Below are 71,454 nucleotides of genomic sequence, written 5' to 3' on the forward strand. Positions count from 1 at the left end.
TTAACTGGCATAGCAGCCTGGAACTCAAAAATGAACCAAGGAGAAATGGGAAAACTGAGGCCTCACAAGGAAAAGGACCTGCCAAGACCACAGCACGTGACTGGCTGACCCAGGACCGGGACCGAGGCCCCTGCCTTCCAGGAGTTTCCTGCTCTCAGCCCTGTGGCCTGTCCCTGTGGGTGGCTGGGCTGGGGCAGGGGCAGTGTGATCACATGGAGAGCTGGGGTCCTACAGAGGATACCAAGTGTCCTGGAGTCTCAGCGTAGGATCATATTTAAATCCAGGGTGCCAGAAGACCTTCCCCAAGAAGAGTAGCTAGAGCAGTGATTCCCAACCTTCTTGGCACCAGGGACTGGTTGTGTGGAAGACAATTTTTCCATGGACCAGTTTGGCAAGGGTGGGTGATGGTTTCAGGATGAAGCTGTTCCACTTCAGATCATCAGTCATTAGATTTTCATAAGAAGCACGTGACCTGGATCCCTTCCAATGTGCAGTTCACAGTAAGGTTCATGCTCTATGAGAATGTCATGCTGCCGCTGATCTGACAGGAGGCAGAGCTCAGGCGGTAACGCTTGCTCACCCACCATTCCCCTCCTGCTGTGCAGCCTGGTTCCTAACAGACCATGAACTGGTACCAGTCCATGGCCTAAGGACTGGAGACCTCTAGAGGACCCAGATGTAGGACAAGCCAACATTTAAAGACTTAGGGGGCCGGGCGCGGTGGCTCAAGCCTGTAATCCCAGCACTTTGGGAGGCCGAGGCGGGCGGATCACAAGGTCAGGAGATCGAGACCACAGTGAAACCCCGTCTCTACTAAAAATACAAAAAATTAGCCGGGCGCGGTGGCGGGCGCCTGTAGTCCCAGCTACTCAGGAGGCTGAGGCAGGAGAATGGCGGGAACCCAGGAGGCGGAGCTTGCAGTGAGCCGAGATCGCGCCACTGCACTCCAGCCTGGGCAACAGCGTGAGACTCCGTCTCAAAAAAAAAAAAAAAAAAAAAAGACTTAGGGAGGGATGCAGAAGAGAGGTCAAGCCAGGCACAATGATTCACGCCTATAACCCCAGCACTTCACAGGCCAAGGTGGGAAGATGGCTTGAGCTCAGGAGTTCAAGGTATTGCAGTGAGCTCTAGCTGCACCACTGCACTCCAGTCTGGGCAACACAGCGAATCCCTATCTCTACTAAAATTTTTTTAAAAGCTGGGCATAGCCAGGAGTGGTGGCTCACACCTGTAATCCCAGCACTTTGGGAGGCCAAGGCAGGTGGATAGCTTAAGCTCAGGAGTTCAAGACCAGGCTGGCCAACATAGTGAAACCCTGTCTCTACAACAATACAAAAATTAGCCTGGCATGATGGCAGGTGCCTGTAATCCCAGCTACTCAAGAAGCTGAGGCAGGAGAATCGTTTGAACCCAGGAGGCAGAGGTTGCAGTGAGCCAAGATTGCACCACTGCACTCCAGACTGGGTGACAGAGTGAGACTCCAGCTAAAAAAAAAAAAAAAAAAATACTCTGTATTTGTCTATTTTAGGGTCTAACAGCCAATGCTGTTTGCATCTCCCCTGCAATCTAGCTTTTGCTGGCACATAAAAACATATTACAAACTGTGATAGTATGATATAATAAGAAATATATGCTTGGTTTCTTTTCTTTTTTCTTTCCTTTTTTTTTTTTTTTTTTTTTTTTTTTTTTTGACAGGGTCTTGCTATGTTGCCAGGCTGATCTCAAACTCCTGGTCTCAACTGATCCTCCTACCTCAGCTTCCCATAGCACTGGGATTATAGGCATGAGTCACTGTGCCCAGACAGTATGTTTGATTGATTGGTTGATTGATTGATTGATTTTGAGACAGCATTTTGCTCTTGTTGCCCAGGCTGGAGTGCAGTGGCGTGATCTCTGCTCATCTCAACCTCTGCCTCCCGGGTTCAACCGACTCTCCTGCCTCAGCCTCCTAAGTAGCTGGAACTACAGGCGTGTGCCACCACATCCGGCTAATTTTGTATTTTTAGTAGAGATGGGGTTTCTCCATGTTGGCCAGGCTGGTGTTGAACTCCCGACCTCAGGTGATCCATCTGCCTCAGCCTCCCAAAAGTTTTGGGATTACAGGCACGAGCCACCATGCCCGGCCCTGTGTTTGATTTCTTACCACAGTTCCTAGCACAGAGCTCCTACAACCCTTGTAATTTCCTGAGCTAGCAGGGTGCTAGGAGCATTTTTGGTTCTAATATTTAGTCTTTGACCCTAGTTTCTGACACGTAGCCCCTAAAGCCTTTAAAAAGTCCTGGGTGATAGGAATGTATTTTGTTCTAATGAGGCAACTCTTGGAAGGGGAGAGGGGCTGGAGATTGGGCGGATAATTCATCATGCCTAGGGGATGAAGTCCCCATAAAAATCCCTGAACTACAAGGTTCAGAGAGCTTCCAATTCACTGTCACATCCCTGTAGCTTGAGGGTTACGCACCCCAACTCCATGCAGACAGAAGCTCCTGCACCTGGGGCCCTTCCAAACCTCACCCCGTGCATCTCTTCATCTCGTTGTATCCTTGGCAACATCCTTTATCATAAACAGGCCAATGGAAGGAAAGAGCTTCCCTGAGTTCTGTGAGCCACCCTAGCAAATTGATAGAATATGAGGAGGGGGTTGTGGGAACCCCGATTTACAGCTGGTCAGTCAGAAGCACAAGTAAAATAGCCTGGAGCTTGGGATTGGCACCTGAAGCACAGGGGCAGGGGGCAGTCTTGTGAGACTGAGCTTTTAGCCTATGGGATCTGACACTACCTGTGTTGAGTGTTGACCAGGTAAGAGAAGAAAGTGTTGATTTTTTCAACGCACAAACCCTCCAACTAATTCCAAGTCCATACTACCAGCCACCTCCTTTGATTGTCGTGCAGCAAGACAGTACTTTCCCTATCCTAAACCACCCAGAGCCAGGTACCAGACAACCACGGACCATTCCTATAACCCAGAACCCGCCAGCTTTATTCAAGCTAGCTGGTCCTAACTGTTTCTGCCGTCCTGCACTGCCTTCCCCACAGGAAACGCAACGAAGGTCACTTCCTGGGCTATCCCCACAATCCTTTACCTCCTGACCCACGTGGGCGTTTCTCCCATGCAGGCCTGCCTGGGTGTCATGCCTGTCACTTCCAGGGGAACTGGGAATAACATGAAGCTTTTTCTTGTCTATTTTTTAGAGACAGGGTCTCACTCTTTCACCCAGAGCTGAAGTGCAGGGGCATCATCACAGCTCACTGCAGCCTCGACCTCCTGGGTTCCAGCGATCCTCCCACCTCAGCCTCCCGATACCTGAGGCTACAGGTGTGCACCAACCCACCTGGCTAATTTTTTAATTTTTTGTAGAGATGAGGTCTCCCTATATGGTCCAGGCTGGCCTCGAACTCCTGGCCCCAAGCAATCCTCCTGTCTCAGCCTTCCAAAGTACTGGGATGACAGCTGTGTGCCACCATGCCTGACCAACATTAAACTTTTCCTTCAATATCATTGACTCCTCTGTGTCATCACCCTCAGTCACCTTTATAAATTAAGACCCAGGCACAAAATCATAAAGGCAGAAGAAAGCCTGGTCACAGAAGCCGAGAAAGAAAAGAAGTGAGGGTCAGGCGCGGTGGTTCACGCCTCTAATCCCAGCACTTTGGGAGGTTGAGGTGGGTGGATCATCTGAGGTCAGGAGTTCACGACCAGCCTGGCCAACACGGCAAAATCCTATCTCTACTAAAGATACAAAAATTAGCCAGGCATGGTGGCAGACGCCTATAATCCCAGCTACTTCAGAGACTGAGGCAAGAGAATCAGATGAACCTGGAGGGCGGAGGTTGCAGTAAGCCCAGATGGCACCATTGTGCTCCAGCCTGGGCAAAAGAGCAAAACTCCATGTCAAAAAAAAAAGAAAAGACTCCAAGTTCTTCAGCTTTGGGACTCTAACTGACTTCCTTGCTCCTCAGCTTGCAGATGCCCTACTGTGGGACCTCGTGATCATTTGAGTTAAGGAGAATTAACTTATATACCCTATTAGTTCTGTCCCTCTAGAGAACCCTGGCTAATACACACCCATTGGGTCTACTAACCCAGAGCTCCATGGTGACTTGGTTGTGGGTAATTTTGGCAGAGACAAATTGTGGGTAATTTCAGGGGAGCAAACACGCGAGGTAAAGAATGGGTTCAGCAAGTGTAGAGAGATGGTTGAGAAACTCTACTCCAAGGGAGGGTCCAAAAATGGGGCCCAGTTGGGAGGTCAAGACAGGATTATTTTAAACGGAGCCAGGCACAGTGGCTCATGCCTGGAATCCCAGCACTTTGGGAGGCCAAGGTGGGAGGATCGCTTTAGGCCAGGAGTTCAAGACCAACCTGGGCAAAATGGTGAAACTCCCCCAGCTCTACAAAAAATTTCAAAAATTAGTCAGACATGGTGGCACATGCCTGTAGTCCCAGCTACTCAGGAGGCTGAAGTGGGAGGATTACTTGAGCCCAGGAGTTTGAGGCTGCAGTGCGCTACAATCACACCACTGCACACAAGCCTGGGTGACAGAAGGCGACACTGTCTCTAAAGAAATAAAAATAATTAAGAAACAAAATGGGGCCAGGCACACACCTGTAATCCCAGAACTTTGGGAGGCCAAGTCAGGAGGATCCCTTGAGCTTAGGAGTTCGAGACCAGCCTGGGCAACACGGCAAAAACCCCATCTCTGCAAAAAATAAAGAAAATAGCCAGACCTGGTGGTGTGCACCTATAGTCTCAACGAGTCAGGAGGCTGAGGCTGGAGGATCGCTTTGAACCCAGGAGGTTGAGGCTGCAGTGAGCTCAGATTGCACCATGATACTCCAGCCTGAGTGACAGAGTGAGGCCCTGTCTCAAAATAAATACAATAAAATAATAATGAAATGGGAGACACTGTTTTGTAGGCAGGAATGGTCCAGGAGACAGGCACGGTTGCAGACGGCACTCTTGGCACCTTCTCGCACAGGCTGTGCTGCTCACTGCTTCCCAGGAGACCATGAACAAGCGATTAAAGGTCCGCATCGATCCACAAACCTAAGGCCCATTTATTTCTGACTCTTGTCTTTTCCAGGGGGTGCTCTAAATAGATGTTGAGGAGGCAACCCTTGGACCCTAACAAAAACAGCAGGCTCCCCATGCTTGTGAAACTCAGTAAACCCCTTTTCCAGCTGAGAGCTCTTCTCCCCCTTGCAATGGCCCTTATACCTGTGAATCACAGGGCCCGATCCCTGTCTGCAGGGATGAGGTTTAGAAGGACACACTTTGGATGCAGGGCAAGCGAGTCCCAAGTTGGGACTCAGTCTGCGAGGATTGGCTTCACGCAGGAAAGAATTCAAACGCAACTCTCTCCAGTCCAGGCCTCCAAGATGACAAAGAAAAGAAGGAACAACGATTATGCCCAAAAGGGTCATATCACGTGCAGTCTATTCACTGCACGAACTGTGCCCGACGCGTGCCCAGGGATAAGATCATCAGGAAATTCGTCATTCGGGCCAGGCATGGTGGCTCACGCCTGTAATCCCAACACTTTGGGAGGCCGAGGCGGGTGGATCACCTGAGGTCAGGAGGGCGAGACCAGCCTGATCAACATGGTGAAACTTCACCTCTACTAAAAAATACAAAAATTAGTGGGACATGGTGGCAGGCACGTGTCATCCCAGCTACTCCGGACGCTGAGGCAGGAGAATCGCTTGAACTCGGAAGGCAGACGTTGCAGTGCGCCAAGATCGTGCTACTGCACTCCAGCCTGGGTGACAGAGCAAGACTCAATCTCAAAAAATAAAAAAAGAAATATGTCATTCGAAACATAGTGAAGGCCACAGCAATCAGGGACATTTCTGAAGCGAGCGTCTTCAATGCCTACGTGCTTCCCAAGCTGTATCTGAAGCTGCGTTACTGTGTGGGTTGTGCCATTCACATCAATGTAGTCAGGAAGCGATCTCGTGAAGCCCGCAAGGACCAAACACCCCCATCCCGATTTACACCTGCGGGTGCTGCCCCGTGACCCCCATCAAAGCCCATGGAAGGAGCTGAGTCCTTAAAGACTAAAAGACTATTCTCTGGAGAAAAATAAACTGGAAATTGTACTTTAAAAAAAAAAAAAGGAGAATTCAAGGGCAAGCCAGTGGTAGGGTAGAAGAAAACAGCTTTACTGAGGCTGCAGGGTTACAGCTCCATGACTGCTCCTATGAGCAGCAGCTCAGGGCAGCTTTGCAGTCACATTCACACCTACTTTTAATTACATATAGATTAAGGAAGTGGCTTATGAAAAAAATAAAATTTGGTTTTTGTTTTTGTTTTTTTTTTTGAGACAAAGTCTCGCTCTGTCGCCCAGGCTGGAGTGCAGTGGCCGGATCTCAGCTCACTGCAAGCTCTGCCTCCCGGGTTCAGGCCATTCTCCTGCCTCAGCCTCCCGAGTAACTGGGACTACAGGCGCCCACCACCTTGCCCAGCTAGTTTTTTGTATTTTTTTAGTAGAGACGGGGTTTCACCGTGTTAGCCAGGATGGTCTCCATCTCCTGACCTCGTGATCCACCCGTCTCAGCCTCCCAAAGTGCTGGGATTACAGCCTTGAGCCACCGCGCCCGGCCTGTTTTTGTTTTTGAGACAGGGTCTCACTCTGTTGCCCAGGCTGGAGTGCGGTGGCACCATCTCAGCTCACTGCAACCTCCGCCTGCCGGATTCAAGCAATCCTCCCACCTCATCTGCCTGAGTAGCTGGAACTACAGTCTTGTGCCACCACATCTGGCTCATTTTTGTATTTTTTGGTAGAAATGGGGTTTCACCATGTTGGCCAGGCTGGTCTCAAAATCCTGACCTCAGGTGATCCACCTGCTTTGGCCTCCCAAAGTGCTGGGATTACAGGTGCGTACTGCGCTGGCCTATGCAAAAGTTTCTAGAGAAGGGGTAGTAACTTTTGGGTCCTCGAGTCATTGTCCCGGAAAGGGACGGAAACGCCCAGGTGTTACCATGGCAGTGGTAAACTGACATGACACACTGGGGGGGGTGTCTTATGGAAAGCTGCTTCTACTCTGTCCCTGTTTTTTGTTTTGGGGTTTTTTGTTTGTTTGTTTGTCTTGTTTTGTTTGTTTGTTTGAGACGGAGTCTCCTGTCACTCAGGCTGGAGTGCAGTGGTAAGATCGCTCACTGCAACTTCTGCCTCCCAGGTTCAAGCGATTCTTCCACGTCAGCCTCCCAAGTAGCTGGGATTACAGGCACGGGTCACCATGCCCAGCTAATTTTTGTATTTTTAGTAGAGACGGGGTTTCATCATGTTGGCCGGGCTGGTCTCGAACTCCTGACCTCTGGTGATCCACCCGTCTTGGCCTCCCAAAATGCTGGGATTACAGGTGTGAGCCACTGCGCCCAGCTCCCAGCCCTGTTTTAACCAGTCCTCAGTTTGGTCCAGTGTCCAAGCCCCACCTCTAGAGTCAAGTCCCACCTCCTACCTCCCTTTGAGAAGATGGGGCAACGGCCTGTCCCCAAAACAGCCCTTGTGATGGCTAGCAAGATCTTGCAGGGTGCAAGGAGAGGGACGGAGACGAGTGGGGTTGCATGGAGAGAGTTTCTGTTACAGCCATAAATCCTTTGTCTCTCAGAAACGTGGACACTCTTCCCAATAATAGGCATTTTTTCCAAAAAGCATTTCTTTGAAAAGGTTTCCTTTCACAAGTCCAAGGCCTGTCTGAGACGCTCTTTCCCCAGGCACTACAAGTTCCTAGTCTCCTCTCCCACTCTGCGAATTACAGCCTCTTCCTTCTCATTTATTATTCATGATTACGGTGACATATCCGGCCATCTAATTCGTTGTCTCCAAACGCTGACTTCATCTCCTTCCTTAAATGCTCATCCAGCTGGAATTTCTTATGGAAAAGTTCTGGGCCTCACACTGGTGTTATCTTCCCCCTGAACAGGCATGATCCGCTTAGAACTTTATTGGAGATCTCGTAAAAGAGCCCTTCGGAAACAATCAGGGCCTCCATGTGTCACCAATCACTTAGCACGCAGAGAGGACAAATGAGTGCTAAATGCAATTGCTGGCTCCCGCGGCACTGCAGAGAAAATTCAAGGTGTCATCCTGCAGCTTTCCCCGGGTCAAGAAGGCTCCAAACACACCCCCCGGATCCTAAGAGTCCATCCTGACCACAAAGGTCATTGACTGCCTGGGGACAGTGGAGGATGGGCCAACATCTTGAATTCCCACAGGGAGACAAGAGGCTGTCCACCAGCTGAGAAGTGAGATGGAGCAGGGACCTCTTTTTTAGGGGCCTGGGGACCCCACAGCATGGAAATTAAGGAAAATTCTGGTTCTTTCGAGGGAAATTCCAGGCATCTAGCTAGCCCCAGAAGTAAGTCAATTGTTAAAACAAAAGGTAGCAGTAAGGCCGGCACGGTGGCTCACACCTATAATCCCAGCACTTTGGGAAGCAAAGGTGGGTGGATCGCCTGAGATCAGGAGTTCGAGACCAGCCTGGTCAACATGGTGAAACCCCATCTCTATTACAAATACAAAAATTAGCTAGGCATGGTGGTGCACGCCTCTAATCCCAGCTACTCGGGAGGCTGAAGCAGGAGAATTGCCTGAACCCAGGAGACGGAGGTTGCAGTGAGCCAAAATCGTGCCGTTGCACTCCAGCCTGGGCAACAAGAGCAAAACTCTATCTCAAAAAAAAAAAAAAAAAAAAAAAAAAGTAATAGTAGCCTAAAACAATAAACCAAGCCAAGAAAGTAAGATTTCCAGAGATGTTTGCTTTCCGTATAGAAACTAAAGATAACAACTTACCGTATGTCCCTGAGCTGTGTTTCAGAAACCTGGACCTCCACTGAACGCCTGAGATAAGGGGGAACTACAGACTGAATTCTGAGCACCATTCTTTGGTCTAAATTTCTTTCTGAGGGGCTTGGAGGGCATCACACCCCTGAGACAGTTAACGTTTTTCTCTGCTGATCCCAGTTTTAAACAAAGCTTCTCTTCCTTAACCAGTTGCAAATCAGAAAATCTTTGAGTCCACCTATGACCAGTAAGCCCTCGCTACAAGATATCTCACCCTTTCAGGCCTAAACCAATGTGTAACCTCTGTGTATTCGTTCACAATTTTGCCTGTAGCTTCCGTTTTTCTGAAATTTACCTCTGCCTTTAAAACTTTTGCCTGCAAGCCATCGGTGAGCCAGGATTTGAGCATTTTGCTTCTCACTTGGCATACTACAAATAAATGCCTCCCTTCCTCCTTCACTCCCTCCCTTCCTTCTTCCCTTCCTTCCTTTCTTCTTTCCTTCCTTCCTTTCTCCCTCCCTCCCTTCGCTCCCTCCTTCCTGCCTTTCTTTTCTTTCTTTCCTTCTTTCTTTTTCCTTCCTTCCTTCTCTCTCTCTTTCTCTTTATTTCTTTCCTTCTTTCTTCCCCCCTCTCTCTTTCTTTTCTTTGTGAGAGTCTCACTCTGTTGCCCAGGTTGGAGTGCAGGGGTATGGTCTCGGCTCACTGCAGCCTCAACCTCTCCAGCTCGGGGAATCCTCTCACCTCAACCTCCCAGGTAGCTGGGACTATAAGCACACACCACCACGCTCAGCTAATTTTTTGTATTTTTTGTAGAAATAGGGGGTTTTGCCATGTTGCCCAGGCTGGTCTTGAACTCCTGACCTCAGGTGATCCACCCGCCTAGGCCTCCCGAAGTGCTGGGATTACAGGCATGAGCCACCATACTTGGCCTACATTTTTGTTTTGTTTTTAAGATGGAGTCTTGCTCTGTCGCCCAGACTGGAGTGCAGTGGTGTGATCTCAGCTCACTGCAGCTTCCGCCTCCCAGGTTCAAGGGATTCTCCTGCCTCAGCCTCCTGAGTAGCTGGGACTCCAGGCACAAACCACCACGCCCAGCTAATTTTATATTTTTTTAGTAGAGTCGGGGTTTTATCACGTTGGCCAGGCTGGTCTCGAACGCTTGACCTCAAGTGATCTGCCCGCCTAGGCCTTCCAAAGTGTTGGCATTGCAGGTATGAACCACCACGCCCAGCCAATATATTTAGATACATAAATACTTACCATTGTTTTGCAATTGCCGGCAATATTCAGTACAGTCACATGCTGTGCAGGTTTGTAGCTTAGGAGCAACAGGCTACATCATCCAGCCTAGGTGTGTAGCAGACCACACCATCTAGGTTTGTATCAATACACTCTATGATTTCATACAACCATGAAATCACCTAACAATGCATTTCTCAGAAAGTATCCTTGTCATTAAGCAACACATGACTCTCTAGATGAGTCAATAAATATGTTAAAACTGACCAAATTGTATGCTTTTTTTTTTTTTTTTTTTTTGAGATGGAGTTTTGTTCCTGTTGCCCAGGCTGGAGTGCAATGGTGAGATCTCAGCTCACTGCAACCTCCACCTTCCGGGTTCAAGAGACTCTCCTGCCTCAGCCTCCCAAGTAGCTGGGATTACAGGTGCCCCCTGCCACCATGCCTGGTTAATTTTTTTGTATTTTTAGTAGAGACGGGGTTTCACCATGTTGGCCAGGCTGGTCTGGAACTCCTGACCTCAGGAGATCCGCCTGCCTCGACCTCCCAAAGTGCTGGGATTACAGCCATGAGCCACTGCGCCCGGCCTCTTTCCAAGTCTTCTTAAAGGGAATTTACTATTCCATATGTTTAAAGCACAATTTAAAGAGAACGAATCCGTTTTAAACTAGATAATGAAGTCTACAGTGTACAGACAATTTCGTGTACAGACTTCTTGTCTGGTCCTTCGGTTGATTCCCAGTCTGTTTCTTTTCTTTTCCTTTTTTAAGAAACAGGGTCTCTCTCCACCACCCAGGCTGGAGTGCAGTGGCGCAATCACAGCTTACTGCAGCCTCCACCACCCGGGCTCAAGTGATCCTGCCACCTTAACCTCCCAAGTAGCTGGGACTACAGGCGTGTGCCACCATGTTCGGCTAATTGCTTATATTTTTCATAGAGATGGGGGTCTCACTGTGTTGCCCAGGCTGGTCTTGAACTCCTGAGCTCCAGTAATCCCCCTGCCTCGGCCTCCCAAAGTGCTGGGATTACAGGTGTGAGCCACCTCTCCTGGCCCTGTTTCTTTTCTGTTTCAAGGCCTTGCACAAGTCACGCTGCCACTCTGAGCCTCAGTTTCCCCATTTGTAACACTGAGACAATAATTCCTCAACCCCAAGTAGCCTGATGCATGGCACACACTATAGCGATGGAAGACGGATTTCCTTCCTGTATAGCAATAGCTGATAATTATTTGATGTTATACTCAGCCCTAAAACTGTTATCTCTGAAAAGGATTTCTGAAGGGAGAAAATGACTATGCTTGTTGCCTTCACTCAAGTCTAAGTACTGTTTATACAATAAACTGGATACTTCTGGATGCAACATAAAATGTTCCTAAAATAATCCCACCTTTCATTCCTCAACCTGCCAGACAGCTGAACCACAGCTTTATGAAATATGAAGAGAGCCCACTTTTACGGCCGGGCATTCATCTTCAGGCTCCTTGGCATACGAGTCCCTCCGAGTTACTTTATTATTTCCAAGAAACTGTAACTGAGCCTTTTTATATACCTGCTGTTGTCGTAAGAGTGATCACACATAAAGCATGTCAACCGAATCGGAGAAAGGCATCCTTCATCTGGTTTACTGTTTCCTTGAGACAGCTGCTCTCTGGGCTTGGTCGGCTGACAGCTTTGATAGGATTATTGAGCACAGCTTTTCATGCAAAAGAAACCTGAATACCCAGGCAGTCCTCCCTTGGTTGGTCCAGCCAGGGGGCTGGGGTTGACAGGATGCTCCTCTCAGCAGATAAGGGTCAGGTGAGCCTGACCCGCAGCTGCTCCTGGGTGCAGGCAGCTGGGCTTGGAGTAAATGCTTAACCACAGAGACAGCTGCGAGGGTCTCAGGCACCCTTCCCTCTGTGTCTCCATCCTTCCTGTGGCTCCAGCCCAGCCTCAACTCCCTGTTGGGGCCAGCCATCTTGTCCCTTCTCCGCCAAAGGACCAGGTAAGATGTGTCTGCACAAGCAACAAATCAGGATACAAGTCTGTGCCCTGTGGTAACTTAATTATATAATTATTCAAATCTGATCTGTTCTCTCTCGCTCGCTCTTTTTTTTTTTTTTTTTTTTTTTTCACAGACAGGTTCTCCCTCTGTCACCCAGGCTGTAGTGCAGTGGCGCCATCTCGGCTCACTGCAACCTCTGCCTCCCGGGTTAGGTGATTCTCCTGCCTCAGCCTCCTGAGTAGCTGGGATTACAGACATGCGCCACCACAGCCAGCTAATTTTTTACTTTTGTAGAGCCGGGGCCCCACTGTGTTGCCCAGTCTGGTCTCACACTCCTGGGCTCAAGCGATCCTCCTGACTCCCAAGGTGCTGGGATAACAGGCATGAGCCACAGCACCTGGCCTTGTTCTCTTTAAATTGTGCTTTCAAAATATGGAATAGTAAAGTCCCTTTAAGAAGATGTGGAAATAAGAGCTTCTGTTACAAAAATAAAATCAAATTTTAAGAAGCCCCTCATTGGAACATAATAGATATATTCACTAAAATTATTTACTCAACATTCATTTTCTCCGTACTTGCTAGTTTTAAATATGTTTGTCTGACAAGACAGACCTGAAATAAGGCAGATCTAGCTCCAACTCGCCTCCCCAGGCGTCAGTTTCCCCGTCTTTAAAATAGGGACAGAAAAAAAGGCTTAAAAAAAAAAAGGATCAAATGAGACAGTGGTGGTGAACATGCTTTGTAAATTAACCCAAGGCCTTGGTGGCTCACCCCTGTAATTTTAGCACTTTGGGGGGCCGAGGTGGGGGATCACTTCAGGTCAGGAGGTCCAGACCAACCTGACCAACATGGTGAAACCCCCTCTATACTAAAAATACAAAAATTAGCCGGGCGTGGTGGCACATGCCTGTAGTCCCAGCTACTTGGGAGGCTGAGGCAGGAGAATCGCTTGAACCCGGGAGGCAGAGGTTGTAGTGAACTGAGATCGCGCCGCTGCACTCCAAACTGGGGCACAAGAGCGAAACTCCGTCTCAAAAAATAAATAAATATAATAAATTAGCCCAAGGCGAGCTGTTATTGCCATTATTATTCCTCCTTTGCATTAGAAAGACGCTCACCCTCCTCCCTCAGGCCCTGAGGCTTGCAGATAAACAGTAAATGTTTGCCGACTGTAATCCCTGCAGAAGCGCTCCTCCCGTGAGCCGGCTCAGCCTGGCAACCCTGAAGAAATCACTTATCAAATCGAGGAGCGCCCGCCTTCCCGCAAGGTACCCCCTACTACCTAAAGGGAAGTCTCTAAATACCCTTAAAAATAAATCTCAAAAATAATTTTAGTCTCATTAATTCTGGAAACAAACAAATGCAGAGGAAATACGACGACCCGAATTAAAGGACAAGGCAAAAGGGGACGAGAGGTCCCTGGGGGGCGGGGGCGCGGTGACCCTATACTTGACCACAAGTACCTGGACCCGCAGAGGGCGGAATAACGGGGCGAGGCCTTGGCGAGGTGGGACCTGGGGTGGGCGGGGTCTGGATGGGGCGTGGCCCGCAGTTGGGGGCGTGGCGGATCGTGGTCCACCGGCGGGGGACTGGACGCCAAAGGCCGGAGAGGGGGCGGGGGCCAGGGAAATAACAGGACGGGGCGGGACGGAGAGGGGGCGTGACCTTGCCGCCTCCTGGGCATTGAGGGTGCAGGCAAGGGGGCATCCCGGCCGCGTGGCCCTGCAGGTGACGTGCGTGGTGGAGAGCACCCCAGGTTGGGGCGACGGACCAGTGAAGACAGCTTTCTCCTCTCTAGGGCTGAAGCTACGCGAGCACCACAGGCTTGAGGGAGCCTCCGCCTCGCAAACTAGGGGGACTCCAAGAGAAGGAGGAGAAGAGACACCCCCAGAGTATTAGGAAATTCCTGGCCCCTCATTAGCACCCTAGAGTCTTTCCGAAGAGAGACCTGCACACCCTCTTAGGAGGTGAAACCCCTCCCCTAAACTACCTTGGCCCCGGGCTCATATTTCAGTAGTCACAGTGTGGCCCTAGGAGCTATCGCCTTCCCTGTCTCCCCTCCTCTCCCTCAACTCTGCAGGCAGGCAGCTGTGAGCACTGGCGCTGGAGGAGATAGAGGAGATAGTCAGGACACCTGCCTCAATACCCTGGATCTAATGTAGAGGGGGTAAAAGAAATCGTTATAGGCCAGGCACAGTGGCTCATGCCTGTAATCCCAGCATTTTGGGAGGCCGAAGTGGGCAGATCACCTGAGGTCGAGAGTTCGAGACCAGCCTGGTTCGAGACCACATGGTGAAACCCTGTCTCTACTAAAAATATAAAAATTAGTTGGGCATGGTGGCACGTGCCTGTAGTCCCAGCTACTCTCGGGGCTGAAGCAGGAGAATCACTTGAACCTGGGAGGCGGAGGTTGCAGTGATCGAGATCATGCCACTGCACTCCAGCCTGGGTGACAGAGCGAGACTTGGTCTCAAAGAAAAGGAAAAGGAAAAAAAAAAAAAAAAGAAACCTTTATAGGGTGGAGTGGTGGGGTCACTTTCCAGCAAGGTCTCAGAACCTTTCTTTCCAAGTTGTTTATGCCCTTTTTTGTCTGTTTGAAAACTGAAGTTTGCAAAATCCTTCAAGGACCTACATTGCAAACCAAGGTTTATGTTTTAAGCCTGTGGCTCCCCGAAGTAAGGTGCAGGGAATGTGTTCTGTGGACATGTTCACATCCACAGGGCCCAGGGCTTCTCTGCTTTTTGGTTACTTTTTTTAAGAGAAGGACCAGGAGTGGGCAGGTGGGCATCCACTATGTTATTTTCTATTAGCAGACATGATGCATGCCAGGTCCAAATGGGAAGTTGCATCCGCCAGCTTCTGCCCTCTGCTTTGAGAATGGGAGAGTTCCACAAGGAAGCAGCTCCTTCCGCCTGGGTTCCAGAATCAGACACATGGAGCTGGCCCACAGCCACAGGCTTGCACCATGAGGGAAAATAAATGTTTGTTGTGGCAAGCCGCTGAAATGTGTGTGATGTTTGTTATTGCAGCAAATCTGACTCATACAATCTGCAAACTAAAAACAGAAACAGCAGGAAGGGGCATGGGTGTTGGAAAATGTCTGAGCAAAATGATGATGTATTCTATGTACTTTGGGTAAACAGAAGATTTCTTGCAGAAAGGGAGGAGGGAAGGAGAAAAGGGACAGGCACAGGTTTTGGAATGGGGGTGGGAGGAAGGCTTCTCCACTCACTACTTTGTGAATATAGAGATCACTTCATTGTTTGAAGACCCTGTTTTCCGGTCTCTTGAGAGGATCTGAGGAGGTCATATATAAGCTGGCACACACCAAACCTTCAGGACAGATTAACTCCCTTTCTTCCCTCTACCTCATTCCAGACTCCACTGAGGCCAGCTGGGCATGAGCTAAGCAGTGCTGACACAGAGCAGGTGAGGCCCCTGGCTGAACCCTCTGGAGCCCCAGCATCTTGAGAGATGGGTCCAAAAGCATCCATAGAGGCTGGGCCAAGTCTACCCCAGGAATGACCCCATTAGTGTGCCCTGAATTTGAAATAACCAGTTCCTCAGAATACCACCCCATAAGATCCCACCATGCTTAAAGTGTACCAAGAACCCAGCTCTGCCCTTGTATTAGTCCATTTTCACACTATTATAAAGAACTACCTGAGGCCAGGCACAGTGGCTCACACCTGAAATCCCAGCACTTTGGGAGGCCGAGGCAGGCAGATCACCTGAGGTCAAGGGTTCAAGACTAACCTGGCCAATATGGTGAAACCCCAGCTCTACTGAAAATACAAAAATTAGCCAGGTGTGGTGGCATGTGTCTGTAATCCCAGCTACTCAGGAGGCTAGGGCAGGAGAATCGCTTGAACCCAGGAGGCAGAAGTTGCAGTGAGCCGAGATGGCGCCACTGCACTCCAGCCCGGGTGACAGAGGGAGATTATGTCAAAAAAAAAAAAAAACTACCTGAGACTGGTTAATGTATAAAGGAAAGAAGTTTAATTGACTCAGTTCTGCATGGCTGGGTTACCTCAGGAAACTTACAATCGTGGTGGAAGGCGAAAGAGAAGCAAGTACCTTCTTCACAAGGCAGCAGAGAGAAAGAGCACGCAGGGGAAACTGCCACTTTTAAACCATCAGATCTTGGGGAAACTCCCTCAGTATAATGAGAACAGCATGAAGGAAACCTCCCCCATGATCCAATCACCTCCTACCAGGTCCCTCCCTCACCACGTGGGGATTACAATTCAATGAGATTTGGGTGGGGACACAGAACCAAACCATATGAGTCCTCCAGCAAATTCCCCAAAATAGGGTCATAGGGGACGTCCCACAGGTAGTCCAGAAAAGAGAACAGATTCACAGAAGGGGTTGGACTCAAAATCCCTCCAGCAGGTTCAGCTTTGGAATACAAAATAAGAAAGCACCAATGTTTCAGATGCCCCTTTCTCAATATCAGGCTCAGAGTGTGGGGTTTCAGCTACACACACATGTAACGTGGACTCTTGTGCCCTTACGATGTGTGCTTCCTTCTTGCAGTGTGGACTTGTGCTGCCCAACCAGGGACAACATCTCCCAACCTCCCCTGCAGGTGGGCGTGGCCACATAGGGTCGTATGACTGAGTTCCAACCAATGGAATGAGAGGACCTGGTCCATGCAAACCTCCCCATCCATCCTCCCATCTCTGACACATTATCAGGTGGGTAGTGATGCCCATGGTGCCCTTGGAGCCAGCTGGTGACATTGGCAGAGACTCAGGAGGAGCCCGAACCAACCACCCACACCCCACCTCTAATTTGAGAAAGAAAAACACTTCTGCATGTTTGGCCAGAGAGTCTGTGAGGTTTATCTGTTACAGCAGCTGTTACTGTAACTAACTCACCTATCAATGTCCTTAGCCCAGGGCTGGGCTTTCTGGTCCTGCCCTCATGGGGCTCTCAGTCTAGTGTCAACAGCAGTTGGCCATTCAGTGACAATGGTGAAGCACTTAAGAAGATGAATTCAGCCTCTTCCAGGACAACGAAGAGTTATCAGGGCATTTGGAGGGGACTGGAGGAAGGGACAAGAAGAAGAGCATGGATCGGGTGCGGTGGCTCAGCCTGTAATCCCAGCACTTTGGGAGGCCGAGACAGGTGGATCACCTGAGGTCAGGAGTTCAAGACCAGCCTGGCCAACATGGTGAAACCCCAACTCTATTAAAAATACAAAAATTAGCCAGGCACAGTGGTGGACGTCTGTAATCCCAGCTACTCAGGAGGCTGAGGCAGGAAAGTCGTTTGAACCCAGGGAGGCGAAGATTGCAGTGAGCTGAGATCATGCCACTGCACTCCATCCTGGGTGACAGAGCAAGACTCTGTCTACAAAAAAAAAAAAAAGGAAAGAGCATGCCAGATGGAGGGAACAACATATGCCAAGGGTTTCCCCCCAAAATGTGTCCCCGCAAAATGTCATATGTTGAAATCCTACCCCAGAATGTGACCTTACTTGGAAATAGGGTTGTTGCAGATGACATTAGTCAAGATGAAATTATAAGGATGAGCCCTAATCCAATATGATGGGTGTCCTTATAGAAAGGGAAAGTTTGGATACAGAGGTATGGATGCAAGAAGAACAGTTCATCATTTAGTGAAGAGATACAGGGAGAAGATGGCCATGTACAAGCCAAGGAGAGAAGCCTGGTATAGATGATCCCCACAGGCAGTGGCCCACACCTGTAATCCAGCACTGTGGGAGGCCGAGGCAGGTGGATCACCTGAGGCCAGGGGTTCGAAACCAGCCTGGCCAACATGGTGAAACCCCGTCTCTACCAAAAATACAAAAATGTATTTGTACATTTTGTACACCCTGGCTACGCGTGGTGGTATGTGCCTATAATCCCAGCTACTTGGGAGGCTGAGGCAGGAGAATCGCTTGAACCTGGGAGGCAGAGGTTGCAGTGAGCCAAGATCGTGCCATGCACTCCAGCCTGGGTAACAAAGTGAGACTCTGTCTCAAAAAATAAAATAAATGAAATAGCCGCTTCCAGCCCGCAGAAGGAACCAACCTTGCTGACACCTTGATCTGGGACTTTCGGTCTCCTGAACTGTGAGAGAATAAATTCCTGTTGTTGAAGCCACCCAGCTTCAACTTTGTTCCAGGCAGCCCTGGTAAATGAATTCACCAAGTAAGTTATGGAAGTTGAAGCTGCAGGCAGGTTGGGGGTGTGGGATGGTGGGGAAACTGCAGACAATCTGTAGCAAAGTAGGATGTGGGAGTGAGGGCAGATGAAGTAGGGAGGAGGGGAGTTCAGTGACATGTTCAGGAATTTGAGGTTTGTGTTTGGTTAATGGGGGAGAAGACAGGTCTTCGAGCCGGGAGGGAAGGTGGTTGGTTTGAGCTTTATAAAAACCCACCTGTGCCTGGCGCAGTGGCTCACACCTGTAATCCCAGCACTTTGGGAGGCTGAGGCAGGTGGATCACGAGGTCAGGAGATTGAGATCCTCCTGGCCAACATGGTGAAACCCATCTCTGCTAAAAATACAAAAATTAGCTGGGCGTGGTGGCACATGTCTGTAATTCCAGCTGCTCGGGAGGCTGAGGCAGGATAACAAATCCCTTGAACCCAGGAGGCAGAGGTTGTAGTGAGCCGAGTTCACGCCACTGCACTCCAGCCTGGCGACAGAGCAAGACTCCATTTCAAAAAAAAAAAAATTAGCCAGGCGTGGTGGTGCACCTGTAATCCCAACTATTCAGGAGGATGAGGATTGCTTGAGCCGAAGAGGTTGAGGGTGCAGTGAGCTGTGATCGCACCACTGCACTCTAGCTTGGGCAACAGAGCAAGACCCTGTATCAAAAATAAAAATGAGAGAGAGAGAGAAAAAAGAGAAGAAACCCAACCAGGCTTCAGAGTGAAGGAAGCGGCTATGGCCATCTAGGCAAGAGAGAGTTCTAGGGCAAAGAGATGGAGAGAAGAGGGCAGCTTTGGGGTATTTCAGCAGTAACATTAACAGGATTCCACAGCAGTCAGTGGAGGCCGAAGATGATACCCACCCATGCTTCTGTTGCTCACTGTGATCCCATCAGATCCAGCCTAGCCCGAGCAAGGCAACCATTTCCTTGGGAACTCGCTACTGTCTGAGCCCAGCCCTCCCCAGCAAACTCGGAAGTCTAATTTTCATTCATTCCGGTGATATTTATCGAGCGCTGGCTGTGCACCAGACATTGATTTTCTGGGCACAGTGAAATGGTTCCATCTCTCTTGGAGGTGACCTGGCATGAACCAGGTTCAAAGAAACGGATGAATAAAACCACAATGCCAATTTAGTGACTTGCCCTAAGAGACACAGTTATCGGGCATACAGGGTGACAGACTAGTATCCTCTGTTCCTCAGACAGGCTCCCAGGAGAGCCAAGATGAATATTTTCTGGCTGCTTCGGATGGACAGACCACCTTGCAAACTGGCTTTAATTTCTTGTCCAATAAGCAGGTCTCCTAGAGAAAGCCACCGATGCCCCCACATTTGCCTGTTTAACCCAGAATCAGAACAAGGAGAGGGAGGCGAACGTGGGCGGGGGCTCTGGGCTTGGGCAGCCTGAGACTTTCTCTCCCACACGAAGGACCAGCCCTGGCAAGAAAACCTCAATACCTTAGCCAAGATGCCTGTTGTCTGGCCCCAGCTGAACGGCTGTCTGCCCACAGCTGTCTCCAGGCCCTGTGCTCACCAGCCTGCCTCCCTGTGCTTGGGCTCTTTTGCAAACAGAGTATGATTCAATTGGCCAGATTTCCACAAACTGGAATTACAAACCCAGGCCAGGCTGCCTTCCGGCAACTGCCCCCAGATCCCAGAGCACAGATATTCTGGATTTTTCTAAATCCTCCAGCCTCCCACTCATAGACCCTGAATCCCACTGAAAGCAAATCCCAGTCAGGGCAGACACATGGCTTTTCTGGGCACCCTCATTTCCAGAGACACATTTTGGGTAAAGCTAATGATACCCCAGTGTCAGGACCTCTTGCTTGCTTGGCTCCTGCAAGAGTTGGGAGATGCTGGGAGCCATAGAGTGTTCTAGGTGGAGACAGAAGCCAGGTTGGAGTCTGCGAACATGTCTAGTAAGTTACCTAAAGGGGTGGCAGAAGAAAGGGACCTGAATATTCAGGGTGTCTATACTTTGTAGTGATTTCTTTCTTTTTTTTTTTTTTTTTGAGACGGAGTCTCGCTCTGTTGCCAGGTTGGAGTGCAGTGGCCGGATCTCAGCTCACTACAAGCTCCGCCTCCCGAGTTTACGCCATTCTCCTGCCTCAGCCTCCCGAGTAGCTGGGACTACAGGCGCCGCCACCTCGCCCGGCTAGTTTTTTGTATTTTTTAGTAGATACGGGGTTTCACCGTGTTAGCCAGGATGGTCTCGATCTCCTGACCTCGTGATCCACCCGTCTCGGCCTCCCAAAGTGCTGGGATTACAGGCTTGAGCCACCGCGCCCAGCCTGTAGTGATTTCTTTTCTCATTGTAAATAAACATTCACTTTCGTCCCTAAGCTTATATTGTATTTACATATTCTTTTCCTCAAAGGGAATCCCCCAAAGTGTCTAAGCTTCAGGCTTCACAAAGCCTGGATCCACTCTTGCGGGTTTCCCCGGAGTTCTCATCCCAGCTCTTCTTCCACAGGGAAAAACAGCCAGCGCCCCTCCGACCCTCCCCAAGGAGACCACTGCTGTCAGGAGCATCCACGTGGCTGGTGCGACGATGTTTTTCCTTCATTTCATTGAAGGGAGAGACTTTCATCTTTTCATAACACTTGTCTTCATGTTCCTTTCCAGGGACATTTTTTAAGCTTTAAATTGTTTTTTTAACTTTGAACATTGCTTTCAAAGTTGAATCACGAATTTTGGTGCCTCCCCCTCAAAATCAGAGTACTGTATTTTTGCAAACGACGGAAACATCAGCTGTCTTCCCTCAGTCATCTGTCTGTCTGACTGACACATTTTAGGGACAGACGGTCTCAGTGCTTAATTTATGCCTTTGGATATTGGAGCGAGCTTCGTGCAATCATTTCAATTTGGGAGTTGCTGTATAGCCATCTACACATCTCTTATCAGTCTGGTCTCTGGTTTGCTGTCTCTTCAGCCATGGAGATTTTGCGCCCCCCCCCACCCCCCCACCCAACCCAGTGCTTTGTTTGTGTCTGTTGGTTCCCTCCCCACCCCACCCCCTTGTCAACTGGGCTCCATATGGGACTGCTTCAGGTGCCAAATTCTCCATTCAGGATAAAGCCTGTTATGTATGGACATGTGCAGGAGGTGTTGTAGCCAGGGTGCCGTTGCCATGTGAACAGGTGGCAGGGCTCTGGACTCTGCAAGCTTCCCCTCCAGGAGCCTACATCCATCACTCCCTGACAAGGTCTGCTTCTTCCCGTTCCCTGTCCCCATCCCAGCCAGAGTCCCTGACCCTTCGACTCCTGCAGCATCTAAACATTCACTTTGTACCCCTCCCTTTGCAAGAGTTGCCACTCTGTGAACAGCAATCACAGGAACAAATGCATGATTCACAGGACGCTCTTGGCCTGGGAGTGGGTGCCGAGGGAGGGGACCATGAGGCCCACGGAAGCACTTTGGTTCAGGGAACATTCATCCATTGATGCACATCTGTGCTGCCTGGAAGTGCATTAAAGAGAATCAGATGTGCTGCTATTTCTGAAATAGCTTTTGAATGTGCAAAGTGATCGGGGAGGACGGTGAATGACAGTGGGGTTGATGAGGCGCTGGGCCGCTAGGGCTTCATTCCAGCTCCGTCCTTGAAGCACAAAGCCTTGAGTGCCCTGTAGCGGCCCTCCTGAGTGCCTGGGGAGGAGATGAGCCTGTCTCGGCAAAAGCAGGGCCACTTAGACTTCCGAGGGCCAGCACTCCACTCTGTCACCAAACAAAGAGAAGATTCTTTCAGCTCTATGGCCATGTTAGAAACAGGAACAGCCGGGCCCAGTGGCTCATGCTTGTAATCCCAGGGCTTTGAGAGGCTGAAGTGGTAGGATTGCTTGAGCCCAGGAGTTCGAGACTAGCCTGGGCAACAAAGTGAGACTATCTCTACAAAAAGTTGAAAAACTAGCCAGACATAGTGGTGTGCAAAAGTGGTCCTAGCCACTTGGAGGCTGAGGCAGGAGGATCACCTGAGCCTAGGAGTTGAAGGCTACAGTGAGCTACAATTGTGCCACTCTACTCCAGGCTGGGTGACTTAGTGAGACCCCGTCTTTTAAATAAATTTATAATAACAATAGCAATAATAAATAAAACAGGAACAGCTCTGTCATCCTGGTCTAACAAGGATGCCCCCCCCACCCCGCAACTGCCTTCACCAGGCTCCCAAGTGTGGGCAAATCAGCCAAGTGTTCCCACAGCCTGACTCAGACCCAGTTCCACCACTCACCAGCCAGGATACCATGGATATGTCACCAAGTCTGAGAATCAGCAAAGGTGCATCCTCCCAACTCAAAAACTCTCAGCTGGCCTCTCACCAACTTCTGATCTGCCTGTCTCTGTGCAAACCAAGGAAGTACTGAGGCGTATTCAGAGGGACCACCTGTCTGGAAGACCAGACTTCCCGAACCGCAACACAAGGAATACAGAATCAAGAAGGCGCGCAAAGGCCAGGGCTTGGGCCCCGAGGCACGTGCATCAGTCATGACCTCTAGTGGCAAGTGACAGAAATCCCAACCCAACCAGGCCCTGAAAAAAGAGGGAACTTGTGAATGCCCACAAGTGAGAGGTGGCTTTAGGCATAGCTGTATCCAGGCACAGAAAAAAAGTTGTCAAGACTCCCTGCATCTGCAATCCTGGACTTTATTTTCCTTCTGCTGGCCTTATTCTTAGGCAGACCAGCTCCTTGCAGTGCTGCCTTCTCAGCCCGCCCTTACCATCCTGTTACAGGAAAGGGGCCCCAATCCAGACCCCAAGAGGAGAGGGTTCTTAGATCTCGCATGAGAAAGAGTTCAGGGCGAGTCCGTAAACTGAAAGCAAGTTTACTAAGAAAACAAAAAAATAAAAGATGGCCTGGCGCAGTGGCTCACACCTGTAATCCCAACACTTTCGGAGGCCGAGGTGGGGTGGTCACTTGAGGCCAGGAGTTCGAGACCACCCTGACCAACATGGGGAAAACCCGTCTACTAAAAATATAAAAATTAGCCAGGAGTGGTGGCGTGCACCTGTAATCCCAGATATTCAGGAGGCTGAGGCACAAGAATCACTTGAATCTGGGAAGCAGAGGTTGCAGTGAGCCAAGATCGCGCCACTGCACTCCAGCCTGGGCAATAGAGTGAGATTGTGTCTCTAAACAAACAAGCAAACAAACAAAACACCGGAAGCCTTGTGCGCTGCTAGTGGGAGTGCAAAATGGTGCAGCTGCTTTGGAAAACAGTATGGCGCTTCCTCAATAAATTAAAGCAGAATTACCATATAATCCAGCAATTCCTCTTCTGGGTGTATAACCAAAAGAACGCAAGCAGGGTCTCAAAGAGATATTTGTACACCACATGTGTATCGGCATTATTTACAATAGCCAAGTGGCTGTTGTAAATAATGTAAAGGTAGAAGCAGTCATGTGTCCATTGATGAATGAATGAATGAATGAATGAATGAGGTCTCACCCATACAATGGAAGATGATTTAGCCTTAAAAAGGAAGGAAGCTGGACATGGTGGTACTCACCTGCAATCCCAGCTACACAGGAGGCTGAGGTAGGAGGACCCCTACAGCCCACGGGTTCAAGGCTTCAGTGAGTTATGACTATGCCACTGTGCTCCAATCAGGGCAACAGAGCAAGACCTCATCTCTAAGACAAAAAGAAAAGGAAGGAAGGACATCCTGACACATGCTACAATATGGATGAAACTTGAGGACATTATGCTAAATGAAATAGCTCAATTGCACACAAAAAAATACTGTATAGTTCTATTTGTTTATTTATTCATTTATTTATTTTGAGACAGAGTCTCACTCTGTTGCCCAGGCTGGAGTGCGGAGGCATGATCTCAGCTCACTGCAACTTTAGCCTCCTGGGTTCAAGCAATTCTCCCATCTCAGCCTCCCGAGTAGCTGCGATTACAAGTCCACGCCACCATGTCTGGCTAATTTTTGTATTTTCAGTTGAGATGGGGTTTTGCCATGCTGGTCAGGCAGGTCTCAAACGCCCGACCTCAGGTGATCCACCCACCTCGACCTCCCAAAGTGCTGGGATTACAAGCGTGAGCCACTGCCCCTAGCCTGTATAGTTCAATTTATATGAGGTATCTAGAGCAGTCAGACTCATAGAGACAGAAAGTTGAATGGTGGTTGCCAGGGGCTGGGGGAGGAGAATGGGGAGTTGTTTAATGGGGACAAAGTTTCAGTGTGGCCAGATGACTAAGTTCTGGAGATGGACGGTGGTGATGGTTGCACAACAATGTGAATATGTTTAACGCGACTGAATTGTACACTTAAAAGTGGCACCGGCCAGGTGCAGTGGCTCACACCTGTAATCCCAGCATTTTGGGAGGCCAAGGCCGGAGGATCGCTTGAGGATAATTCAAGATCAGCCTAGGCAACATAGCAAGACTCCATCTCTACATATCATTTAAAAATTAGCCAGGCACGGTGGCACGTGCCTCTAGTCCCACCTACTCAGGAGGATGAGGTGGGAGAATCGCTTGAGCTCAGGAATTGGAAGCTGCAGTGAGCTATGACTGCACCACTGCACTCCAGCCTGGGCAACAGAGTGAGACCCTGCCTTAAAATAAATAAATAAATAATATAAATATTTATTATATATATTTTTAATGGCGCAGATGATAAACTTCCTGTTACGTGTCTTTTACCACAGTTTTAAAGAAAAGACTAGAAGATGGGGTAAAGGGAGAAACCAGGGAATTTCTCCCGCTCTCTCTCCCTCTGGGTAAAGCCTCTGGCCGTGGTTCCTACAGGGTCACAATCCCTCCCTCTGTGGTCCCAACTCCCTATTGGTCAGCCCCTGCCACGGCTCCGCCCCCAACCCCACGGCCCAGATCCTTGGCTCCAGGAAATCCACTTCCCCCTGGGTCTTACCAACCGTAGGGCTGGTTGCGGCTTCCTGCGTTGCTAATCTCTGGCTTGCCTCATTTTACTCTTTTTGTTTCTTAACTCCCTCCTATTCCCAGGTAACCAACAAGTTCACTCTGAAATACTCAGAGTGGTTTCTCTCTTCCTGACTGGGCCTTGTGTGTTACACACCTTCATGAATGGCTCCCCGGCAGAAGCCCATCTTAGCCCAGTGGCCAGTGTGGGCAGAGGGGTCCCCGGTAGCCCTGACTGGCTGGGGAACACGGTGGGGGGTCCAGCAGAAGCCTGAATGCTTGGCTACCTCTCATGCAATCTGCTTAACCCAGAACCAAGCTGCTGTCCTCGCTCAAACCCGAAGCACCCAGCCAGGCCTCTCAGCTTCCCTGGCAGGTGGGGACACACGTGGCAGGCACTCCACAGGTGCAGAGGAGAAATCAAAGAGAATTCACAAGCACTCTTCCAATGGTGTGGTTCTGTCAGTAGCTGCAGCGTTTCATTATTTATACCTGCCAGGAGTAGCTGCCCCCCCAGCCTGGGCTGGGCCCCCATCCCTGGTTCTGCCCTACGCTGGCCTTGGGGACTCCCTGGGAGGTTGTCCCATGACTCTTTAAATTCTCCTACTTTTCCTCAGATTGCCTGAAGATCTGCAATCCGGAGCTCATCTCCCTCCTGCTTCCGGAACCCCCCAAGCTGTCCCCCCATCGGGGACAGCCTTTCGCCAAAGCCTGGAAAGAGAAAATAAAATAAAACTTGCTGTGCTCCCCAGGTGGGCCAAGGCCTGGCCTGCTTCCCGAGGCTTTGGACTGATAGGCAGATAGCACCCAGAGCCGCCAGCCACCACAGTACAGCCCAAATGCAGAGACAGAGAGTCAAAGGTGAGGAGGGGGCTCCCCAGAGGTTACCAACGCTAGCCCCCAGTCCATACAGGAGGAGCCAGGCTCTCAGAGTGGAGGCGGTGGACCAAGGTCACACAACCTGTTGGATAGTCGGGGCAGGATGGTATTGGAGACTGACAATTTTGCTTTCACCGGGCTGTGCAGCAGATCCGTCATTGTCCTCCCTCACTTTGGGGGAACCCTACATTTGACCCAGGATCCCACCCTGGCTGCCCTGTCCTGGCGTGTCCAGCCCTGCTCCCTGGACCCCCTTCCACATCCCAGGCTGACTTTGGTGGGCTGCATTCCCTTTCATATCAGCCAGCTTATGAGTTGCAAACAACAGAGATGGATCGTTAATTAGATAGAAGGGAATTGATGGGCTGGGTACTAGGGGGTCCACACACTTGCATTTGGGGAAGGCATGGCTGCCCTGAGACAACAGGGTCCATGTGACCACCACCACCAGAAGGAGTGCCCAGGAATAGCAGACGTCTCTGATTGGCTGAGCTCAGGTCACATGCTCAGGCTGCAAGGCATGCTGGGAATGGAAGACTGTGTTTTCAGTTCCTAGAGTGGGAGGAGTCCCCACTGCCCACCAAGATGCTTAAGGAGGAGCTTTGGGAATGTGTAGGACAGGGCTTCGGATGTCAGACTGCAGAAACAGATGATCTGTATCCTCCAAGCTTGCGATTCAAAATTCAGGCTGACCCTTTATATACACTGGGTCCCACCCCCCATTCATTCTGCACCCCCAACCCTTCCGCCCGCAGCTCAGAAATTCAGGGGCATCTCCACCATCGCCCTGCACCAGGGCCTTCTTGGGAAGAAGCTGGCTATCACTGATGTCCTTCTCTGAGTCCCAGCTCAGCATCTGTGGCTGCAGAGGGGCAACTGGCCCCAAGGAGGCTCTGATCATTCCAGGAGCAGGAGTCCCCTGTGGTGTTTAGTGGGGGCAGAGCCAGGAAAAGAAGCCAGCCTTAGGCCGGGTGCGGAGGCTCACGCCTGTAATCCCAGCACTTTGGGAGGCCGAGGCAGGTGGATTACTTGAGGTCAGGAGTTTGAGATCAGCCTGGCCAACATGCTGAAACACCATCTCTACTAAAAATACAAAAATTAGTTGGGCATGTTGGCGGGCACCTGTAATCCCAGCTACTAAGGAGACTGGGGCAGGAGAATCGCTTGAACTCGGGAGGTGGAGGTTGCAGTGAGCTGAGATTGCGCTGCTGCGCTCCAGCCTGGGCGACAGAGTGAAACTCCATCTCAGAAGAAAAAAAAAAAAAAACCCTGCTGCTACTGGGGCTGAGTCCTGTAGAACCCAAAGGCTACAGATCCAAACTCAGCAGGTGTCTGAACCTTGCTGGTCTCCAAAGGAAGCCCAGCCCTGGCCACTCCCCTGAGAAGGAAGTCGAGCTCCTGCCTTGGTTCCTAAAATAGGAACTTCTGCCTCTCCAGGAGATACTGCTGTGGGGGCGACCACCCAGCTCTCTTTCCTTCTTGTTACGGCCAGCGAGTAACCACTGTGATTGTGAGACTGGCGAGGGCTGGTACTACCAGGAGTCCAGAGATTGCTGCACCTGTTCTTCTCTAGGCAGAGACCTCAGGAATCAGGCAGAAAAGACAGTCCTTCTTGCCTCCCTCCTCTTCCAGCCAATGGACATGTGAGGCAGGATCCACTGGCTCCCCACTCAGCCCCAGAAACTTATTGTCTTACAGTCCTGAAGGCTGGAAGTCCAAGGTCTCAGCAGGTTGGTTCCTCCTGAGGCCTCTCTCCTTGGTTTGCAGACGGCCGTCTTCTTGCTGAGTATTCACATGGTCATCCCTCTGTACATCTATGTCCTAATCTTCTCCTCTTATAAGGACCAACTTATATTGGGTTAGTGCCCACACTAATGATCTCATTTTAACTTAAACACGTCTTTAAATGTAGTCACTGGGAGGTGACAACTTCAATGAATGAATATGGGGACAGAGGGACACAATTCAGCCCACAATAGGCTGGCTCATTAGGTGGTCCAGTTGACATCAGCCCTTCAGCAGAGCCTGTTCCCCATCCATGGTCATTACCGTCTGCCAGGTGGATCTCGGGACTCAGCCTTGACATCTTGGGCCAGAGTGTCTCCCTGTTTATCCAGATGGTGTGGAATGAAGCTGTGGTGACACAGATGATGTAGACCCAGGAAGAGGAGCCATCCTGGGGATAAAGCTTTCGTCACAGAAAGCAAAGCAGAGATAGGAAGAAACCTTCATGACACCAGACTCTAAATGAAACCCATGCTGGCACCCACCCCCTGCCTCTGGCCTTTCAGTCACATACGCCAGGAAATCTCCTCTAATGTCTGAGCCAGAGTGAATGCAAACAGCTGAACATATTTTGATGAATGTGGCTGTGTCTTTGCGGTTCCTATCAAATGTCATTCCTATACACCGCCATGCTCCCTGGGGAGGTATCGGGCCAATGGTCATAGGGGAACAGGTGTTCCGCCCCCTTGGGCTTCTTTCTCAGAAACTCGTCATATCCTGATGGACATTCAAAACGTTATCTTTTTACAAATCTATATCCAGCTTCTCTGGGTGTCCTTTGGAACTTACACAGTAGGATGTCCCAGAGAAATGGCCGCTAGGCCTTCATTCCCTTGCGTAACCTGAATATATTTGGCTGTTCTCATGAGCCAGTCCTTGCAATGTATACTCATGTAAATCTTTCATATCAGTTTCGTCAAAAGGGAGGCCCAGGGGCTTTAGACAAATTCTTTCATGAAAATTTTCTGAAAATCCTCACTGGACATCTCTTTCTCTCTCCAAAGTTTCCCACTACTAGCATGTACTAAAATAGCTCTACAGCTGATTCACACAGCACCCTGGCTACCGTTTATTTCTCCCTCCTCCTCTCTGAGCCCCTCAATCCACTCTGGATTTCTGAATTTCTGCTCTGTGACTCTCCTCTAATATGTCCTCCTTCTATTGTTCTTATTCTTGAGAATTAGCTCTTTCTTAAAAAATAGTAAATCAGGATCTCACGCATGCTCTCAATCCATGCACAACACCTCACACGTTCAAACATACACTCAAACATACACACACACTTACAAATGCACACACTCGAAGCTCACATACACATATATTTATATATCCCACACATTCACTCAGGCACTTACACAGACTCACACAAATGCACACACACATACACAATGCACACATTCAAACATATGTGTGCCCATTATGTGCACATATTCAAACATACATGTATCCATTATATGCATGAAATCAAACATGCATGTACCCATTATGTGCACATATTCAAACATATATGCTGTTCATTGCAAGGACTGGTGCATGAGAACCGCCAGATAGATTATGTGTGGTTTGAATGTGTGCATTCCATTATAGCAGCCTCCTTGGACTAAGACACACACTCACAGTTATGTATCCTTACACTGACATAGACACACATTTACCCTACTGACACACAGACACGCACACAAACAGGCACATTTTCCCTTCCTCTCAGGGGCTTCTAGCAATGCCACCAAACCCCATCGGGCTGGCTTCATATATCACACACTTTCGCTCATGCACTCACACAGACTCACACAAATGCACACACACATACACACAACGCATGCATTCAAACACATATGTACCCATTATGTGCACATTTTCAAACATACATGTATCCATTATACGCATTTCTTCCCAGAAGGTGGGGAGTTTGGAATCTCAGCATAGCCAGTCCCTTGGTGTCAACACTCCTTCTCCAGCCCCCGGTGTCTGTGCCCGGGTAAGAAGGGAGATGCTGCATACAGCTGTCCTTTCCCTGGTGGGAGCTGTCAGCCATGGGATATTTCTTGCTTCCAGACCTGAAAAAGGTACAGGGTCATCCCCACTCCCAGATTTCTGAAAAGCCCCTGAGTGGTCGTGAAATCTGTCCCATTCATGGTGAGTCTGTGAAACGCCAGAGGATGGGAGAACAGGCCATCCAGTGATGCTTCTTCTGATGCCCCTTCTATCCTGGTAGCATTCTGGGGACATGGTGACTCCCTCTAGCCCCAACAGGCTCTGGAAGGATGTCTGTCTGCCTCCACCCACTGGCACTGGCTTGTAGAGGTTGCCTTCAGAACTCGGATACACCTGCATCATTCCCAGCTCCCCAGGCCTGCCCACTCCATTTCAGTCATTGATCCTGGGGGCTGCTGGAAGGGTCCCCCAACTGGTGACTCTAAAAGTGAGAATCCAGGACCAACTCCATTTTGCAACAAAATCCTGGTTTACTCAGCCATTCTTGCTTCCAAGGAGTTCTAACAAGCCCCTGGCCCACCATGACTGAATGTCCAGACTTAGCTCAACCACTACGAATGGGTGGGCCTCCAGACTTAGCTTAACCACTTCCAATGGGTGGTTCCCCTTCTGCTGAGATTCTCTTTAACAAATGAAGGCCAGCCAGATGCTCCTCTGGGCGGTGAGACTGTTCACCTCAGAAATAGAGGCATTGGCTAGACACGGTGGCTCATGCCTGTAATCCCAACACTTTGGGAGACCCAGGTGGGAGGATCCTTGCTTGAGACCAGGAGTTTGAGAACAGTCTGGGCAACAAAGCCAGATCCCATTTCTACAAAATAATAATAATAATAAATTAACCAAGCATGGAGGCACACAGCTCTAGTCGCAGCTACTCAGGAGGTTGAGGCAGGAGGATTGCTTGAGGCCAGGAGTTCGAGGCTGCTGCAATGAGCTACGATTGTGCCACTGAACTCCAGCCTGGGTGACAGAGTGAGACCTTATCTCTTAAAAAAGAGAGAGAGAGTCTTTGCAGACACCACCGCCACCAGGAGCTCTGTACTATCAGCCACGGTCAACCCCACCGTGTTCTTCAACATTGCTGTTAATGGCGAGGCCTTGGGCCACGTCTCCTTCAAGCTGTTTGCAGACAAGTTTCCAAAGACAGCAGAAAACTTTCATGCTCTGAGCACTGGAGAGAAAGGATTTGGTTATAAGGGTTCCTGCTTTCACAGCATTATTGCAGGGTTTATGTGTCAGGGCAGTGACTTCACACGCCTTAATGACACTGGTGGCAAGTCCATCTACAGGGAGAAATTTGAAGATGAGAACTTCATCCTAAAGCATACAGGTCCTGGCATCTTGTCCATGGCAAATGTTGGACTCAATACAAATGGTTCCCAGTTTTTCATCTGCACTGCCCAGACTGAGTGGTTGGACGGCAAGCATGTGGTCTTCGGCAAGGTGAAAGAAGGCATGAAGATTGTGGAGGCCATGGAGAGCTTTGGGTCCAGGAATGGCAAGACCAGCAAGAAGATCACCATTGCTGACTGTGGAAAACTCTAATAAGTTTGACTTGTGTTTTATCTTCACCACCAGACCATTCCTTCTGTAGCTCAGGAGAGCACCCCTCCACCCCATTTGCTCGAGGTATCCTAGAATCTTTGTGGTCTTGCTGCCGTTCCCTTTGGGTTCCATGTTTTCCTTGTTCCCTTCCATGCCTAGCTGGATTACAGAGTTAAGTTTACAATTGTGAAATAAAAACTAAATAACAAAAAAAAGAGAGAGAGAGAAATGGAGGTGTTGGCCCCCAGGACAGGAAAATCCCCAATATGGGATCTTACAGATATTCATCTACTAGTGCTTCTCTGCCATGGCCCCACCCATCCACATGAGGAACTCAAGGAGACCTCAAGCCCTTCCTCCTGCTCTTGTTGCACTATGTCTTGTGCACTTCTCAAGTCCTTGCTAACAGTGATCTCAAACATTTCCGCCACAGCAAACTCACCACAACTGGAACATCCCAATGAGAGCTTATGGATAGGACCATGGTGTCTGCCACTGGCATCCTTTCTCCGTCAAGAAATGACTCCAAGTTCTTAAGAAACAGGACACCTCTTAAGGTAAAGCTAAAAATTCCTTTCCAGCCTTTAACTTCATGAAGTTTTTTGACTTCCTTGGTTTAATGAATGTATGTGAAAATCTGGTCCTCCAAATCTGTGCATCCTCCCAAAAATAGTAATTCCAATCACGGTGTGTTTTTCACAGTATCATCCCTTTGACACAGGTGCTATTTTCAGCCTCATGAATTCCTTCAGTAACATAACATTCAACAGTTAGGTGGTACCTGTGGCACCCACCACCAGGCCTGGCACAAAATAAGCCTTCGAGAGATAATTTCTTGGCTGACAAAATGAAATATGGCATGGCATTCTCTTGGCTCTGCAATTACTGCAATGCAATTCTGATGTCAGGCACTTGGAGTTAACATCAAACTCCACAGGTTTAAGGGCATGGTTCCCAGCAAGACCACCCTCATTTCAGAGGCCAGTTCAGGGGTCACCAAGACACGTGCACTTCTGACCAACTAGCCACCAATCTGGGAGGGAGAGGTTTTATGATCCTCCTCAGGATCAATAATTTGCTAAAATGACTCAGAATTCAGGTAAGTTCTATACTTACAATTACAGTTTTATTACAAAGAGTACAAATCAGGACAGCCAAACAAAGAGACATGAAGGGCAAGGCCTGGGAGGGCAGGGTCTCAAATGCATGGCTTCTAGGTCCTCTCCCCATAGAATCTGGCACACCTCTATGTTCATCAACCAGGGTGCTCCCCCAAGCCTCAGTGTCTAGAGTTTTTATTGGGGTTTCATCATAGACATTATTCATTGAATCATTGGCCATGTGACTGAACTCAGTCTCCAGCCTCCCACCCTAACACCCCCCACAGGCTGGGCTGATGTCACCTGGCTCAAAGCCCCAACCCTGTAATCACACGATTGGACTCCCTGGCATGGCCAGCTCCCATCCCAAGTCACCTCATTAACGTAAACTCAGGGGTGGGCAGTCTGTGTGAATAACACACACGCCTATCACTCACGAAATTCCAAGAACTTAGACACTCCTTTTCAGAAACCAGGGAAATTCTTTATTCTAGAATAAATTTTTAATTATACAACAGCTCAGATCTTGGGTGATTATTTTATTTTATTTTTTTAAAAAATTTTGGCGGGGCATGGTAGCTCACACCTGTAATCCCAACCCTTTGGGAGGCTGAGGCAGGTGGATCCTCTGAGGTCGGGAGTTCAAGACCAGCCTGGCCAACATTGTAAAACCCTGTCTCTTCTAAAAGTACAAAAATGAGCCAAGCATGGTGGCGCATGCCTATAGTACAAGCTACTCGGGAGGCTGAGGCAGGAGAATCACTTGAACCTAGGGGCAGAGGTTGCAGTGAGCCGAGATCGTGCCACTGCACTCCAGCCTGGGCATCAGAGGGAGACTGTCTCAATAAATAAATAAATTAATTAATTTTAAAAAAAAGAAAAAAGAAATTGACAGAGCCACACAGAGTGTAAGAAACTAATCAGATCTATTCAGCTAGAAAACCAATTTTGCACAACTGTGTCCATTTTCCCCCCAAGGAGTTTCACACCTTGATGCAAATCGGGAGATCCTGGGAAAGTGGAATTTCATGTTAATTTGCATTTCTGACCGTGAAGGGGTAGTGAAATGTGCCTTCTTTTCTATGGCATACATAAGACAGTGGCACTGTGAGAGGCTCAAAAGGAAGCTTCCTCCCCCAAAAGCCATCCCCAACATAACCGTGAAACAAAAATGGCGCATCTCAGAAGGACCTTGGTGGTGTCGCTGGAAAGTTGATCAACAAGAATGATGCCTGCAAGCTGTCATTGCGCTTGCATTCCCTGACATACAGCAGGTGCTCCATAAACATCTGATGTCTGGATGAATTAACAAGTGAATGAGCTCTTTATTCAAAGGTTCCACCCCAAACCAGCATCCCTCAATCAGTCCTTCCATCACCATCTAGGTGAGGCGGGTGGTTGTTGATGGAAAAAGGCAAGAACCAAATTTGCAAAGTCCCCTGCTGGCTTCACAATAATTCATGCTCATCTGCGTCTAATAAAATATGGAAGCAATTTTACAGGAACATTTTGTGCTTTAGCGATCCATCTAACTCTTTCCTCCAGGGGGCAAGTCGTATACCCTCATCCAGATGTGTGGGAAGTTCCGTGAATAAATCTGCAAATATCTTAAGATGAGATGCTCCTCTCCCCGCCGGGAGCCCTGACTCTAGTGAAGTAAAGCTTGAAAGTGAACACCAACCAGGCTTATCCTGGCCTCTCCTACCCATGGTTTCATGCCCCTGTGTCTGTCCCACTGCCCAAGTGGCCTGAAATTACTAGAGGAGGTGAGTGCTGAAGTCAGTGTCCTCAGAGCCAAGGACATTGTCCTCTGGAGCCAACTCCACCTCTTTACTTGGCAGGACCTCCAAGAGATGAGCTGCTGTCCACCCCATCAGCTCTCAACACCAGATCACAAGGAAGGACAGACGCTCAGGTACCGTAGCCGCTGCCACTGTCCCCCCAGACACCACAAACAGCCCCTTTGCTGTTCCTGGTTGTGTCTGCCTCGATGAGCTGCCCCCAAACTCCTTGCAGATTTAAGAACTGATGAATAAAAATGAGTAACACCTGCCCCAAGCTGCCTATCGCTCCATTCACGTCCCGATTTTCTGGGTCACCAATTTTTTTTAATTAAACTTTTCATTTTCAGATGATTGTAGATTCACATTGGGTTGTAAGAAATAATACAGAGAGAGCTCATGAACTCCCTTACCTGTTTCTCCCAGTGGTAGCATCTTGCAAAACCATGGTACAATATTGGGTCACCAGTTTTCTTTTTTTTTTTTTTTTTTTGAGACAGAGTCTCGCTTTGTCGCCCAAGCTGAAGTGCAATGGTGCAATCTCAGCTCACTGCAACCTCTGCCTCCCAGGTTCAAGCGATTCTCCTGCCTCAGCCTCCCAGGTAACTGGGATTACAGGTACCTGCTACCACGCCCAGCTAATGTTTTTGTATTTTTAGTAGAGACGGGGTTTTACCACATCGGCCAGGCTGGTTTCAAATTCCTGACCTCAGGTGATCTGCCCAGCCTGGCCTTCTAAAGTGCTAGGATTACAGACATGAGTCACTGCACCCAGCCCAATTTTTTTTTTTTTTTTTTTTTTAGGAGACATGGCCTCGCTCTGTCACCCACGCGGAGTGCAGTGGCACAACCATAGCTCACTGCAACCCCTACCTCCTGAGCTCAAGCAATCCTCTCCAGCTTCAGCCTTCCAGGTAGCTGGGACTACAGGTGCACACCACCATGCTCAGCTAATTTTTAAAAATTTTTTGTAGACATGGGGTCTTGCTGTGTTGCCCAGGCTGGTCTCAAACTCCTGGCCTCAAGCGATCCTCCCACCTTGGTTTCCCGAAGTGTTGGGATTACAGGCATGAGCCACCATGCCTGGCTGGTCAGCAATTTTTCTTAATGTAATAGCCCATCCCTATTTTATAAAATTTGATAGGAAGTTTATTTTCACCAAACTGAAATTCTTGACCCCATCTGTCCACTCCAAAATCTGCTTGACTTGTTTACCCGATATTTCCCATCTGCATAATGGGTGCTCATTCCTCAAGTCCCAGCCCCACATTCAGGAGTGATTCCTCCCTCTTCCCTGAATTCTCCCACCCAAATCCAAAATACCAGCCAGTCTTACAGAGTCTAGCCAAAAAGTCCTGAATTCACCCATTTCTCACATCCTCTTCCATGACAACCCTGACATTACCCACCAGCCCTGACCTCCAGCAGAACTGCCTGTGTAACTTCTGGGGCTCAGTAAAAAATGAACACAGGGAACCCACTGCTCCAAAAGACCAGCCTGGGCAACACAGCGAGACCCCATCTCTACAAAAAAAATTATTTTAATTAACTGGGCTTGATGGCCACACCTGTAGTCCCAGCTACTCGGGAGGCTGAGGCAGGAGGATCAGTTGAGCCCAGGAGCTTGAGGCTGCAATGAGCTGTGATCACGCCACTGCAGTGCAGCCCGGGCAACAGAGAAAGAGGCCCCATCTCTAACAAAATTGAAATAAAAGAATTCAATATGGTAGCACCCAAGCAGTAATCCAGTCCAGAGATTAATGCTTCTAAGTGCAGGGCTCTGTGGACTGCACAGGTCCTACACACATGAAGCCGGCCCTGCCCCTCGAAGACCACCAGGAACACACTGACAGCTGAACAAAGTGGATTCATTGATGCAATGCAAGAAGCGTGCACAGATCATGGAAAACCCTAAGACATCTCAGTAAGGATGTATTTAGGATTCATGCTGGGGTTGTATGTTTTGGAGAATAGCTCAAGGAAGCAAGGCTTTGCTCTGGATTGCATGCTGCTAAGAACCAGGTCATTCCACAATTGAGCATCTTTTTTTTATTTTATTCATTATTATTATTTTTTGAGACGGAGTTCACTCTGTTGCCCAGGCTAGAGTGCAGTGGCTCAGTCTTGGCTCACTGCAACCTCCGCCTTCTGGGTTCAAGCGATTATCCTGCCTCAGGCTCCTGAGTAGCTGGGACTACAGGCGTGTGCCACCACGCCCAGCTAATTTTTTGTATTTTTAGTAGAGACAGGGTTTCACCACGTTAGCCAGGATGGTCTCAATCTCCTGACCTCGTGATCCGCCCGCCTCAGCCTCCCAAAGTGCTGGGATTATGGGTGTGAGCCACCGAGCTCGGCCTTTTTTCTTTTTTTTCTTTTTAATTTAATTTTATTCTACATTCCGGGATACATGCGCAGAACGTGCATGTTTGTTACATAGGTAAACGTATGCCATGGTGGTTTGCTACACCCATCAACCCATAGGTATTAAGCCCCGTATGCATTAGCTGTCTGTCCTGGTGCTCTCCCTTCCCCGCCTGCCCCCATAACAGGTCCCAGTGTATGTTGTTCCCCTCCCTGTGTCCATGTGTTCTGATTGTTCAACTCCAACTTATAAGTCAGAAATGTGGTGTCTGGTTTTCTCTTCCTGCATTAGTTTGCTAAGGATAACAGCTTCCAGCTCCATCCATGTCCCTGCAAGGGACAGGATTTCATTCCTTTATATGGCTGTGTAGTATTCCATGATGTATATGTACCACGTTTTCTTTATCCAGTCTACCATTGATGGGCATTTGGGTTGATTCTATGTCTTTGCTATTGTGAATAGTGCTGCGATGAACACATGTGTGCATGTATCTTTGTAACAGAATGATTTCCATTTCCGTGGGAATATACCTAGTAATGGGATTGCTGGGTCAAATGGTATTTCTGGTTCTAGGTCTTTGAGGAATCTCCACCCTTCTTTCACAATGGTTGAACTAATTTACATTCCCACCAACAGTGTAAAAGCATTCCTATTTCTCCACAGCCTCGCCAGCAACTGTTGTTTCTTTATTTTTTTTTTTCTTTCTAGGACAGTTTCACTCTTGTTGCCCAGGCTGGAGTGCAATGACACAATCTTGGCTCCTGGGTTCAAGTGATTCTCCCGCCTCAGCCTCCCAAGTAGCTGGGATTACGGGCATGCGCCACCATGTCTGGCTAATGTTTGTATTTTTAGTAGAGATGGGGTTTCTACACATTGTTCAGGCTGGTCTCTAACTACTGACCTCAGGTGATCCTCCCACCTTGCCTTCCCAAAGTGCTGGGATTACAGGTGTAAGCCACCACGCCTGGCCATTTCTTAACTTTTTAATAATCACCATTCTGAGTGGTGTGAGACGGTATCCATAACTGAGTATCTTGATCTTTTTTTCTTTTTTTTTTTTTTTTTTTTTGAGACTGGGTCTTGCTCTCTTGCCCAAGCTGGAGTGCAGTGACACAGTCATAGCTCACGGCAGTCTCAACCTCCTGGGCTCAAGTGACCCTCCTGCCTCAGCTTCCCAGAGCACTGGGATTACAGTCGTGAGCCACCACACCTGACCATCTTGATTATTCTCATCTAGAAGGTGAGAAGAATGGAGCAAGGCTAGAATTGTGATTATTTATTTATTTTTATTTTTTGAAACAGAGCCTCACTCTGTTGCCCAGACTGGAGTGCAGGGGCACAATCTCGGCTCACTGCAACCTCCGCCTCCTGGATTCAAGTGATTCTCCCACCTCAGCCTCCTGAGTAGCAGGGATTACAGGTGTGCACCACCATGCCAGGCTAATTTTTGTGTTTTTAGTACAAACAGGGTTTCACCATGTTGGCTAGGCTGGTCTCGAGCTCCTGACCTCAAGTGATCCACCCTCCTCGGCCTCCCAAATTGCTGGGATTACAGGCATGAGCCACCGCGCCCGGCTCATTTTTATTTTTTTGAGATAGGGTCTCATTCTGTCACCCAAGTTGGAGTGCAGAGGCTTGATCACAGCTCACCACAGCCCCTTGACTTCCTAGACTCAAGCAGTCCGCCCACCTCAGTCTCCCGAGTAGCTGGGACTATAGGCGCCTGCCTCCATGCCTGGCTAATTTTTTGTATTTTTTTGTAGAGATGGGGTCTCGCCATGTTGCTTAGGCTTGATTTAAAAAAAAAGAGCCGGGCGCGGTGGCTCAAGCCTGTAATCCCAGCACTTTGGGAGGCCGAGACGGGCGGATCACGAGGTCAGGAGATCGAGACCATCCTGGCTAACCCGGTGAAACCCCGACTCTACTAAAAAATACAAAAAAACTAGCCGGGCGAGGTGGCGGGCGCCTGTAGTCCCAGCTACTCGGGAGGCTGAGGCAGGAGAATGGCGTGAACCCGGGAGGCGGAGCTTGCAGTGAGCTGAGATCCGGCCACTGCACTCTAGCCTGGGCGACAGAGCGAGACTCCGTCTCAAAAAAAAAAAAAAAAAAAAAGAAAACTTCAAAGGCTCAGCCTCTCCTGTCAGCCATGATGGGGCATGCTTGCTTAATACTGTGGTTCAGACACTGTCCACATTTTACCAGTTTTCAGGCATTATTTAAGTGGGACATCTGACTACTATTTTGATTCGTCATGGCCACAGAATGGCTTTGCCTGACGTTGATGATCTGTGAAATCGTTTACATCTAACAGGAGAATACTCAGGCCCAGCCGTGAGAGTCCATGAGCCTGTGACACTTTTCTCTTTCTCAGCGTCATCCCTGGCCCAGCTTCCTGCAGCGGCCCCGTCCCCCACCTCCCCACTTTGGCCTAATCTCCATACAGCAGCCAGCATGATCTGTTCTACCAGCAGTGAGATCATGCCAGTCCTCCTCATAAATCACCAGTACCTTCTGTTGCAGATTGAATTGTGCCTCCCAAAAAGATACGGCCAAGTCCTGACCTCTGGTATCTGTGAATGTGACCTTATATTTAGAAACAGGGTCTTTGCAGAGATAATTAAGTTAAAGATCGTGAGATGATACCATATTGGATTTGAGCCCTGCATCCAAGGATTGGTGTTTTGTTGTTGTTGTTTTGGGTTTTGTTTGTTGTTTTTTATTGTTTGTTTGTTTGCTTTTGACAGAGTCTTGCTGTGTCACCCTGGCTGGGGAGTGCAGTGGCATGATCTCAGCTCACTGCAACCTCCACCTCCTGGGTTCCAGCAATTCTCCTGCCTCAGCCTCCCAAGCTGGGATTACAGGCACCTGCCACCACACCCGGCTAATTTTTTTTATTTTTAGTAGAGATGGGGGTTTTGCCAAGTTGGGCAGGCTGGTCTCGAACTCCTGGCCTCAGGTGATCCACCCGCCTCTGCCTCCCAAAGTGCTGGGATTACAGGTATAAGCCACCACGCCTGGCCTGGTGTCTTTTTAAGAAGAGAAGATGGGCCGGGCACAGTGGCTCATGCCTGTAATCCCAGCACTTAGGGAGGCCGAGGCGGGTGGATTACCTGAGGTCAGGAGTTCGAAACCAGCCTGGCCAACATAGCAAAATCCCATCTCTACTAAAAATACATAAAATCTGCCAGGCGTGGTGCCACACACCTGTAATCCCAGCTGCTCAGGAGGCTAAGACAGGAGAATCACTTGAACCCAGGAGGCGGAGGTTGCAGTGAGCTGAGATCTTGCCATTGCACTCTAGCCTGGGCGTCAGAAGCAAGACTCCGTCTCAAAAAAAAAAAGAGAGAGAGAGAGAGAGAAGATGGCTGGGCTCAGATGGTGTCTCAGGCCTATAATCCCAGCACTTTGGGAGGCTGAGGCAGGAGGATTGCTTGAGGCCAGGAGTTAGAGACCAGCCTGGGCAATATAGTGAGACCTCATTCCTAAAAAAACAAAAAACAAAGAAGAGAAAACAGAGACTCACAGAAAGAAGGCCATGTGACAATAAAGACAGAGATTGGAGTGATGCAGCCACAAGTCATGGAATGCCTGGGGCCACCAGAAGTTGGAAGAGGCAGGAAGGATCCTCTCCCGGAGTCTTTAGAGGGACCATAGCCCTTCCAACACCATGATCTTAGAATTCTGGGCTCCAGAACGATGAGGGAATGCATTTCTGTTGTTCTAAGCCACCAAGTGTGTGCTCACTTGCTGCTGCAGACCTGGGGGACTGACACAGTCTCTTGTAATTGGAAAAGCATCTCAATTTCTTGTTGGGATCCTTGGGTTCCACGGGACCTGGGCCTGCTTCTCTTTGTCTCTCTGTCCTGCACCCCGCCACAGGCCCCTGTCACACCTGCCTGCCCTGTCCTCCAAGATGCCTGGCCTTTTGCACAAGCTGTTCTTGCTGCCTGGAATCTGCCTTTCTAATATTTATTTTTACTTTTAATTTTTTTGAGAGAGGGTCTTGCTGTGTTGCCCAGGCTGGAGTGCAGTGGTGCAATCACAGCTCATTGTAGCCTCAAACTCCTGAGCTCAAGTGATCCTCCTGCCTCAGCCTCCCAAGTAGCTGCAACTACAGGCACATGCCACCACACCTGGCTAATTTTTTAATACTTTTGTAGAGACAAGTGGGGTCTCACTGTGTTGCCCAGGCTGGTCTCAAACTCCTGGGCTCAAGCAATTCTCCAGCCTCAGCCTCCCAAAGTGCTGGAATTACAGGTGTGGGCCATTGCACCTGGCTCACTGTGGTCTTTCTCCAGCTGATTGTTGTCATCATTTAGGGCTCTGTGTAGTCCCTCCCCAGCTCTGTAAGACCTCCCTTGACTTCCTTGGTTAAAGTAACACTCCTCTACCCCAGCCTCCTCCTGCTACGTACACTTTATCCTACTGCTGGTTCAATTTTCCTCATGACTCTGCAATTTGATCATTTTTTTTGATAAAGACTCTTGCTCTTGTCACCCAGGCTGGAGTGTAATGACGCGATCTCGGCTCGCCACAACCTCCGCCTCCCAGGTTCTAGTGATTTCCCTGCCTCAGCCTCCCGAATAGCTAGGATTATAGGTGTGCACCACCTAGCCCAGCTAATTGTTTGTTTTTTTAGTAGATACGGGGGTTTCACCATGTTGGCCAGGCTGGTTTTGAACTCCTGACCTCAAGTGATCCGCCCACCTCGGCTCCCAAAGTGCTGGGATTGCAGGCGTGAGCCACCACGCCCAGCCTTGATCATTTATTTGTTTACATGTTTATTGTCTCTGCCCCCCTACGTGAAGGCTGCGTGGGGTCCAGGACAACCCTGTTTTTGTCAGCACCTAAAACAGCTTATTTTTATTGAACACCCATATTGTGTCTACTGTATGCCTGGCACTCCGATAAATGCTTTATAAGATTACCCCATTTAATCTTCCTGAATAAGACATTACTATCGCCAGTCTCACTTCACAGAGAGAACCGAAGCACAGAGAGGTTAAGTCACTTGCCCGAAGTCACTCAGCTTGTAAGTGGTGAAGCCAGGGTTTGAACCCAGGCAGTCTGCCCCAGAGTCGGTGGGCCTAAACGCTCTGCTTGATACACAGAAGGGTGAGGAGGAATATCCCCTGAATGAATGAATGAATGAATGAGCATAAGCCCCTTGAAGGGAACCTATCAGGCAAGAAGGAATACGACCCCAGAGTTTCTCCTACATCCATGGCTTACCCACTGAGCCTCCACACCTTCCCATCAAGGCTTGGAGGATAAATGGAGGAGGAGAAAGCAACAGAGAAATAAGGGTGGCACTTATTGCAGAAGGTTCTAGAATAACTGCAACCACCCCAAGTATGGGCCAGCTCCCCATCCCTCCCCATGCTTCTCCGCAAAGAACAAGGTGTGCCCCCACCTTCACCACACTTGTGCCCTGAGCTCCCAGCGGGGAGGGACTCGATGGCGACCCTCGTGCTGGAACCTCTCCATGCTCTCTGACTCCTGCTGAGCCAGCCCACCAGGACCTGAGCTGCCCCTGACACCCAGGCACCCACAGGGGCCTTCTGGGGCCAGCCTTGAGCCAGAGTCCACCTTCCTGCAGCCACAGACCCTGGGGCTGCTGAGTGCAGGGGACAGAGGATCTTTTTCTCTGTTTTCTGGCATCTTCGCTATAACGATAGCATTTTGCTGTGTCCATAAACAATCCCAGAATGCAAAAGTGAAGAGAGTGGATCAAGACATCCACTTTCTAAGCCAGGTGTTGTGGTATGCACCTGTGGTCCCAGCTACGCAGGAGGCTGAGGTGGGAGGATCGCTTGAGCCCACAAGGTTGAGGCTGCAGTGAGCTAGGACCTCACCACTGCGCTCCAGCCTGGGTAACAGAGCGAGACACTGTCTATTAAAAAATTTTTTTTGAATTACAAATTACAAAAGGAGGATGGGCACAGAGGCTCATACCTGTAATTCTTGAATTTTTGGAGGCCAAGGGGGTAGAATCTCTTGAGCCCAGGAATTTGAGACCAGCCTGGGCAACATAGCAAGACTCCATCTCTATCCCCCCAAATACAAAAATTAGCCAGGCATGATGGCACACACCTATAGTCCCAGCTACTCAGGAGGCTGAGGTGTGAGGATCACCTGAGCCCAGGAGAGCAAGGCTGCAGTGAGCCATGATCATGCCACTACACTCTAGCCTGGATGACACAGCAAGACCCTGTCTAAAATAAATAAATAAAAATAAAATTTTAAAAGGAAATTAAATTTCTAAAAAGGAAAGGGAGTGATCATAGTGAATTAGAATCAGAAAAGAGGGCCGGGTGTGACGGTTCACATCTGTAATCCCAGCACTTTAGGAGGCTGAGACAGGAGGATCACTTGAGGACAGGAGTTCAAGATCAGCCTGGGAAACATTGCAAGACCTCATCTCTACAATAAAAAAAAAAAAAAAATTAGCCAGGCATGGTGGCGCACATTTGTAGTCCCAGCTACTTGGAAGGCTGAAGTGGGAGGATCATGTGAGCCCAGGAAGTGGAGACTGTAGTGAGCCATGATCGTGCCACTGGGCGACACAGCCTGGGGGACAGAGCCTCCCAAGTAGCTGTCTCAAAAAAAAAAAAAAAAAAAAAAAAAAGGATCAGGAAAGAGAACATGAGCAGCTGAGCATGGTGGCTTATGTCTGTAATCCCAGAGCTTTGGGAGGCAGAGGCAGGTGGATCACCTGAGGTTAGGAGTTTGAGACCAGTCTGGCCAACATGGTGAGACCCCATCTCTACTAAAATTACAAAATTAGCCGGGCGTGGTGACAGACTCCTGTAGTCCCAGCTACTTGGGAGGCTAAGGCAGGAGAATTGCTTGAACTCAGGAGGCGGAGGTTGCAGTGAACCAAGATCACACCACTGCACTCCAGTCTGGGTGACAAGAGTGAAACTCCATCTAAAAAAAAAAAAGAGAGAGAGAGAGAGAGAGAACATGAGCAATGCCCAGGAAGAAAATGGAGATGGGCAAGGTTGAAAATGAGTGAGAAAAGGGGAAATAAACTTCTCCACCAAGCAAGCCGGAGCCTGGGCCTGGAAGGGAAACTGCCCATAAGGGACCTGCGACCTCCAATCCTCCCCTCTCCTCCTCCTGGCAGAAGACAGACATGACCTTGTGGTCAGTACAGGCTTAGGATTCATACATCAGCAGTGATGTTCTATTTTCAAGTTCAAAAAAGGAAAAGAAAATAGAATAACTCTGGTTTCTTTGGCAACCCTCTTCTCCTCCATGGTCCTCTCGGCCCCTAGAATGCTGTAAACGAAGTTTATGGCTGCAACTGGGCTTCTCTTTCAAGCCTTAGGAGATTGTGTTTCCGTTTGTTGCTAGGTAGCGCTGAAGGTGAGATTTTGGGTTGAGAGCAGCCTTTGCCCCCAGAGGCATCAGATGCAGCTGGTTCGATGCCAATGGGAGGAACTTTTAGATCAATGATTCCATCTGCCCGGTCCATAGAAACAACAATTTGGGAAAAACATCTACCAGTTTGTTGTAAACGTGAATGAAGGTCTTTCTCAAATCTCACAATTAGGCTGGGCGCAGTGGCTCACGTCTGTAATCCCAGCACTTTGGGAGGCTGAAGCGGGCAGATCAGCTGAGGTCAGGAGTTTGAGACCAGCCTGGCCAACCTGGTGAAACTCCATCTCTACTAAAAATACAAAAATTAGCTGGCCATGGTGGCAGGCGCCTGTAATCCCAGCAACTCAGGAGGCTGAGGCAGGAGAATCACTTGAACCTGGGAGGCAGACATTGCAGTGAGCCGAAATCGCACCACTGCATTCCAGCCTAGGCGACAGAGCAAGACTCTCTCTCAAAAAAAAAAAAAGAAAAAGAAAAAAAGAACGAAAGAAAGAAAGAAAACAAAATCTCACAATTAGCACCTGACCTAAGAAGTCAGCATCCAGGAAAGCAAGATGTGACTGACGAACCCTCCCTGGGGTTAGAGTTAAGGGCTCTCCTCCTATCACTTTTATTTATGTTTTTACTTTTATTTTAAGTTCAGGGGTACAAGTGCAGGTTTGTTATGTACGTAAACTTGTGTCATGGGGGTTTGTTGTACAGATTATTTTATCACCCAGGTATTAAGCCCAGTAATCATTAGTTACTTTTCCTGATCCTGTCCCTCCTCCCACCCTCCACCCTCCAAAGGACCCCAGTGTGTGTTGTTCCCTACTTTGTGTCCATGTTTTTTCATCATTTAGTTCCCACTTCTAAGTGAGAACATGTGGTATTTGGTTTTCTGTTCCCATATTAGTTTGCTGAGGATAGTGGCCTCCAGCTCCATCCATGTCCCTGCAAAGGACAAGATCTCATGCTTTTTTATGACTGCTTAGTATTCCACAATGTATATATACCACATTTCCTTTATCTAGTCTATCATTGATGGGCGTTTAGGTTGATTCTATCATATAAGAGATGTTTTACTATTTTTTTTTTTCTTTTTGGAACAGAGTCTCACTCTGTTGCCCAGGCTGGAGTGCAGTGGTGCGATCTTGGCTCACTGCAAACTCCACCTCCTGGGTTCAAGTGATTCTCCCACCTCAGCCTCCCGAGTAGCTCATACTACAGGTGTGCACCACCACACCCAGCTGATGTTTGTATTTTTAGTAGAGACGGGGTTTCCCCATGTTGGCCAGGCTGGTCTTGAACTCCTGACCTCAGGTGATCTGCCCTCCTCAGCCTCCCAAAGTGCTGGGATTACAGGTGTGAGCCACTGCACCCAACTGGATGTTTTACTATTTATAAAACAGTTTTGCAAACTTGGCTTTCACTACAGTCTCCTAGGGAGAAAACTCACTCATGAATCTTTCCTTATGTGACCCCAGCCCTGTGTGTGTGAGGGAAGAGGCTGTTGCATGGAGTTGGTCTGGTTTGGGGCCTGTTTGCTAGTACCTAGGTCCCTGTGCCTCAGAGGGCTCACGTGTTTTTTGTGTGTTCTGCTCTCCTTTGACCTAAGTTCCTGCTGTACTTAAGCGGCAAGTGGGGACAATGTAGGGAGGATGGTACGCAGGCCACACATGCCATTCCTCCTCTTCGGCCTCTGGGGCTAGCCCCTCCACTCTGCTCTCTTTTCTCTCAAGGGGCAGCCAGGCTGGCAGACCAGGTCATCAGGTCTTAGGCACTGGGTGCCAGTATTGTTCCATCTTGCTCTCTTCCTCTCTGCTTGCATCCTCTGGGGCAGGTGGATTTGAACCATGAGACTTTTATCCCCAATCCCTGGACCTGAGGAAGAAGGGGGCTCTGTAGGATCCAGCCTGCATCACAGACTTTCAGCACTGGGGTTTGGGACTCAAGGCTAGAGACACTTTCTTCCTTAAGGGCTGTGTCCAGGAGGGAGAGATTCATGAGGCCAGATAAGGGCATTTCTGGATTTCCTAATGTATCAGTCAGGAAAAGTTAGGTTATGCTGCAGTAACAAGTAGCCCCAAAAATCTCAGTGGAGGGAAGGAAGTGGGAAAGGAAAGAAGGAAGAGGAGAAGAAAGGAAAGAAGGAAGGAAGAAAGGGGGGAAGGAGGAAGGAGGATGGAGGGAGGAAGGAAAAAAGTAAGGAGGGAAAGAGAGAGGAATAGAAGGAGGAAATAAAGAATGAGGAAACAAAAAATAAAGGAGGAAAGAAAGGAAAGGAAAGAAGAAAGAAAGAAAGGAGAGGAAAGAAGAAAGAAAGAGAGAAAGAAAGAGAAGGAGAAAGAGAAAGAAGAGAGAGAGAGAAAGAAAGACAGAAGGAGGGAGGGAAGGGAGGGAAGGAAGGAAGGAAGGAAGGAAGGAAGGAAGGAAGGAAGGAAGGAAGGAAGGAAGGAAGGAAGGAAGGAAGGAAGGAAAGAAGGGAGGGAGGGAGGGAGGGAAGAAGGTGGAGGGGAGGAAGATAGGGAGGGAGGTGGGTTTCTCGCCGCCATCATTGTCAACTGCAGAACAGCAGTGGTTTTTCTCCCTGTCCTCCTTATTCTAGGACCAAGACTAAAGGGGCGGCCCCGATCTAGAATGTGCTGGTCTCATGGCAGAGGGGAAGGGGTATGGCAGGACGAGAAAATGGCTCGTCAAATTTCTGCTCTAACACAGCACGGATCACCTCTGCTCCCATCTCACAGCTGAGCCAGACGTCGGTGGGCTGGGAGGTACAGTCACTTCTCAGCAACAGACCTGTAGGGAGGTGACATTGTGACAATCAGACAGCCTGAGACATGGGACAAACAGACCTCGATTCTCTCCAGGCACTGAGAGCCTAACGTGTCCCAGAGACCCAGGAAATCAGGCCACACAGCTGGGAAGTGGTGATGCTGGGAGGGGACAACCCCCAGTGTCCCAGTGTGAGTTCCCCCAACAGCAGAGCCTGTGACAAGAATCGGGTGCAATTAATTCATTTGAAAGGAAAGAGGACTGTGATAGGCGTTCTTTGCATTGCTCTAAAGGAATATCTGAGGCAGGGTCATTAATAAAGAAAAGCAGTTTAATGGGCTCATGATTCTGCAGGCTGTATAGGAAGCATGTCAGGAGCATCTGCTTCTGGGGGAAATTGGGAAGCTTCCAATCATGGCAGAAGGCAACAGGGAGCCAGAGGGTCCCATGGTGAGAGTGGGAGCAAGTGAAAGACAAGGGGAAGGTCCCAGACTTTGTTTTTGTTTTTGTTTTTTGAGATGGAGTCTCAAAAAAAATGGAGTCAGGAGTTCGAGACCATCCTGGCCAACATAGTGAAACCCCGTCTCTCCTAAAAATACAAAAATTAGTCAGCCATGTTGGCAGGCACCTGTAATCCCAGCTACTTGGGGGACTGAGGCAGGAGAATCGCTTGAACCCAGGAGGCAGAGGTTGCAGTGAGGCAAGATGGCACCATTGCACTCCAGCCTGGGTGGCAGAGTGAGACTCTGTCTCAAAAAAAAAAAAAAAAAAAAAAAAAATTTAAAAGAGACAGAATTTCTAGAAGGTTCTAGAAGGATTCACCGCCTCCACACCCACTGGTCTTCCTCTTCAGCCACTCAAGGCCGCCTGCCCACCTTCAGCACAAAGCTGCCACTTAACATTCATGTCTGCTCCTTTTTAAGGCCAATTCACATCTTGTCTCACTTAGCAGGCATAATTTCCTTTTTGTGACTAAAAATTCCTCTTTTTTTACGAGATTTTTTTTCCTCCTTCCTCTCAGCTTGTCATCAGTATTCTGTAAATAGCCCAAGGCAGAAAGCAATTAATTCACCTGCAAGAAACAGGGAATTCCTATTCAGAGATTAGACTTTTGCTCTCTTTTTTAACTAGAAAGTTCTATAGAGAGAACCACCTGGGCTTCATTTGTATAAAAATGACAGTGATTTTCCAAATTTCAGATTCATTCCATGAAAAGGTCTGACATTTGTCCCCTGGCTGTGAAAACTCAAGTTCTCACCTGCAAACGGAAGCCTGTCCTGTTTAAACTACAGTCTAATGAGAATGTCACATCCCGGTGGATTTTTCTACATAAAAAGGAGAGAAAACCTCAACGTTCCTCGTGAGAGCCTAAGAATACAGCTTTCTCTCTAAGCATTTTCCTCCAGTCTAGCTTTTTTTTTTTTTTCTTTTAGAGTTGGGTGTCTGGCTATTTTGCTCAGGCTTGTCTGGAACACCTGGCCTCAAGTAACCCTCAAGTGCTGGGATTACAGACATGAGCCACTGCGACCAGCATTTTTTGTTTGTTTTTGAGACAGAATTCACCCTGGTTGGAGTGCAGTGGTGCCATCACAGCTCGCTGCAGCCTCGAACTCCTGGGCTCAAGCAATCCTCCCGCCTCAGCCTCCCAAAGTGCTGGGACCACAGGTGTGAGCCACCGTGCCCAACCAGGTGTAGCTTAAATGAGAGTCACTCTGCCAAGAAATGGCCTGGCCAGAGCACTGACTCCTCTGCTTCTGAGGAGGTGCAGCCCACCTCTCCTTTCCCCCCCATCCCATACCCTCCCCTCCTGCCACCTTCAGCAGGTCATGGGAGGGGCAGGTAGCCCACCAATACCCCAAAAGCCAACTGCATGCATCTCTTCCCAGATGCCCGTTCGGTGGCACTGTGTGGATGGCTTGGAACCAGTGCGATGGGAGAATTCACATGACAGAGTCAGCAGGCTGGGCGCAGTGGCTCATGCCTCTAATCCCAGCACTTTGGGAGGCCAAGGCGGGCAGATCACTTGAGGTCAGGAGTTCAAGATCAGCCCGACCAACATGGTGAAACCCTGTCTCCACTAAAAATACAAAACCAGGCAAGGTGGTGGGCGCCTGTATTCTCAGTTACTCAGGAGGCTGAGGTGGGAGAGTCACTTGAACTTGGGAGGCGGAGGTTGAGGTAAGCAGGCCACCGCACTCCAGCCTGGGCAACACGGGGAGACTATCTCAAAAAAATAAATAAATAAAAAGTCAGCAGAATGCTACAAGTCGCCATTTTTTGGAGTAAGAAGCGGGTATGGGTTTACCAGCACATCACTCTTCTGGGGAAGCTCTTTGGTGCAGACCACAAGGGACCACGAACAAGAAGAATCAAGCCACCCTCAGACTCTGCCAGTCCCGCTCGCTGTCTCTAGGGCTCTGGGTGGTAAGAAACTACCCCTTCTCGGTCCAACATCACAGGGAAGCCGGCCCCTACCCTTCTCCCAAAGAGCGTCCTCACCCACACTGGACCCTATTAGCCCATCTGGCTCCACAAGACTGGGCTAACCAGACCCTAGGAATTCAGGAACCAAACCAGGGTCTCTGTGTCTCTGGGTAGGACGGTCCCGAATGTTACTGGAAAAAGAAATGGGGAAATACGCAAATAGGCAGAAATGAGGAGTGGGAGACTGGGGCCATGGCTTTTCTTTGTTATGGTTGAGACTTCAGGTGTGGTCCCAATAAAGAATGGCCTCTTGACTTTCTGTTGTTGTTGTTGCTGAGGCGGAGTCTCGCACTGTCACCCAGACTAGAGTGCAATGGCGTGATCTCAGCTCACTGCAACCTCCACCTCCCATGTTCACGGGATTCTCCTGCCTCAGCCTCCTGGTTAGCTGGGATTACAAGCACCCACCACCATGCCGGCTAATTGTTTTGTATTTTTAGTAGCGATGGGGTTTTACTCTGTTGGCCAGACTGGTCTTGAACTCCTGACTTCATGATCCACCCGCCTTGGCCTCGCAAAGTACTGGAATTACAAGTGTGAGCCACCGCACCCAGCCTGGCCTCTTGGCTTTTACCAAAGGATGTTTGCTTCCAAGGAAGCTAGAAGCTGCAGTCATGATGGGCCTTAGCAGGGGAGTGTGAGAGCCACAGGTAAGGACACTTGAGCTACACGGAAGGGACGGGGCTTAGGGAGAGGGCAGGGTACACCACATCTCCCCTGCCCAGACCCATGGGCCGTGGCATCACAGCCCCATGCAAGGCCCCACTTCTGTTTGTCAGTCCGTCTGATTGCGTGATTCCCTGTTATTCTCCTTCCCCCAACAGATAAATTTTCTTTCTTTCTTTTTTTTTTTTTGAGATGGAGTCTCACTCTGTCACCAGGCTGGTGTGCAGTGACACGATCTCGGCCTACTGCAACCTCCACCTCCCGGGTTCAAGCGATTCTCCTATCTCAGCCTCCCGAGTAGCTGGGACTACAGGCACACACCACCACACCCAGCTAATTTTTTTATTTTTAGTAGAGACGGGGTTTCACCATGTTGGCCGGGATGGTCTCAATCTCTTGACTGTGATCGACCAGCCTCGGCCTCCCAAAGTGCTGGGATTACAGGCGTGAGCCACCACGCCCAGCCCAGATAAGCATTCGGATGGGTTCAATGCATACACTTTTATTAAATCTCACTCTGTCACCCAGGCTGGAGTGCAGTGACACGATCATAGCTCACAGCAGCCTCCAACTCCCAGGCTCAAGCAATCCTCCTGCCTCAACCTCCCAAGTAGCTGGGACCACAGGTGCACACCACCACACTCAGCTAAATTTTAATTTTTTGTAGGGACAGGATGTTGCCGTGTTGCCCAGGCTGGTCTCAAACTCCTGGCCTCAAGCAATCCTTCTGCCTCAACCTCCCACAGTACTGCAATTACAGGGATGAGCCATCGCCCTTGGCCTAAATGTGTTCTTAAACCCCTGTGTTGATATTTTACACATGGGTATTTTAACGTACACAAATGGCAATGAGCTGTGGCCTTATGACATTGCTTTCTGTTTTCAGGCACGAGCCACCGCGTCCAGCCTGGCCTCTTGGCTTTTACCAAAGGATATTTGCTTCCGAGGAAGCTTGAAGCTGCAACCTCGATGGGACCGCAGGGGAGCGTGAGAGCTAGGCTTTTTTTTTTTTTGAGACGGAGTCTCACTGTGTCGCCCAGGCTGGAGTGCAGTGGCACGATCTTGGCTCACTGCAATCTCCGCCTCCCGAGTTCAAGTGATTCTCCTCAGCCTCCTGAGTAGCTGGGACTACAGGCATGCACCACCAGGCCTGAGTAATTTTTTTTTTTTTTTTTTTTTAGTAGAAACAGGGTTTCACCATGTTGGTCAGGCTGGTCACGAACTCCTGACCTCAAATGATCCACCTGCCTTAGCCTCCCAAAGTGCTGGGATTACAGGCGTCAACCACCACACCCGGCCAGCGCCAGGCTTTTTAAATGACGCTGTGTGTGCATCTAGCCTGTCACGTCTTCTGTGTTTCCACCCAGCTCACCTGCCCACTCCCCTGGTGAGGGACCCCTAGGGCACCTCCACCTCCTGGTGCACAAATATCATTGAGATGAGCAGCTTGGGGCATGGTATGGACCTATGCAGAGGTGGGCCTAGGTAATGATGGCATCAGAGTGAGAGGCTGGATGAGGATGTGGCTGGGGGAGCTTCGAGGTGCTGTGATGTGTAAGAGATCATTAATTCCAGGATGTCACCCCAAGGAGAATACGCATGGACCAAAGAGGAGGGGTCCCCGGGAGGGCTGAGCACCAACAGTAAGGACCCCAGACTCCATCCCTAGCCAGGCTTCCTGCTAAGTGGTAATTAGAAAAATTCCTCTTTACAGAAAACAGAATGCCAAATAGGTCCCCAAAGATACAGCCAGTCCTCTGCCCTCTAGCAAAAGCTTCTGGCGGACAAGAAAAGCTTGGGAAAGCCAGAAGGAATAGGAACCACAGCTCAGGCCAGGCAGTGACTTCGTGAATCAGAAAGACAGATTTTTTTTTTTTTTTTTTAAGAGATAAGGTCTCACTCCATCACTCAGGCTGCTGTGCCGTGACCTAATCACGGCTCACTGCAGCCTTGAACTCCTGGGCTCAAGCGATCCTCCCAGTTCAGCCTCCTAAGTAGCTGGGACCACAGGTACACACCACCACACCTTGCTAACTTTTGTTTTTTATTTATTTTATTTTATTTTATTCAGACACAGTCTCACTCTGTCACCCAGGCTGGAGTGCAATAGCGCGATCTTGGCTCACTGCAACCTCCACCTCTGAGGTTCAGGTGATCCTCCTGCCTCAGCCTCCCAAGTAGCTGGAATTACAGGTGCAAGCCACCGCACCCAGCTAATTTTTGTATTTTTGTAGAGATAGGGTCTCACCATATTGGCCAGGCTGGTCTTGAACTCCTGACCTCAGGTGATCCTCCCACGTCAGCCTTCCAAAGTCCTGGGATTACAGGCATGAGCCACCGCACCTGGCCCCTAGCTAATTTTTAAACTTTTTTTGTAGAGATGGAGTTTCACTGTGTTGCCCAGGCTGGTCTTGAGCTCCTGGCCTCAAGCAGTCCTCCCACCTCAGCCTCCCAAAGTGCTGGGATTACAGGCATGAGCCACCATACCCAGCTCCAGAAGGGCAATTATTACACAGCGACAGAGGAAGGAACAGAGACACAGTCGGTGGGTGGTGGGAAGATAAGAGCATTCACTCTGATGGCTTCTAATAACATTAGAGATGTGAGCTTCAGCTGAGCAGAAGGGAGGGCGGGAAGGAAGCACAGGAAGTTTGAGGAGAGAGAGAGGAAGTATAAAATCGCTGTTGCAAACCTCCTGGGGGAATGTGGAGGGGTTGCCAGGCAGCCCATTTGAAGTCTGTGAATTTAAAGTGAAAGTCCAGCCAGGCCAGGTGCAGTGGCTCATGCTTGTAATCCCAGCACTGTGAGAGGCCGAAGTGGGTGGATCACCTGAGGTTAGGAGTTCGAGACCAGCCTGGCCAACATGGTGAAACCCCGTCTCTACTTAAAATATAAAAATTAGCCAGGCATGGTTGTAGGTGCCTGCAATCCCAGCTACTTAGGAGGCTGAGGCAGGAGAATGGCTTGAACCCTTACATTGTTCCCCCCAGCAAGGGTGACATGAACGGGCTGGATCTCTTGTATCTGCACCTGCACAGCCAAGCCTCACTGGGAAAGCCTCACTCAGCTCAACTTTCACTTTATTTATTCGTCTATTTATTCACTGCAGTGAGCCGAGATCGCACCACTGCACTCCAGCCTGGGTGACACGGGCAAAACTCTGTCTCATAAAAAAAAGTGAAAGTACAGCCAGACATGGCGGCTCACGCCTGTAATCCCAGTGCTTTGAGGGGGGTTGAGGTAAGGAGGATTGCTTGAAGCCAGGAGTTCGAGACATGGCGGCTCACACCTGTAATCCCAGTGGGGAGGTAAGGAGGATTGTTTGAGGCCAGGAGCTCAAGAGCAGCCTGGGCAACATGGCAAGACCCATCTCTACAGAAAGTTAGAAAATTAGCTGGGCGTGGTGTGATGCACATCTGTGATCCCAGCTCCCAGGGAGGCTGAGGCAGGAGGATCTCTTGAGCCCAGGAGGTGGAGGCTGCAGTGAGCTCTGATCACACCACGGAACTCTAGCCTGGGCAAGAGAGTGAGACCCTGTCTCTAAAATAAATAAATACATAAATAGGTAAATGAATAAATAGATGAATAAATAAAGTGAAAGTTCAGCTGAGTGTGTGCTTTCCCAGTGAGGCTTGGCTGTCCAGGTGCAGATGCAAGAGTTCCAGCCCGTTCATGTCACCCTTGCTGGGGGGAACAATGTAAGGAGACAAAGGAGTTGATTTTTTATTTTATTTTATTTTATTTTTGAGACGGAGTCTCCCTCTGTCTCCCGGGCTGGAGTGCAGTGGTGTGACCTTGGCTCACTGCAACCTCCATCTCCCAGATTCCCCCGCCTCAGCCTCCCGAGTAGCTGGGATTACAGGCGCCCGCCACCATGCCTAGCTAATTTGTGTATTTTCAGTAGAGATGGGGTTTTACCACGTTGGCCAGGCTGGTCTCGAACTCCTGACCTCAAGGGATCCACCCGCCTCGGCCTCCCAAAGTGCTGAGATTACAGGCATGAACCACCTGGCCCTGCAGGAGTTGATTTTAATTATGAACCACAATTAAGGAAGGTAATGACCAGAGAGTGACAGTGAGGCGGTGAGGCCAAGCAGAGAGCTCTGGAATGAGAGAGGAGACGTCAGCGGGGAGCTGTCTGAAGTCTCCTTTCTGGGTGACAGAGGGTCCCAGGTTTGACCGCAGGGAGGGGTGGCTGAGAGGCACGTTGGAAAAGCTCACTGGAGCTGCAGCTGTCCTGGTGCCCAGAGAGACGGGGAGCCGCCTGGCCTGTCCACGTGGGTGATGACGCCCTCGGGAGCAAGACGGCAAGAAGAATGGAGAACACAGTCAACCAGGAGCCCAAGTCCTCAATGGATGAGGAGGTACAAGCGGAAGACCAGCAGACAGCAGTCACCGAGAGGGGCAGCAGGTGACTACTGCCTTTGGAAGAGAAATATCTTGGATGCGATCACAGGAAGCACGGAGGATATGGACCCTACCTTAGATTCTGTGGCACATGGGGTATAAGAGGAGACAGAGTCCCTGCACCAGACAGTGCTGGGGCAAGTGGGGTCCTGAGGGGCCAGCGGGGTCAGAGGGAGCAGACCCTCCTGCAAGAGAATGAGTGGCAGCCCCAGAGTCGATGTCATCAGAGGAGCTGGGGCAGGATGGGGGGTGAGGAAGAGGGTCCAGTCACATTAGGCAATGCACAAATCTCAGGGGAGGGCCCATGGCACAGAGGCTCTGTCCTTTGAGGGTGACTGAACCAACAGGGGGAAGCAAGGCATGATGAAAATAGCTGTGGATGGCCGGGCATGGTGACTCACGGCTGTAATGCCAGCACTTTGGGAGGCCGAGGCTGGTGGATTCATCTGAGGTCAGGAGTTTGAGACCAGCCTGGCCAACATGGGGAAGCCCCGTCTCTACTAAAAATACAAAAGGCACGGTGCCGGGCGCCTGTAATTCCAGCTATTCGGGAGGCTGAGGCAGGAGAATCGCTTGAACCTGGGAGGTGGAGGCTGCAGTGAGCTGAGATTGGGTCACTGCACTCCAGCCTGGGCAACAAGAGCGAAACTCTGTCGGGAAGGGAAGGGAAAGGGAGGGGAGGGGAGGGGAGAAAGAAAGAGAGAAAGAGAGAGGAAGGAAGGAAGGAAGGAAGGAAGGAAGGAAGGAAGGAAGGAAGGAAGGAAGGAAGGAAGGACGGACGGGAGGGAGGGAGGGAGGGGAGGAAAAGAAAGAGGAAGGAAGGAGAGAGAGAGAGGAAAGAAAGAAAGAAAAAAGGAAGGAAGGAGAGAGAGAGAAAGGAAAGAAAGAAAGAAAGAAAGAAAGAAAGAGAAAGAAAGAAGGAAAGAAAGAAAGAAAGAAAGAAAGAAAGAAAGAAAGAAAGAAAGAAAGAAAGAAAGAGGGACGGAAGGAAGGAAGGAAGAAGGAAGGAAGGAAGGAAGGAAGGAAGGAAGGAAGGAAGGAAGGAAGGAAGGAAGGAAGGAAGAAGGAAGGGAGGAAGGGAGGAAGGGAGGAAGGAAGGAAGGGAGGGAGGAAGGGAGGGAGGGAGGGGAAGAAAGAAAGAGGAAGGAAGGAGAGAGAGAGAGGAAAGAAAGAAAAAAGGAAGGAAGGAGAGAGAGAAGAAGAAAGAAAGAAAGAAAGAAAGAAAGAAAGAAAGAAAGAAAGAAAGAAAGAAAGAAAGAAAGAAAGAAAGAAAGAAAGAAAAAGAAAGAAAGAAAGAAAAAAAAGAAAGAAAGAAAAAGAAAGAAAAGGAAGGAAGAAAGGAAGAAAGGAAGAAAGAGAAAGGAAGGAAGGAAGGAAGGAAGGAAGGAAAGAAGGAAGGAAGGAAGGAAAGAAAGGAAAGGAAGGAAAGGAAGGAAAGGAAGGAAGGAAGGAAGGAAGGAAGGAAGGAAGGAAGGAAGGAAGGAAGGAAGGAAGGAGAAAGAAAGAAAGAAAGAGAGAAAGGAAGGAAGAAAGAAAAGAAAGAAAGAAAGAAAGAAAAGAAAGAAAGAAAGAAAGAAAGAAAGAAAGAAAGAAAGAAAGAAAGAAAGAAAGAAAGAAAGAAAGAAAGAAAGAAAGAAAGAAAGAAAGAAAGAAAGAAAAGAAAGAAAGAGAAAATAACCACGGATGACCTCAAACGGCCACAGGTGACATTTCAAGCTGTGAGTTTGAAGTGTGGGCGCCCCAGGCAACTGTGGGGTGACTGCTCCCCCTGGTGGCCATATTTTGCTAAAGCAAGTACAAGTCCAGACTCTCACCTGGAGAACAGGTGCCATCTCCTGAAAGCAACAGTAACCACGACAACAAGGCCAGGTACAGAACCCAGGGCTCCCCTCATTATTGGAACCTGTGGAGAGATCATGAACCTATTCCCCAATAAGTTCATTTTCAGAGGTAAAAAAAAAAAAAAAAAAACCAATAATCTCCCACAGTGTCACGTCTCCCAGGAAGATGTGTACGTGAATGGCTTAAAAACTGTTGCCTTTGACAAAGAAATGTGCCAACCCCCAATGGTAGAATATTTAATTGAGGAAAGATCTCATTAACAGATGTCAGTGTAGGATCTCAGCATCAGAATTTCCCTTCAGTGTTTTATTATAAAAACTTCTGAGGTGTGGAGCTTACACCTGTAATCCTAACACTTTGGGAGGCTGAGGGGGGAGGATCACTTGAGGACCAGAGTTTGAGACCAGCCTGGGTAATTAGCCAAATGTGGTGGAGTGCACCTGTAGTCCCAGCTTCCTGGGAGGCTGAGAAGGGAGCTTCCTTTGAGCCCAGGAATTCAAGGCTGCAGTGAGCTAGGATCACATCACTGCACTCCAGCCTGGGAGACAGAGAAAGACCCTGTCTCTAAAAAAAAGAAATGAATTAGGAGGCAGGAGAATGGCGTGAACACGGGAGGCAGAGCTTGCAGTGAGCGGAGATCACGCCACTGCACTCCAGCCTGGGCGACAGAGCAAGACTCCGTCTAAAAAAAAAAAGAAAAGAAAAAAAGAAGAAAAGAAATGAATTAAAATTTTTAGGAAATGTTCAAACTTAGTGAAAAGTTGAAAGAATTTTGCAGTGAACATCCATATACCCATCCCTGAAGTCTACAATTAACATTTCATTATGCTCAGTTTATCATATAATCTATTCAACTATCCATCCCTCAAAATGCCTATTTTGAGGCATTTCAAAAATGAACTGTGGCATTAGTACATTTCACCCCTAAACACTTCAGCACACATGTTATAACAAGACTCTCATATTTATTTATAGTCCTTTTTTCTTTAGATATAAAATATGCATATAGGTCAGGCGCGGTGGCTCACTCCTGTAATCCCAGCACTTTGGGAGGCCAAGGCAGGTGGATCGTGTGAGTTCAGGAGTTCGAGATCAGCCTGAGCAATAGGGTGAAACCCTGTTTCTACTAAAAATACAAAAATTAGCTGGGCATGGTGGTACACACCTGTAATCCCAGCTACTCAGGAGACTGAGATGGGAGAATCACTTGAACTCGGGAGGCAGAGGTTGCAGTGAGCCGAGATGGCGCCACTACACTCAGAGCAAGACTGTCTCAAAAAAATAAGAGAGAAAGCACATAGGTCTCTCCCTTTTTGCTTCAATGTGTTTCTGAGGATCATGTTGCAATGTAGATCATGTTCTTCCAATGAATAAACCTGCATTCCAGACCAGAGACACAGCATCATCTAAATCATGGCTTTAAATAATAACATAGCATGAAAGAAAAGAATCAAATATTCTAGCCTGCGCACGGTGGCTCATGTAATCCCAGCACTTTGGGAGGCCAAGGCAGGAGGATCACTTGAGCTCAGGAGTTCAAGACCAGCCTGGGCAACATCGTGAGACCCCCATCTCTACAAAAATAAAATTTGTAATGAATATAGTAAAATGCACAAATCTTGTGTATACCACTCAATAAATTCTAACAAATGCATGCACCCATGTAACCCATATTTCCATCAAGACGGAACATCACCATCATCCCAAAACTTCCCCTGTATAACTTCTCAGTCGATCCACTCCCACCTGCCAATCAAGCAACCACTGATCTGACTATTCCCATTGTAAATTAGTTTCAGCCTGTTCTACAGCTTAACACAAATTGAATCATAAAGTATAGACTCTGGGGTAGCAGCATCAGAATTCAAAAAGCTACCCAGAGGCCAGGCACGGTGGCTCACGCCTGTAATCCCAGCACTTTGGGAGGCTGAGGCAGACAGATCACTTGAGGTCAGGAGTTCGAGACCAGCCTGGCCAACATGGTGAAACCCCATCTCTACTAAAAATACAAAAATTAGCCAGGTATAGTGGCACGTGCCTATAGTCCCAGCTACTTGGGAGACTAAGGTGGGAGAATCACTTGAACCTGGTTATGGTGAGCTGAGATTGCACCACTGTACTCTAGCCTGGGTAACAAAGTGAGACCCTGTCTCAAAAAAAAGAAAAGAAAAGAAAAGAAAAAGGTACCCAGGTAATTGTAGGCTGGGAACTTCTGCTCAGACCCAAGCCTTTTCCCAGGTTCCAGATGACAGCAATTTGGCTCTGGTCTGAGGTCACAGCTAATTGGTTACAGATCTGTGACTAGATCTCAGGTCTCTGCTGTTCACCCTCTGTTTACTGTGCAACAACACGGTTTCTTCTTGAGCAGTGGTTCTCAATGTTAGCACCCATTATATTCTCTGGAGGACCATACCTCTGGGATAGGGCTCAAGAATCTGCATTTTTGGCCAAGCGCAGTGGCCCACGCCTGTAATCCCAGCACTTTGGGAGGCCGAGGTGGGAGGATTGCTTGAGCCCAGAAGTTCGAGACCAGCCTGGGCAACATGGCAAGACTCCATCTCTACAAAAAAAAAAAATACAAAAATTAGCTAGGCATGTTGGTGTGCTCCTGGAGTCTCAGCTACTTGGGAAGGTGAGGTAGGAGGATCACCTGAGCCCAGGGGGTGGAGTTTGCAGTGGGCTGAGATTGCACCACTACATTCCAGCCTGGGCAACAGAGCAAGTCTCTGTCTCAAAACAAAAATGAATTTGCATTTCTAATCGACTCCCAGGTGATGATGCATCTACAGATTCAGGATTTGCAGGTGAGAACTACTGTTCTAAAAGCCAGTTGTGAAAACTTAGCTGGGCGTGGTGGTGGGCACCTGTAATTCCAGCTACTCGGGAGGCTGAGGCAGGATAATCGCTTAAACCCAGGAGGCAGAGGTTGCTGTGAGCCGAGATCATGCCTCTGTACTCCAACCTGGGCGACAGAGCGAGACTCTGTCTCAACCCAATTGCGATTACTGTTGGATTTCTATTGGAATGACTGTTGGAAACCAGCTTGTCATTTCTACATCACAACAAGAAAGAGTTGGGGTGAGCTAGTCTCTAACGGTGACCACGTGACCGTGAGGTGTCCTCATCTCACGCTTCCTGAAGATCTTTCTTTTCCCTGCTCAGCAACCATTCAACAAGAGTCCCTTGCATGTGTTTCCACAAAAGTATTCCCACCTCGCCTCATTGTCTCTTTATTTAATTTGTATTTATTTATTTATTTTTTGAGACAGAGTTTTGCTCTTGTTGCCCAGGCTGGAGTGCAGTGGCGTGATCTCGGCTCACTGCAACCTCCACCTCCTGGGTTCGAGCGTTTCTCCTGCCTCAGCCTCCCGAGTAGCTACGATTACAGGCACCCACCACCACGTCCACCTAATTTTTGTATTTTTAGTAGAGATGGGGTTTCACCATGTTGGCCAGGCGGGTCTCAAACACATGACCTCAGGTGATCCGCCTGCCTTAGCCTCCCAACGTGCTGGGATTACAGGCGTGAGCCACCGCGCCCCACCAGCCTCACTTTCTCTTTAATTGGGCGGAGTCTTCCTCTTCTCTCTGCTGACTCATTGACCTGCATATCTCGCTGTGGCAGGGGCTCCTCCTCCATTCAGCCCAGTTAACCTACTTCCAAGGGCTGGGAGCAGCCCAGTACAGACTTATCCCCCAGGACAGAGACCCCACCACTGCTCCATGGGCAACATGGGGTGAAAGAAATAGTTTTAGGGTCACACACTATATTTATACTTTTTTTTTTTTTTTTGAGATGAAGTCTCGCTGTGTTGCCCAGGCTGGAGTGCAGTGATGTGATCTCGGCTCACTGCAATCTCCGCCTCCCAGGTTCAAGCGATTCTACCGCCTCAGCCTCCCGAGTAGCTGGGATTACAGGCACCCACCACCACGCTCAGCTAATTTTTGTATTTTTAGTAGAGACGGGGTTTCAACATGTTGGCCAGGCTGATCTCGAACTCCTGACCTCAAGTGGTCCTCTCACCTCAGCCTCCCAAAATTCTGGGACTACAGGCGTGAGCCACCACGCCCGGCCCCACCTTATTTTTTTTTTAATGCTTATGAATTGATTTTAGTATACCTTAGGAAAATAGCAAACCCATGAATTTACACATACTGTACATTATTTAAACTGGTTCCCCTCTAAATACATTTAAGTTTAAAAAAGAAATTGATTGGAAAGACCAATATTGTTGGACTTATAAAAACAGGGGCCTGAGCTGAGCCCTGTAGCTCACACATGTAATCCAAGAGCTCTGAGAGGCTGAGACAGGAGGATTGCTTGAGGCCAGGAGTTTGAGACCAGCCTGGGCAACATAGCAAGACCTCGTTTCTTCCAAAAGACATTAAAAAATTACCTGGGCATGGTGGCTTATGTCTAGTCCCCAGCTATTCAGGAGGCTGAGGAGGGAGGATTCCTTGAGCCCAGGAGGTCGAGGCTGCAGTGACTTATGATTGCACCAACACACTCCAGCTTGGGCAACAGAGCAAGACCCTGTCTCAAAAACAAACAACAACAAAAACAGAGACTTACAGGGATGCCAAAAAGAGAAAGGATAAGAGTCTGCCCATGATCTGAGAATCGCTGCTTCGGTGGATTCCAGGGAAAGGTAACCGTGGAGACTCAAAGAGTGGCGTTGCTGTTAGGAAAACTCAGGTTCTTTTTCTGCAAGCTTTAAGTCATTTCATGAGGACATAAAAGCAATTCTAGTTATTTTGCATTTGTATTTTGTGACTTCTTTTGCATATTATTCTCTATCACTCACAATAGCATACTTATTTGCCTTAAAATATGTGAATTTACATAGATACTGCAATTTTAAAGTGTAATTTTTATAACATTTTGGGACTAGAATTGTTTTTCCTGAAGGAACACATTTTCTGCTTTATAATGAAAGTCAACTGGAATATAAGATTCTGCACATAATAGATTACTTTAGAGACAAATTTTCAATATCTTTTTACTTATAAATGAGTTGTGTTGTTATTAAAAAGCAACTTTATTCAATTATGTTTATTTCTTTATTTTACACTGTGCCTCATTTCGTGTCGATCTGAGGCAACTTAGAGTGAGAATACATATGATAAAATGAAAATTAAAAAAACAAAAACTAGTTAAAAGAAGTCAAGATAAATAAAACAAACACAAACTCTCCAGATCCAAATGGATAAGAGTTGAGTTTCAGGCCAGGGGCAGTGGCTCACGCCTGTAATCCCAGCACTTTGGGAGGCTGAAGTGGGCAGATCATGAGGTCAGGAGATCAAGACCATCCTGGCCAACATGGTGAAACCCCGTCTCTACTAAAAATACAAATATATTAACTGGGCATGGTGGTGCATGCCTGTAATTCCAGCTACTCGGGAGGCTGAGGCAGGAGAATCACTTGAACCCAGGAGTCAGAGGTTGCAGTGAGCTGAGATCACACCACTGCACTCCAGTCTGGCGACAGAGTGAGACTCCGTCTCGGGGGAAAAAAAAAATTTTATAAAGAGAACAATGGGGGTTTGGTTTGGTTTGGTTTGGTTTGAGACAGAGTTTCGCTCTTGTTGCCCAGGCTGGAGTGCAGTGGCTCGATCTCGGCTCACTGCAACCTCTGACTCCTGGGTTCAAGCGATTCTCCTCCCTCAGCCTCCAGAGTAGCTTTGCAGGTACCCACCACCATGCCCAGTTAATTTTTGTATTTTTGGTAGAGTCAGAGTTTCACCATGTTGGCCAGGCTGGTCTCAAACTCCTGACCTTAGATGATCCACCTACCTCGGCCTCCCAAAGTGCTGGGATTACAGACATAAGCTATGGTACCCAGCTAGGTTTTTTAATTCTGTTTTATTCTATTTATTTACTTTGAGGCAGGGTCTTGCTTTGTTGCCCAGGCTGAGATACAGTGACAAAATCAAGGCTCACTGCAGTCTTGACCTCCAAGTCATCTCTCACCTGAGCCCCTGCAAGTAGCTGGGACTACAGGCATGCACCACCATGCCTGGCTAATTTTTTTTTATTTTTTGTAGAGACGAGGTCTCACTATGTTGCCCAGGCTGGTCCTGAACTCCTGGGTTCAAGTGATCCTCCTGCCTCGGCCTCTCAAAGTACCAGGATTACGGGCGTGAATCATTATGCCCGGCTTATTTTAAAGTTTTTTTGCTTTTTTTTTTTTTTTTTTTTTGAGACAGCGTCTCATTCTGTCACCCAGACTAAAGTACAGTTGGTGGCACAGTCATTGCCACTGAAGGGTGCTCATTGCAGCCTTCAACTCCTGGGCTCAAGGAATCCTCTCGCCTCAGCTTCCCAAATAGCTGGGACTACAGGCACGGACCACCACACTTGGTTAATTTTTAAATTTATTTTTATTGATAAGGTGTCACTATGTTGTCCAGGCTGGTCTCGAACTTCTAGACTCCAGCAATCCTCCCACCTTGGTCTCCCAAAGTGATAGGATTACAGGCATGAGCCACTGCACCTAGCCAAAACATTTTTAAATGACAATAATTGTACATGTTCATGTGCCACATAGTGACGTTGTGATACATAGAACATATAGCAATCAGAATGCAGTGGCTCTATCGTAGCTCACTGCAGCCTCCACCTCCTGGGCTCAAGCAGTCCTCCCACCTCAGCCTCCAAATAGCTAGGACCACAGGTGCATGCCAGGTAGCCCAGCTAATTTTTTAATTTTGTTGTAGAGATGAGGTCTCACTATGTTGCCCAGGCTGTTCTTAGAGTAATCAGCAAATCCTTCATCTCAAACGTGTATCATTTCCTTGTGTTGGGAAGGTTCCATATCCCCCTTCCAGCTATTTGGAATTATATATTATTGTGAACTGTAGTCATCCTACAGTGGTATGAAACTCTAGAACCTATTCCTCCAATCTAGCTGTAATTTTTTTTTTTTTTTTTTTTTTTTTTTTTTTTGAGAAAGATTCTTGCTCTATCACCCAGGCTGGAGTGCAGAGGCACCATCTTGGCTCACTGCAACCTCCACCTCCTGGGTTCAAGTGATTCTTCTGCCTCAGCCTCCTGAGCAGCTGGGTCTACAGGCGCGCCACCATGCCCAACTAATTTTTCATTTTTAGTAGGGACAGGATTCCACCACATTGACCAGGCTGGTCTCGAACTCCTGACCTCGTGATCTGCCCAGCTCGGCCTCCCAAAGTGCTGGGATTACAGGCATGAGCCTCTGCGCCCGGTCCCTAGCTGTAATTTTTAAACAAATTTAACAAGTCTCTCTCTTTCCCCTACCCTTCCCAGACTCGAGTATTCTCTCTTCTAGTTTTTACTTCTACAAGATCAACTTTTTTTAGCTTTCAGAGTGAGAACATGCGGTGTTTAACTTTCTGTTCCTGGCTTATATAGAAGAGTGTTTTAAGACATTAAATTGTTGATACCATCCTTCCATCAACAACTCCCAAATTTATATTCTCCCGACTCCAGACTCATACATCCAACAGCCACCCACACGCCTCCACCTGGGGTCCAATAGACATTTTAAACTCAACACGGCCAAACCCAACTCCTGATCTTCCCCTCCGAAAGCCACTCCATCTGCAACTTCCCCCAAGCTTCAGTGGATAGCAATTCCATCCTTCTTGGAAGGATGGGGCCAAAAGCCTTGAATCTCCCCTTCCTTCATTTAATCTATCAAAAAATAGTATTGGTTCTATCTCGAAATTATAAGGCCAGGTGTGGTGGCTCAAGCCTATAATTCCAACGCTTTAGGAGGCTAAGGCCAGAGGATCCCTCGAGGCCACAAGTTTGAGACCAGCCTGGGCAACATAGTGAGACTCCCCCCCTCATCTCGACAAAAACGTTTAGAAGTTAGCCAGGCACGGAGGCGTGTGCCTGTGGTCCCAGCTACTGGGGAGGCTGAAGCGGGAGGATCGCTTGAGCCCAGGAGGTCGAGACTGCAGTGAGCTATGATTGCCTCCCTCCACTCCAGCCTGGGTGACAGGGAGAGACCCTGCCTCAGAAATAAATAAATGAAATAAACAAAATAAAATATCCAGAATCTGTCCACCTGGACACTTGTCCGCACCTCTGCTGTCATTGCCCAGTGTGAGCCACAGATAACTGTCTCCTGAAATATACAAGTGCCCCCCGCCAACTTCCATGCTTCCATCCTGCCCCCACCCCTACAGGCTGTCTATCTCAACCCAGATGTCAGAGCGATCCTTTACAAACATAAATCATATCATGTCAGGCTGTGCGCAGTGGCCCACACCTGTAATCCCAGCACTTTGGGAGGCCGAGGCAGGTGCATCACCTGAGGTCAGGAGTTCAAGACCAGCCTGACCAACATGGAGAAACCCCGTCTCTACTAAAAATATAAAATTAGCCGGTCATGGTGGCGCATGCCTGTAATCCCGGCTACTCCAGAGGCTGAAGCAGGAGAATCGCTTGAACCCAGGAGGCGGAGGTTGCAGTGACCCAAGATCACGCCATTGCACTCCAGCCTGGGCAACAAGAGCAAAACTCTGTCTCAAAATAAATAAATAAATCATATCATGTCTTGTTTGCGTTCCAATCCCTACCATGGCTCCCACGTTCACACCGAAAACATGGTGACGTCCTCCCATGGCCATGAGGCTCCACATGACCTGGCCCCTCTTACTTCTCTGACCTCACTTCTCACTTGGTTCACCCACCACCCCCTTGATCTTCCTGGAATACATCAGACACACCTCCAACCTTTGGTGTATCCCTGGCTGCTCCCCTGCCTGGGACGCCCTTCACACCAGATACCTGCACGGCTTACTGCCTTCTTCCTTTTCAAGTATCACTTTCTCGAAGCCTACCTTGATCACATCTTCATCATTCCATCTTCCTTCGCCTCCATCCTTTCTGGCCCTTTTTGATGTTGTTGTTCTTTTTTGAGACAGCGTCTTGGCCGGGCGCGGTGGCTCAAGCCTGTAATCCCAGCACTTTGGGAGGCCGAGACGGGTGGATCACAAGGTCAGGAGATCGAGACCATCCTGGCTAACCCGGTGAAACCCCGTCTCTACTAAAAAATACAAAAAACTAGCCGGGCGAGGTGGCGGGCGCCTGTAGTCCCAGCTACTCGGGAGGCTGAGGCAGGAGAATGGCGTGAACCCGGGAGGCGGAGCTTGCAGTGAGCTGAGATCCGGCCACTGCACTCCAGCCTGGGTGACAGAGCGAGACCCCGTCTCAAAAAAAAAAAAGAGACAGCGTCTTGCTCTGTTGCCCAGGCTGGAGTGTAGTGGCTCAAACACAGCTTACTGCAGCCTCAACCTCCCTGGCTCAAGCCATCCTCCTACCTCAGGCTCCGGAGTAGCTGGGACTGCAGGTGCACACCACCATGCCCGGTTACTTTTGGGTTTCGGTAGAGATGGGGCCTCGCTATGTTGTCCAGGATGGTCTTGAATTCCTGTGCTCAAGCAATCCTCCTGCCTCAGCCTCCCAAAGTGCTGGGATTACAGGCTGAGCCAGCACACCTAGCCCCCAGCAATACCATTGATCCTGCTCAACATTTTCTTTTCTCCATTGCTCTAATCTCCTTCTAGCAATCTATAAAATTCTATGATCTTATTATTGCATCGGTCAGAACAGGCTGGCTTATGCTGCCGTAACATACACTGCAAACCCCAAAATCTCAGTGATGTAAAAAAACGTTTATTTCTCACTCACGTTTCATGACTCAGGGATCTACACTGATTAAACAGGCTTCATTTAAAATATTTCCAGTTCTCATGTCTGGGGCAGAGGGAAAGCTCTAGGGGGCCTCTTGCCAGCAATTAAATGCTCTGCCCCAAAGTATCACATCACTGCTCCTCACAATTCGTTGGCCAGAACTGGTCACATGGTTTCAGCCAACCATAAGAGATGCAGGAAGTAAAATCGTACTATTGCTGGGCTCCGTGGCTCAAGCCTATAATCCCAGAACTTTGGAAGGCCAAGGTAGGAGGATCGCTTGGGCTCAGGAATTCAAGTCTAGCCTGAGCAACATAGCAAGGCCTCACCTCTACTTAAAAAAAAAAAAAAAAAAATTAAAAAATTTGTGGGCTTTTTTATTTGGTGTTTTGTTGTTGTCATTTGTTTGTTTGTTTGAAATGGAGTCTCGCTGTGATGCTCAGGCTGGAGTGCAGTGGCACGATCTTGGCTCACTGCAACCTCCGCTTCCTGGGTTCAAGCGATTCTCCAGCTTAAGCCTCCCGAGTAGCTGGGACTACAGGCACACACCACCATGCCCGGCTAATTTTGTGTGTGTTTTTAGTCAACCATATTGACCAGGCTGGTCTCGAACTCCTGACCTCAGGTGGCCCGCCCACCTTGGTTTCTCAAAGTGTTGGGATTACAGGCATGAGCTGAGCCACCACGCCCAGCCAAAAAAAATTTTCTACTAATTAAAGAAAAATAAAAAATCCTACCATGTACCGAGAAGGGGGAGTATTTGAAACATTTAGAGAACAGCACTAATGACTACTATAATTTGTCCATTTTTATCACTTGTCTTCCCCTCTAAAAGGTAAACTCCACAAAAGCAAGTATCCCCAGCAACTAGAACAGTGCCTAGCACATAGTAGGTGCTCAGTAAATATATATATTTTTTTTAGTAAGTGGATGTATTACATTATTATAGTCACATCTGGAATCGAAAGTTAAGAGCTAAAATAAACCCCCATTTTTTTTTTCTTTTTGAGGCAAGGTCTTGCTCTGTCACCCAGGTGGGAGTGTAGTGGTGTGATCACGGCTCACTGCAACCTCAGCCTCTTGGGTTCAATGGATCCTCCCACCTCAGCCTCCTAAGTAGCTGGGACTACAGGCACACACCACCACACCTGGCTAATTTTGGGTGCGGGGGGTGGGGGGGTTTTTGTTAGAGACAGGGTCTTGCTATGTTGCCCAGGCCGATCTCAAACTGCTGGGTTCAAGCGATCCTCCTGCTTCAGCTTCCCAAAGTGCTGGGATTATAGGCGTGAGTCACTGCCTCCAGCCAAAGCCCAAATTAAACATATACACTGCAAACATGTAGGACAAAAATCTATTCCTGTGGTGTCCTTGAAGCCCTTGAAATTGGTTTCAAAAAAAATTTTTAAGAAAGGGTCTTGTAACTTTCACCAGGTTCTCAAAGATACCCCTAAAACAGATCAGAAACAAGTGATCCACTTTAGTAGGCCGAGGTGGGTGGATCACTTGAGGCCAGGAGTTCAAGACCAGCCTGGCCAACGTGGTGAAACCTTGTCTCTACTAAAAATACAAAAATTAACTGGGTGTGGTGGCTCATGCCTGTAATCTCAGCACTTTGGGAGGCCGTGGCAGGAGGCTCACTTGAGGCCAGGGGTTCGAGACCAGCCTGGCCAACATGGTGAAACCCCATCTCTATTAAAAATACAAAAATTAGCCGGGGTTGGTGGTGCATGCCTGTAATCCTAGCTACTTGGGAGACTGAGGCACAAGAATCGTTTGAACCGGGAGGCAGGAGGCCGCAGCGAGCCAAGATCGTGCCCCTGCACTCCAGCAACAGACTGAATGCTGTCTTTAAAAAAAAAAAAAAGAAGTTGTCTCAAAAAAAAAAAAATTTAATTAGTTGGGTATGAAGGTGCACGCCTATGATCCCACTTACTCGAGAGGCCGAGGTGGGAGGATTGCTTGAGCCCAGGAGGTTGAGGCCGTAGTGAGCTGTGATCGCGCTACCGTACCCTAGCCTGGGAAACAGGGTGAGACTCTGTCTCAAAAAAAAAAAAAAAAAAAAAACACTTGAGTCATTTCACCTGTTCGTGCCTCAGTTTCCTCATCTATGCAGCAGACCTGGGGCGGGGATCAGCTAACAGGTGCTGTCTATACCGGCAGGTGATTCCCGAAAGCTGGGCCCACTCAGAGAAGGTGCCACGCGCTTACCTGTGCAGCCAGCGCGCCATCTAGTGGACGCAGCGGGCAGTCAGCGCAGCTCCCCACACACCTGCCCCTCCTGGGTCCCAGGCAACCGCTAGGGCTCAGGAGGGTTTGAGGGACTCCAATTCTATGAAACCATAGCGCAAGGTTTCAGGGTTAGGATTAGGGTTAGGGTTAGCCTTAGCCTTCCCTGCAGGGGAGGGTGGAACTCCAGGGCTACTGCCTGTCACGATCCTCTCCTTTCATCCATCCACAACTCTGATATACCACACTCAAGAAGAATAAGACTGGACAGTGTGGAGAGGGAGAAACTGACTTCGCACACTATTTATTTATTTATTTATTTAGAGACAGTGTCGTTCTGTCACCCAGGCACCCAGGCTGGAGTGCAGTGGCGTGATCTCGGCTCACAGCAACCTCTGCCCCCCAGGTTCAAGCAATTCTCCTGCCTTAGCCTCCCGAGTAGCTGGGATTACAGGCACCTGTCACTGTGCCCAGTTAATCTTTGTATTTTAGTGGAGACAGGGTTTCACCATGGTGGCCAGGTTGGTCTCGAACTCCTGACCTCAAGTGGTCCACCTGTCCTGGCCTCCCAAAGTACTGGGATTACAGGTGAGCCATTGTGCCCAGCCCTCAGCACACAATTTAAAGGAGTGCCAGACCACTCAGTAATCAAGAGATCTTGGCCGGGTGCAGTAGCTCACACCTGTAATCCCAGCACTTTGGGAGGCCGAGGCAGGCGGATCACTTGAGACCAGGAGTTCGAGATCAGCCTGGCTAACATGGTGCAACCCTGTCTCTACTAAAAATATAAAAATTAGCCGGGTGTGGTGGCACATGCTTTTAATCCCAGCTACTCAGGAGGCTAAGGCAGAATTGCTTGAACCCAGGAGATGGAGGTTGCAGTGAGCCGAGATTGCACCACTGCACTCCAAATAGGGTGGCAGAGTGAGACTCCATCTAAAAAAAAGAGAGAGAAAGAGAGACCTTAATGCAGCTTCTTGTTTTCATTAGAGATGGGGTCAGGCTCTGTCATCCAGGTTAAAATGCAGTGATGTGATCATAGCCTCCACCTCCTGGGCTCAAGCAATCCTCCCACCTCAGCCTCTCAAGTACTTGGGACCACAGGCACAGGCCAGAAGCCTAGCTAATTTTTTAAGTTTTTTTTTTTTTTTTTTTTTTTTTTTTTGTAGAGTGGGGTCTCATGTTGGCCAGGCTGGTCTCAAACTCCTAGGCTCTAGTGATCCTCCTGTCTTGGCCTTTCAAAGCACTGAGGTTATAGGCATGAGCTCACATATCTTGCCCTTAATGCAATGCTTTTAAAAATCAAAATTAATGCAAACACCAGTGGTGGCTCATGCCTGTAACCTCAGCACTTTGGGAGGATCACTTGAAGCCAGGAGTCCAAGGCCAGCCTGGACAACATAGTGAGACCCCATCTCTTAAAAAAAAATAGCTGGGTGTGGTGGTGTGTGACTATAATCCCAGCTACTCAGGAAGCTGAGGCAAGAGGATCATTTGAGCCCAGGAGTTTGAGGCTGCAGTGAGCTATGATCACACCACTGCACTTCAGCCTGGGCAACATAGTGAGACCCCCATCTCGAAAAACATTAATGCAAAAAAATCCATGATAAAATATCCATTTTTTTTTTTGAGATGGAGTTTCACTCTTATTGCCCAGGCTGGAGTGCAATGGTGCAATATCTGCTCACTGAAACCTCCACCTCCCGGGTTCAAGCGATTCTCCTGCCTCAGTCTCCCGAGCATCTGGGATTACAGGCATGCGCCACCACGCCCGGCTAATTTTGCATTTTTAGTAGAGATGGGGTTTCTCCATGTTGGTCAGGCTGGTCTCCAACTCCCAACCTCAGGTGATCAGCCCACCTTAGCCTCCCAAAGTGCTGGGATTACAGGCATGAGCCACCACGCTCGGCCAAAATATCAAATTTTGGCGCATCAACAGCCCCTACCTCCCAGATGTGGGAGTGCCTCCCACCCTACTCCACGCCAGCGAGGCAGTAGCAGCGGCCTTGGGACAGTCCCCTGGGTGGTTCGTGGGCTCAGATCTCAGGCTGCTGGCACCTGAGTGGTTCTGTCACTGCCCTCTGCAGGCCAGCACTAGACCTGCGCCCACACAGTGACCCAGGACAGCCCATGTGTCTAAGGTTCCGAACCTGAGACTCAATCACTGCATACAGCGGATGAGGTCCTACCATGCTGCCCTCCAGAAAGCGAGAAAGGAACCCTTGCTGGTACTATACAGACCTGCCTTGTTTTTTGGTTGTTTCATTTTGTTTTTTGTTTTGTTTGAAATTGAGCTGAAATTTACATAACATAAAATCAAACCATTTTAAAATGTACAATTCAACCGGGCACAGTGTCTCACATCTGTCCTCCCAGCACTTTGAGAGGCTGAGGCAGGAGGATCACTTGAACCCAGGAGTTTGAGACCAGCCTGGGCAACATGGTGAAATCCCATGTCTATTGAAAATTTAAAAAGAAAAAAAAATTTAGCCAGGAGTGGTGGCACACGCCTGTAATCCCAGCTGCTCAGGAGGGTAAGGCACAAGAATCGTTTGAACCCAGGAGGCAGAGGCTGTGGTGAGCTGAGATTGTACCACTACACTCCAGTCTGGGTAAGAGAGCAAGACTCTGTCTCAAAAATAAAAATAAAAATAAATAAAATATAGGCCAGGCGCGGTAGCTCACGCCAGTAATACCAGCACTTTGGAAGGCCAAGATGGGCGAATCACGAGGTCAGGAGTTTGAGACCAGCCTGGCCAGCACAGTGAGACCCCCGTCTCTACTAAAAATACAAAAATTAACCAGGTGTGGTGGCGCACGGCTATAATCCCAGCTACTCAGGAGACTGAGGCAGGAGAATCACTTTAACCTGGGAGACAGAGGTGGCAGTGAGCTGAGATCGCACCATTGCATTCCAGCCTGGGTTACAGAGCGAGACTCCATCTCAATAAATAAATAAATAAATAAATAAATGTAAATATATATATAGAGAGAGAGAGAATATAAAATGTACAATTCAGCCAGGCAAGATGGCTCACATCTGTAATCCCAGCACATTGGGAGGCCAAGGCAGGAGGATTGCTTTAGTCAAGGCATTTTAGAACAGCCCGGGCAACACAGTGAGACCTCATGTCTACAAAGAATCAAAAAATTAGCCAGGCACGGTAGTGTGCACCTGTGGTCCTAGGTACTAGAGAGGCCGAGGTGAGAGGATCGCTTGAACCTAGGAGTTTAAGACCAGCCTGGGCAACATAGCGAGACCTCATGTCTGCAAAATATTTAAAAAATGAGCTGGGGGCCGGGCGCGGTGGCTCAAGCCTGTAATCCCAGCACTTTGGGAGGCCGAGGCAGGCAGATCACGAGGTCAGGAGATCGACACCATCCTGGCTAACACGGTGAAACCCCGTCTCTACTAAAAATACAAAAAGAAATTAGCCGGGCGTGGTGGCGGGCGCCTGTAGTCCCAGCTACTCAGGAGGCTGAGGCAGGAGAATGGTGTAAACCC

The 71,454-nt window shown here is 48.8% G+C and overlaps 1 protein-coding gene and 1 pseudogene across 1 annotated transcript; both read left to right on the forward strand.

Moving 5' to 3' along the window:
• Positions 1–5,377: 5,377 nt before the first annotated feature.
• LOC126950939 (40S ribosomal protein S26-like) lies at positions 5,378–6,084 on the forward strand (annotated as a pseudogene).
• Positions 6,085–30,947: 24,863 nt separating this feature from the next.
• LOC126950535 (peptidyl-prolyl cis-trans isomerase A-like) lies at positions 30,948–31,323 on the forward strand. Its single transcript, XM_050784183.1, has one exon. The coding sequence runs from the start codon at positions 30,948–30,950 to the stop codon at positions 31,260–31,262; it is 315 nt and encodes a 104-aa protein (XP_050640140.1). The 3' UTR covers positions 31,263–31,323.
• The last annotated feature ends 40,131 nt before the right edge of the window (positions 31,324–71,454 follow it).

Source organism: Macaca thibetana, chromosome 3 (assembly GCF_024542745.1).
Source record: "Macaca thibetana thibetana isolate TM-01 chromosome 3, ASM2454274v1, whole genome shotgun sequence".
NCBI classification, from domain to species: domain Eukaryota; kingdom Metazoa; phylum Chordata; class Mammalia; order Primates; family Cercopithecidae; genus Macaca; species Macaca thibetana.

Bases quoted from the DNA above. Each gene is read 5' to 3' on its own strand.
- LOC126950535 (XM_050784183.1), top strand. From the start codon at position 30,948: ATGTGTCAGGGCAGTGACTTCACACGCCTTAATGACACTGGTGGCAAG.